The sequence below is a fragment of the Crocodylus siamensis genome, chromosome 4, assembly GCF_052110815.1.
Source record: "Crocodylus siamensis isolate JL-2025a chromosome 4, ASM5211081v1, whole genome shotgun sequence".
Taxonomy (NCBI): Eukaryota; Metazoa; Chordata; order Crocodylia; family Crocodylidae; genus Crocodylus; species Crocodylus siamensis.
In genome coordinates, this window is record NC_143398.1 from 246,025,582 (window position 1) to 246,097,670 (window position 72,089).

At 48.9% G+C, this 72,089-nt stretch overlaps 1 long non-coding RNA gene across 1 annotated transcript; it reads right to left on the reverse strand.

Moving 5' to 3' along the window:
- Positions 1–23,957: 23,957 nt before the first annotated feature.
- On the reverse strand, positions 23,958–31,881 carry LOC149867763 (uncharacterized). Its single transcript, XR_016441662.1, has 3 exons — positions 31,196–31,881; positions 29,762–29,905; positions 23,958–27,727 (listed from the first exon to the last, which is right to left on the reverse strand). It is a non-coding gene; the product is annotated as an uncharacterized LOC149867763 (long non-coding RNA).
- Between the last annotated feature and the right edge of the window lie 40,208 nt (positions 31,882–72,089).

Genomic DNA, 72,089 nt, shown 5'->3' on the forward strand with positions numbered 1-72,089 from the left:
CTTCCCAAAGCTGCTCTGCCTTTGGAGAGCACCGTGCCTGGGTATGCTCTGCACCAGGCAGCGCTTCTGGGAGCTTGGGGTGGAAATCGGGGCTGGGAGATGCACCCCCAAAAATGGCTTCATGCCAGCACCACTTCAGACAGCCCAAGACCTCCACAGGGCTCCAGGCTCTTGCCCCAAGCTTGAGGCACCCTACACAACGCAAGGTCCGTTTGCTGCAAAGCTCCTAGGTCAGGGTTCAGGGAGAGTCTCTGATGACAACTTTTCATGGTGGCTTATGCTGGGATAAGCCTTTCATAAGCCAATTCAACATGCCACTTTGGCCTTTGTCCCCCAACCTAGAAGCAAAGAAACCTAGAAAACAAGGGTGGATGGGACCTCAGGGGGTCACATCTAGTCCAACCCCTGCTCCAAGCAGGACCAGCCCCAAGTACGTCATCCCAGCCAGGGCTTTGTCTACCCAGGTCTTCAAAACCTCCAAGGATGGAGACTGCACCACCGCTCTGGGGAGCCTGTTCCAGTGCTTCACCACCATCCCAGTGAGGAAAGTTTTTCCTAATATCCAACCTCAACTTCCCTTGCTGCAGCCTGAGCCCATTGCTCTTTGTCCTGTCATCTGCCCCCACTGAGAACAGTCCAGCTCCGTCCTCTTTTAGACAGGCATAATGGGAGATTGCATAGTTTTATTCATGTAAGCATCCCAAATCCCTCTGCAGCCTAACCCTAACACTAATGAAGCCCCAGGCCCCTGCTGCAGGAGCTATGCTGTAGATAGGGCGCATTGCCCTTCTCATTTTAGGATCCGTGGCTTTCAGTGTCGAAGCATTCACTGCCTGCCACGGGGGAAGCTGTTTTGTGGTCCAGGTCAGCTGCAGACTGCTACAGCGTGGGCACATCTAGATGAGATGCTAACTGAGCAGGAGCCTAATAACATTAGCGTGCCAGGCAAAACGCGTGCTAATATGCTGCTGCGCGGTAGTATCAGGCACAGTAAGCATCACCAAAAACCCATGTGTGGGCGCTACTGCACAGTAGCATGAGTTACTGCGCATTGATTTAGTACTTGCTTAACCAAGTACTAAACTTAATGCGCAGTAGCAACGGAGCATTAATGAATGTGTAGATGCACCCGTTGTGTCTCACACACTGCGCTCTCCATTGCTGACAAAGATTTCTCACTTCTTTTTTGTCGTTTTCCTTCCTCCGAAATAAAATAACTCTGCAATGAAAACATGAGCTTGTGAGGCAGTGTGTAATGGGTCTGCATGACAATCCTGGTCTGCTTGACATGCATGACAATCTATGTTAGGTATTTGGTGCAATCTGGAGATAGATGCTGTGGCACCGGCAGGAAAATGCTCACGGTGCTCAGGACATATCTGCGTCTGGAGGGGTGGCTGGCTGTGAAAGAAAGGACATTTACTACGATGCTCAAGGGAGGAGATCCTGCTCCACACAATACTCGACCAATGCATCAATTTTGTACCATAACCCAAGCAGATCTTTCGTTCTGAGCTCTCATCCATGCTCCGGCACCGCAAACTCACACGTTGTTCCCACAAAGCCTATGACCACGGCCAAGTTTTTGATTCAGTTAAGCTCACATTGATCAACATCTCCCCAGGCTTGTCAATGGGCTGCGAGCAGGAAATCCACCTGAAAGACTTAATTCTCTGCCATTTCCTCATACCGCTGGTGGAAAGAGCGGGTATAGCCATGTTTCTAACAGCGCTGCACTAACGTAACAGGGAACCTGGGAATATTCAGGAGAGCCCGTCGTGCTCGTCTCTACGTTAACATTCGTCCCCCCTTTCCTTTCCAGCCCTGTGCTGCTGAATCAACCCTCCCACTCTCAAAGTCCTCTCATCTCTAAGGAAACATCAAAGAAACTCAATTCTTTGCCTTTATGGATGAAAACTCCCTGAATAAATGTCAACTTAAGATGTGCAATATTGGGGTAGATCAGTGCTCTGTCATCAAGCCCGGTGTCCTGGCTGTGACAGTAGCAGAAGCGGCTGTTTTAGAGGGTATAATATCTGGAGTGATCTAGCCCCTATTCGTGACCGCCCCTGGCTTCCACCGTTGTTGATTTAGGGACATCAGAGGACACACCTTTGACTGTCCTGTTGAATAGCTATTAATAGATCAATCATGAATTTGGCGAGTCCCTTCTATGCTGCTACCACCTCCTGTGGCAATGAGTTCCACAAGTTAACGATGTTGCCTAAAAAAAAAGGGACTTTCTCTTGTTAGTTTTCAACCTGTTTCTTGCTCATTTCAGTGGGTGCTGCCTCATTCTTGTATTCTGGGCCTTGGTGAATGAATGAATAACAGGCCCAGCCTGCTCTTGATGGGAGCTGCTGGGGCTGGGGTGTGCCGGGGAAGTTGGGTCCATGGGCTGTACACATGTCCCACTTCCTCAAAGGTGGTCAGTGCCATGGTAAAGACAAGCTCTGGGCACATGGAGAACCCCTCTAGCTTCTCCCTTTGTTCAGAGGGGTTGGCATTAATTCACTCTGTGCACACCCTTCATGCTCTCGTAGCCATCAACCAGATCCATCCCCAGCCTTCTTCTTCCCAAACTGGAGGCCCAGCCTTTTAAAGCTTTCTGAGTATAGCAGCTACTCCATACCCCTGGCCACCTTCTCCTGTACCGTTTCTAATCCGACTACACCTTTTTGGGGGGTCAGATCTGCACACAATATCTGAGTCAGACCTCGTTCAGCTGCTGGCAGGGAGGTGCCTTGGCTGCAAGCCATTAAAAAAAAATGGTGAAATGAAAAAACAGAATAATCATGTTTAAAAATGTCTCCCTTGGATGAGAAGCCTGGAGGCGTTTGAAGTCTCCAACCCTGCGAGCGATTTTGACGATGTTAATTTTAGACAAGGACCCAAAGCCGAAACGTTTTCTTCCTAGATCCGAAGTCTCCCGAGGCTCAGGGAGGAAACTCGGAGGCAAAGGGTTTGGTTCCTTTGTTTGCAAATCCCCCCTCGATCATTTCAAAGTAGAAATGGACATTTCGAGGCAGGCGAAAGGGACCAGGTGAAATCCACGGGGAACGAGCGTCTCACATCGGCGGCGGCTGATGGGAACAGCAGCGCCAGGGTTGGGATGGGGACGTTGCTGCCCGCTCTACCAGCCCCAAGAAGCCTGTTCAAAAAGCAGATCAATCACTGAGGGTCACTTGACGTTACAAGCCTGGAAAAAACCCTGTTAGTGATTTTGGATGCTTTTCTCCCTCTGAAATTAAAACCAGCACCTGGAATCCTAGCTTTGAATTTAATTTTTTTTTTTTTTAAATTAAAGCACCCCCTCCTCCCTCCCAACATCACTTTCTAAGGGAAAAAAAAAAATCCCAAAGCAAAAGCAGCTACTGACTTGCACTTGAGGTAAAACTCACTGGCAAGTGCATTGCAAGGTATTTTTGCATTTCATGTGGGGACACAGGGTGTGAGAAACTTTCCCAAAGAATCCGCACCGTAAACCCACAAGCCCAAAGGCTCTGGTAAGGTGCAAGAGGCGCTGGGGTGGGATCGAGTCTGTGCCATGAATGCACTGAGGGGGGGTTTTTTAACCAGTGTCAGGCAGAAGCAGCCGTTTCCCTGCCCATCGCCATGTGAAACTTGGATGCTCGAGTCTCTCTGGGGCTTTTGGATGAGGTGTGCTGCCTTTAAGGATTGTCTGTGCCCTAAGCAGAGTAAAACACCAAAACAGGCTCCCCAGGGAGGTGGTGGATCTCCATCCTCGGAGGTGTTTAAGGCCCAGCTGGACAAAGCCTTGGCTGGGATGATGCAGTTGGGGCTGGTCCTGCTTGGAGCCGGGGGTTGGACTAGATGTGACCTTCTGAGGTCCCTTCCTACCCAAATTGTCTGTGAGTCCTAGCCTGGTGTACATAAAGGAGCTTAAGGGACTTAGATGCTTAGCCTTCCTTGAAATTCATTGGGAGGTAGGTACCTAAGCCCCTTAGGCTAGCTGGAGTGTTCCTGCTAATATTTTAATGCATAGCACGATAGAAAATGAGGGTTGAAGGGAGCTCAGGAGGTCACATCTAGTCCAGCCCCCTACTCCAAGCAGGACCAGCCCCAAGTACAGCATCCCAGCCAGGGCTTTGTCTAGTTGGGTCTTCAACACCTCCAAGGATGGAGACTGCTCCACCCTTCCTTAACGAGATGATGTAAAACTGCTGGCCAGGGCCCAAATGCGATCTTTGATCTCCCACCTGAACCTGTGGAGCTCGAGTTGGTATTTTTCCTCTAGCGTGAGCGTGACCCGGTCTCAGGAGGTGAATGACGTGCAAGGACAGTACCTGCGAGGGTCAGTAGCTGGGTGGCGTGAGATTTGACAAGGCATTTATTGCAGGCTCACACAGCGGGCAAGAGCTGAGCCTAGGCATTAAACCATATTTCTGGAGAACGTGGGTTCTGCTGCCATCTCATAGTGCCTTGGTCTCTGCCTCAGTTTCCCCAACTTTGAGCCGAGGGGGGGAGGGGTCCTGCTTTCTCTGCTGTGTCAGGATGCTGTAACCATCTGCAAAGCATATCAAAGCCTCTAAAAGCCCCTGACGAGAGCCAGAGTATGGGAGTGCAAGTGTCTCATGGACATTGGCTGGGATCTCCATACCCCGTCTTAAAAATAAAGTGCCACCTTATCTGTCCCCACCACCACATCCAGATGTGGGTCATTTCCCTTGGAGGTGCTGCTGTCCCAAAAGAATGGGATCTGGTTTCAACTGTTCAAGCTGTTATTTTATGGATTGGCTTCATTAAAAAAACAAAAAAAAAATGACATTGCTGGCTGCCACCTCTCCCCCCACCCCAATCCACTTGCTTCCTGTTCTCAGCCTCTTGCAAAAAACGTTTGCCTTTTGCGTTGTCCCGTAAACTTCTGGTGACCATGGGAACAGATCCGGCCCCAGCTGGCAGCTCGCGTGGTCTTCTCATTAGCCCTGGCTCCCTGCTCAGCTGGATCTGTTTGTGACAGCCAGGTGAGTTCGCCGTCCAAAGGAGCACATCTGGAAAAGCTCTTTCGTCTTGGAGACAGCCCGTGGCATTGGGCTTTCTGCTTGGCTTCCACTCCACATGCATTTGCTAAATGCCACCCACCCCTCAAATCCACCCTGGGTCTCTGATTGTCCCAGGACATGCAGGCATGCAGCAAAACCAGAGGGAGCTGCTTGTACCGTAGCAAAACGCACGTCGGGATTTTCAGATGACAAAGTATTTGATGGATGCTGAGTCTGCCGCGGACTTGCCATGGACACTGTCAAATCCTGTAAAGTGTCCACACTGATTCCAGCTCAGCGCTGAGCTCGAGCCAACTCTGGATTTGCATTTCTGTGCAAGTGGCATCATGAGGTCCATGTAGTTCACAACCCAGCAAAAGAACGGGGCTTAAAACATCCGAGGTCCTGGTCACGCCAGCCTCAGGCATGCAACATGCTCAGGTTCATTATTGACCTCGCTGTCCGTGCCTTGTGTGGTGTAGTGCACAGTACAGGAGACGCAAGGAGGTCAGGCCTGTTGTGTCCTGTGTTGCTGATGCTTGTCTCTGTGGCTTCTGTTCTGCAAAACCTGCAATGTCTAATTACTCCTGAGGTTCAACAAGGACAAGTGCAAAGTCCTGCACTGAGGAGGAAGCGATCCCCTGCACCGGGGCAGGCTGGGGGGGATGGGCTGGGCAGCCGCTCTGCAGGAAAGGACCTGGGGGGAGGGTGGGGACAGGGGACAAGGAGCTGAACAGGAGCCAGCAGTGTGCCCTTATGCCAAGAAGGCTGGAGCCCCTTGTCCAGCTGTGGGCCCCCACGACAGAAAGGATGTGGACACATTGGAAAGAGTCCAGTGGAGGGCAACAAAAATGGTTGTGGGGCTGGGAGACAGGACTGGTGAGGAGAGGCTGAGGGAAATGGGCTGATTGAGTCTGCAGAAGAGAAGACCGAGGGGGATTGAATAGCAGCCTCCACCTCCCTGCCGGGGGCTGCAAAGAGGACGGAGCTGGGCTGGTTTCAGTGGGGGCAGACGACAGGACAAGGAGCAATGGGCTCAGGTTTTAGCAAGGGAAGTTGAGGTTGGATATTAGGAAAAACCACCTCACCAGAAGGGTGGCAAAGCACTGGAACAGGCTCCCCAGAGAGGTGGTGCAGTCTCCATCCTCGAAGGTGTTTAAGACCCAGGTAGACAAAGCCTTGTCTGGGATGATGTAGTTGGGACTGGTCCTGCTTGGAGCAGGGGGTTGGACTAGATGTGACCTCCTATGGGCCCGTCCAACCCTCATTTTCTCTGATGCTATACTTTCCCATCTGGGAGACCTGCTGCCTCACCTGGAGAGCAAGCCCCCAGATGCTTCCTGGCAGCGGAAAGCCTTGTAAGCAATGGGCAGGGATGGTACCTGCATCCTCCCTTGCTAAAAGCATTTGCATCTTTGGGATCTTGAATGAGGCAGAAGAAGTGGGTCCCAGCACAAGCGAGTGAATATCTTTGAGATTTATCTCAGCCCAGCCCACAACATGTGCCAGTCGTGCTGAGCCTACAGCTGTAGATAGCTAAGAGGGAAAATGATATCAAAGCTATCCATCTGGGAGGTACACATCCCTGGACAGCCACCTGGGAAAGCAGGGTTGCTTTCAAAAGTGGGAGAATCAGATCAGGGACAAAGCAAGAGGATGTGTGAAGAGGTTTCTTTATCAGAGAATAGAGCTGTTGTGGGAATAATAGGCCAGAACAGGAATGATTTGTGCAGAGAAATGTGAGGCTAGTGCAGGTAGGGAGAGGGTGAGCACAGGGACAAGGAACTGAATGCCAAAGGAAAGCATCCGTGCTAATTCAGAAACTCAAGACAGGGTCTAAAACCCATCCCATGGCCTTCCCTCCTCCTGATATCCCTCAAAAAGATGAGCGATCACAGCTACGAGGCCTGTGTGAGTCGGCAGTGATCCAATTTGGCTTTGGATCCGGCCGCTTTGGACGGTGGTGATCCAATCTGGCGCTCCGGACCGGGTTTCCATCTTGATCCGGCCAAAGAGGCTCCAAAGTTTTGGAGCCGCCTTGGGGATCTGGCCAGAGGGTATAATGAGGGAATCAGTGACTTATCTATAACTGTATTGTTTCTTGTCCAATTTGGATGAAACTTGCAGGGAGGGGAGCCTCCGCGGAGAGCATGAAACCTGCCAAGTTTCAAGAAGATCAGTGCAGGGATTTGGGGGGAACTGTACCTGCCATTCCCCCAAAACTCCTGCACCGATCTTCTTGAAACATGGCAGGCTTCATGCTCTTAGCAGAGGCTACCATCCCTGAAAATGTCATCCAAATCAAACAAAAATCAACAAAGTTCTAGATGTTTTATTGTTTCCCCATTATACCCTATGGCCAAACGAGGCAGCGCTGTGACCCGGACGTGCTGCTTCGGACCCCAAAGCGTCTGGAGCTTCTCCGGATCCACAGCCGTGTCCAAAGCCTTGCACAGCCCAAACCCCTAGTACCTACTGGCGATTCACATGTGTTAGACCCGCAAGAAGCTGGAAGAGATTTGGAAACTTCAGCAGCGCAAAAGCACCCAACTCAGCCTTTCTGTACGGATCAAATCTGGACCCAAGTTCACAAAGGGATTAGCTGTCATAGAGGAGGCTCCCATGAATTTCAATAGGAGGTGGATACTTAACTAGCTGTGTGGAGCTGGGCCATGGTTCTTCTGCATCAAAATGAGCCTCTGGGTTGAGCTAAAATCCAGTCGGTTTGCCTCTATAGACAAAGGGCATGTCTACACATGCACTTTAATGTGCATTAGCCTATTTGAATATGCATTAAAGCATTACAGAGAAGTGTGCCTTTGCTAATGCCCATTAAAATAGGCTAATGTGCCTTTTTCTAGTACATCACAATGGAGGTACTAAATTTAATGCGCATTAGCCAAAGTGCATTAATGAACGTGTAGATGCACTACAAAGACCTATAGAGGAATAAGGCTGGGAAGGACTCAGGTGGTCACATCTAGTCCAGCTCCCCCTGCTCAAGGCAAGGTCACCTCTGACTGAACCACCCTATCAAGCATTTGTTCAACCTGCTTTTAAATATTTCCAGACATGGAGATTCCTCATCTTCCCTCCGGAGCCTGTTCTAATGTTTGAACACCTTCATGGTGAGAACATCATTCCTAATCTCCAACCTAAATTTCCCCTGATGCAATTTGAGACCACTGCTCCAAGTCCTGTCCCCTGTGACCAAAGAAATTAGTCTATCTCCATTCTCTTTATAACCACCCTTCAGGTATTTGAAGGCAGTCATCAGTCTCGTCTTTTCCAGACTAAACAGTCCTAATTCTTTCAGCCCTTCCCTGTAAGTCATGTTTCCCAGGACTCTAATAATTTTTGTGGCTCTCCTCTGGACTCTCTCCAACCTGTCCACATCTTTTCTAAAATGAGGGGCCCTAAACTGGAAGCAGGACTCCAGGTGAGACCTCACTAGTGCCAAATAGAGGAAAATCATCACTTCCTTTGATTTGCAAGTGATTTTCCTATTGGCCTCATTTGCAACAAAAGCACACTATTGGCTCTCATTCAGCTGTAACCCCCTCATTGTAGTCTGCAGGCCTGCTGCCGAGCCAATCATGCCCCAGTCTGTATTTGTGCACATGACTGTTCTGTCCCAAGTGCAGGACTTTGCATTTCTCCTTATTGAGTTTCATCATCAATTTGGGACCAATTTCTCCAGGTTTTCAAGATTGTTCTGAATCCTAGCCCTACTCTCCAGAGTGCCTGCAGCTCCACCCAGCTTGGTGTCAACAGCAAATTTGCTAAGTGTGCACTCGGTCCTATCCTCCAGATCATTAATGAATCTTCCAAAACTTTCTTCTACCCCCACCCTATGCAAATATGCAGTAGCAGTTTTGTAAACACGTATAGGGTTCAGCCAGGAGACAAGAACAAAGCGTCACAAAGAGTCTGATTTCACCACACTTTCAAGACTTCTCCTTGGCAAAGCCAATGGGAAGGTCTAACCTGCTTGTGCTCAGTACAGCCAGTCGCAACAGTCATTTTTTGCTGGGAAAAAATGTTTCAGTGAAAGCAATTTCAACCCGAAACATTCCAGGATTTGGTTTTTTCAATGAAAAAGCAGAAAACAAAACATAAACATGTTTACAATTTTTCCCCTGAGAATCAGTTTTGTAGCCTTTCTTTTACTTTTTCATAAAAAAGTGGAAACAAGATTTGAAAAGACTACCTATTCCCCTTGCAAAATTATCACCATTTTTTCCCCAAATAGCATTCCTGCCCACTTCATTCAGTTATTTTTTAAAAATCCTCTCACTTGTGGAGTGGAAGGAGGATGGCATGCTTGGAGGTTGCTTGGAGGTTGCTAGCATTGCACTTAGTGGTCATCACACAAGGAGTCTACAGTAGAGCCAGGGAGCTGGCTCCAGATCTACCATGTCAATACAACAAAACGTAGCTCCGTTTGTGGCAATCAATCTGAAAACTCTAAACATGACTATTGTTAGGAGTTGATCAGAAACATGCTTCCAAACTCAGTCTTTCCAGTGAAACAAAAAAACTAACATTTTGCTGGAGGGATTAAAAAAAGCCCTGTTTTCTTCCCCTTGAAGGAAGACTCTTCATTGTGTTTCAGGGGTTTAAGAATCTCACCCCCGCCCTATCTTTTTCTGGACAGTATATAGGTAAGGTTGGAAAAGCTGATTGGTAAGAAAACCTAAAAATGGCTTAGAATCATAGAAAATGAAGGTTGAAGGGACCTCAGGAAGTCACATCTAGTCCAACCTCCTGCTCAAAGCAGGACCAGCCCCAACTACATCATCCCAGACAAGGCTTTGTTGAGCTGGGTCTTAAACACTTCCAAGGATGGAGACTCCACCACCTCTCTGGGCAACCTGTTCCAGTATTTTACTACCCACCTAGTGAGAAGGTCCCCCCCAATATCTAACCTCACCTTCCCTTGCTGCAACTTTAGCCCATTGCTCCTTGTCCTGTCATCTGCCCCCACCGAGGACAGCCCAGTTTCATCCTCTTTGCAGCCCCCCTGCAGGGAGGTGACGGCTGCTATTCAATCCCCCTTGGTCTTCTCTTCTCTAAACTAGATCAGCCCATTTCCCTCATCCTCCCCTCACCAGTCCTGTCCTCCAGCCCCACAACCATTTTCATTGCCCTTCACTGGACTCTCTCCAATGTGTCCACATCCTTTCTGTAGTGGGGGCCCAAAACTGGAGGAAACTGGCTTGTTTTTTTAAAGATCAGAGCAACCTGTTGCTATTTCTACAATATTTTTTTCCAGGCAAAACTCTAGCAAATTCCGCATGAATTCATGAATGGTTTAGGTTGACTTGAAGAAATATTTTTCAGTAAAAGACTATTTATTTTGAAAAAATGTTCATAATCTTGGAGTAATGGTCAGAGAAAAAATGCAACAGAAGACAGGAAGATGCTCAGACTATTCCCTCAGGTCTTAGAGAAGTCCCTCCAAAGACAGGACTTGATAGTCAGATGCTTGTTTCCACAGATTTTTAAAAAGGCTCCAGTTTCTGTACACTTATGTAAAGACATGTGTTTTCACGGCATGGCACCAGGCCTGGATTGTATTTTTGCTTCTGATTTACTGGGAAAACTTGGCATGGCGACCCACACAGCAAGAGGCAGGCAGATTTAAGACAGATGCACGGGAAATCCTGAGGACGGGAAGGCTTCCAGAGCAGGCTCAGTTGTCTTTCTTACTCACATCATGGAGCTCTGATTCTTGATAGGTCTTCCTAGGTGCTACCGTAATGGACTGATTATTAAAAGCCATGTTTCTCCATGCTCTTGCTTATGTGAAAAACAGCTCAAAACAGGTCATTTGGGTGCTATTGAGCTTTCCCTTTTGACCCTAGAAGGAAAAAATAAAATGTGTGTAGGAGTGGGGAGTCAGGGGCTTTCTGCATACAACCATGCATGTACACAGAGGTGGGTCTGGAGGCTGTGGGAGGGGTACAGTGGTACAATTGCAGTCCCCAGGCTCCACCCAAAATTTGAAACCAACTGTCTGGCAGCGAAAGTGGCATTTCTATTCAGGCAGCAGGGAAGGAATCAATTCATTTCATATCTGACCTCCCAAATTCCTGCTAATCTCTGTTCATTCCATAAGAATTAACAAACCTCTCTCCTTTTTAATGGTCTCGATGTCCCATTCTTCAAACTGTCCTGTGTCCTGCAATTTGCCATCTGTTAGCTGTTTCTGGTAATGTCTCTCTCCTATTTCACAGCCCAACAGACTGTTTTTAGCTCCGCCTAAAAACCTTAACCCAGGTATTATCATATCAACTCAGACATAGAAATGACTGACAGTGAAGAATAGGAGGCATTGAAAAGACACTTAAGAAAGCTCGATTTTGTTTTGGAAATTTGCATAAAAGATGTATTTTTTGCTATAATGACTACAGGACTAATGACACAGTGTTCTTTGACTATTTTTTGTATAGTTTGTGGTGTTTTTGTTTAAACTTTATATATAATCTAGCAAATTAGTGCACATGCCAACAGCTATATTTGTTTTTCTTTTGATCTTCCATTGAATAGTACAGCGCTAGCTCCCAAGCATATTAGTAACGCTTCTAGTTTCTCTTCAGCTGTAGAAGCACATGTTGTGTTATACATGAGGATGTTCTATATGGCCTGAGCCACCCTCTTCAAAGTCTTGGATCTGTGCATACATATACGCGCACACACACAATCATAGAAATTTCAGGTTGAAGGGATGTCAGGAGGTCACATCAAGTCCAACCCCCTGCTCCAAGCAGGACCAGCCCCAACTACATCATCCCAGCCAAGGCTTTGTCTAGCTGGGTCTTCAAAACCTCCAAGGACCTAGGGTTGACCATCCCAACAAGAAGCAAAGGGGGCAAGAGTGCCTGAAATCCCCCCGGCTCACCAAGGGTGTCCACGAATGCCTGATTGCCAAAAAGGTGGCGTATGACCGGTGGAAGGGGGAGTACTATCTCCAAAGAGGAGTGGGACCAGCACTGGGAAATGTGGGGCCCCTGCAAGATCCTCTGGGCAATCTGGTGGTTGCACCAGAGGAGAAAGCAGACCTCTTTAACCAATTCTTCACCTCCTTTTTCTTGTCCAGGGACCAAGACTTCCCTACTATGATGCAAGACAGATTCAAGGGGAATGCCTCCAGACCTCAGGTTGGGGAGCACCGGGTTAGAGAGCTTCTGGAGGGGCTGGACATGTTCAAATCAGAGGGTCCAGATGCATTCCACCCCAGGGTGCGGAGGGATCTAGCAGGGGTTATTGCAGGGCCCTTGGCACAGCTTTACAAGCGCTCGTGGTGCTTGGGCCAGGTGTCAGATGATTGGAAGATAGCCAACATGGTTCCCATCTTCAAAAAAGGGAGGAGGGAGGACCCAGGCAACTATAGGCCCGTCAGTCTTACCTCAATCCTTGGGAAACTCTTTGAGAAGATCCTCAAGGAGCACATCTGTGATGGGCCGGCTTCAGGGATGATGTTCGAGGGCAGCCAGCATGGTTTCATTAGGGGCAGATCATGTCAGACCAACCTGATTGCCTTTTACAATCAGGTCACAAAAGCACTGGATGCAGGTGTCACCATGGACGTAGTCTTCCTGGACTTCAGCAAGGCCTTTGACAGCGTCTCCCACCCCATCCTCATTAAGAAATTGGGCAATTGTAGCATTGATGCCTCCACAGTCAGATGGATTGCACATTGGCTGAAGGGTCGCACTGAGAGGGTGGTGGTGGACGGGTCATATTCGACCCGGGGGGAAGTGGGCAGCGGAGTCCCCCAGGGCTCGGTCCTTGGGCCCGCGCTGTTCAATTTCTTCATCAGTGATTTGGACGACGGGGTGCTAAGCAACCTGCTTAAATTCGCTGATGATACCAAAATTTGGGGTGAGGTGAGCACACTAGTAGGGAGGGAAAGACTGCAGCAAGCCCTGGATAGGTTACAGGGGTCGGCTAACAAAACCAGGATGCGCTTCAACACTGACAAGTGCAGGGTGCTGCACGTGGGCAGTAGGAACCAGCAGCACACTTATAAGATGGGAAACTCCCTTCCTGAGAGCACGAAGGCAGAAAGGGATCTGGGAGTCATTATTGACTCCAAGGTGAACATGGGCCGACAATGCGAGGTCACGGTTGGCAGGACTAACTGGACCTTGTTGTGCATCCACAGGTGCATCTCGAGCAGGTTCAAGGAGGTGATCCTCCCGCTCTATGCAACACTGGTCAGGCCACAGCTGGAGTACTGCGTCCAGCTCTGTGCACCCCATTTCAGGAGGGATGTGGACAACATTGAGAGGGTCCAGAGGAGGCCACCACATGATCCAGGGGACAACAGGGCAGACCCTACAATAAGATACTGCGGGACCTGAACCTGTCCAGCCTTCACAAGAGAAGGCTGAGGGGGGACCTGGTGACTGTCTATAAACTCACTAGGGGGGCCCAGAAGGGTTTGGGAGAGACCTCGTTTCCCCGAGCGCCCCCTGGCATAACAAGAAATAACGGCCACAAGTTGTTGGAGAGGAGGTTTAGATTAGACATCCATAAGAATGACTTCACGGTCAGGGCGGCTAGGGTCTGGAACCAGCTTCCAAGAGAAGTGGTGCTGGCTCCTACCCTGGGGGTCTTTAAGAGGAGGCTGGATGAACACCTTGCTGGGGTTGTTTGAGCCCAGTTTTTCTCCTTCCTGGGCAGGGGGTCAGACCTGAAGATCTACAAGGTCCCTTTCTGACCCAACTTCTATGATTCTATGATTCTATAAAGGAGGGAGACTCCACCACCTCTCTGGGTATCCTGTTCCAGTGCTTTACTATGCTCCTTATGAGAAGGTTTTTCCTAATATCTAACCTCAACTTTGTGAGATGAAGCTGCTGGCAAAGTGTGGATTTATATATATTTGTCTCTATGCACCAAGCCCTGAGCTAAAGAAGTCCCAGTGCAGAGGCTCAATCTGCAATAACTTGCTGTGCAGACTCCTGGTTTAAATTCTAATCGAGTTTCACTGGCAGAAAGGCGTTTTTATAGGAAGCAGAACAACGCACCCACTCAAGTGCAATGCAAAAAGTTTTCTGAATACAACATCCCCTCAAAAGCATGACGGCTGAAGCTTAGCCTCGTCTGTCCTCCATGACAAAAGCAGCCAGTCTTGGAAATGGTACATTGATTATTCCATGACTGGCAAAACCCCAATAGTGTGAATAGCTGGAATGGGGAGGGAAAGGCCTGTGAAGAAACATGAGAAACACAGGAAAGAATGAGAGAAACTGGTGATGTGGGAAAATCTGAGGGTTCAGAGTTTGAGTTCAGTTAGAAGTAATAGGCTGGAGCAGGAAATACGCTGGGAGTCATTTCCAAGACTTAGGTCCAGGATTTTGGTCCAAACTCTAGTAGAAACAGGAGCTCATAACTCCAGTATCCCTCACAGCAAAGATGAGGCAGGACTCTACCCTGGTGAATAGAAAAGAGGATTGGGCTGCATTGGGAGGAGCATTGCCAGCATATCAAGGGCAGTGATCATTCCCCTCTATTCGGCACTGGGGAGGCCACATCTAGAGTCCCATGTCCAGTTTTAGGCCCCCCCACTGCAGAAAGGATGTGGACAAATTAGAGAGTCCAGTGGTGGGAAATGAAAATGGCTGGGGGGCTGGGAGACAGGACATGAAGTTTGGCACAGAAGGTTAGATCCATGACTGCTGTTTGGGCCATGTCTTTGGGGCTAGGAGAAGTTTCCATTATTTAGCTGCTGAGACCCTAGGGACAGTGAGAATTTGAAGATTTCCAAAGGTTGAAATAGAGTAGAGGCTTTGTGTGGACAGCAACAGACATTTTCCACCAGTAAGAACTGGGCTGAGAATTACAAAAATACTTTGCACACAGGCAGGCCAACCAGGGAAATCCCTGGTTATTCTCTTTACCATCACCCCCATGAGCAGCGCTGGGTGAAATTTGCCGAACCTCTTGCATCACCGTTTCTTTGAATATTTTTGCGCTGATTGGTTTTGTGCAACACTGACTTGTTTTCCCTTTTGTTTTGATGAGCAATGGCAGGGGGCGGAGAAGCATTCCTGGGGAAAGTTTCCAATAATGTGAAACACATCGCTTGGCACAAAAATTCACACGTGTGAACTTTTAAGTGGAAACAGGCTCCCCTAGCCACCTAGACAACATGGTGCAGAAGGAAGAGCATCACAATGCCAGAAACAGATTGTCCCGAGTTCTTTTACATGCGCGTTGGCGTGAGAACCAGCCAGTGGCAATCTAGTGCTGCAGCTCTTAAGCTTTTGAGACTCAAGATGCCCTTTGGAAAACACCAGCTCTTTGCTTTCACTTATGTTTTGAATATAGAAAAATAATAGAGCAATCTTCTGTTGCAAGGAACTCAAAAGGCCACGACTGGGTCGAATGGTTTTGATGCTATGGGTTCCTATTGGAAATCTCTGGGTTTCTCATGAGTCACATGGAGGTGTTTCCATACTGGAACCCTTCTGAGCTCCTCACGGCCCTGCTCACCTAAGGGCCTGAGGGCCAGCAGTCCACTCTTCAGGGAATAAACTCTATGGTTAACTAACCCCAGGCCTGTGACTACCTGTGGGGGGACCTGACCACCTACTTCCTGGCCCAGATGATCTCAGCATCCCCTAAGCTCCAGTAAGTTGCCCTGCTGCTTGGACTGGTGGGTGGCTGGCCATGGAGACTCCCATTTTTGGAGGAGGTCCACAATGTCTTGGCCAGCCTTCACAGGCTACTGGACTTACTCTAAGAGGAGGATGAAGTCAACTCTGCTCTGTCTGAGGGCTCCGGCATGGAGTTGCAGCTCTCGGTGCTACAGGATGGGAAACCCAAGCACTTCCTGAGCCTGTACACCCACCTCCCTGGGTTTGTCCACTGCCTCTGCACCCTGCTCAGTGACTGGAGACCCATGCTAGGACCCGTCTATGTGGAGGACATCCTGGAACCAGAGACCTGTGCCCTCTTTATGTCAAGCAAAGACATTGGATGGTGCATTGATGGCCACTGAGAAATGATGCTGCTCCCCTCCAGGTACCTAGAGAGCCTGGATGTGCTGGCCACATTCATCTTGACATGCAGTGTGGTATGGCTGGTGAGGTGGGACAGCGTCCTTGTCTGCCTCTTCCCATGGACCCCTCTTGTCAGTGAGGTCCCCTGGGACTCTGCTGTCCCAGGTGGCAGTGAGCTCTCTTCTAAGACTCTGCCCCCCCCCTCAGCAAGGCCCTGCTGAGGCATTTTCTGGGGCTTATCATGCCTTCTGTAGACAGCATCAAGCTAGCAGAGGGTATAGGAGATAACTGCTGACCTCGTGAAGGAACACCTTGAGAAGCTGGATACCTTCAAGTCAGCCAGCCCTGACAACCTGCGCCCCAGGGTACTCAAGGAGCTGGCGAGCGTTATAGCCCAGTCCCTGGCACGGGTCTTTGAAAACTCCTGGCGCTCTGGTGTAGTGCCCGAAGACTGGAAGAAGGCCAGTGTGGTGCCGATCTTCAAGAAAGGGAGGAGAGTGGATCCGGCTAACTACAGGCCCATTAGCCTGACTTCTATCCTGGGGAAGATCTTAGAAAAGTTTATTAAGGAGGCCATCCTTGAGGGACTGGCCCAGGGTAACACCCTAAGGGACAGCCAGCATGGGTTTGTTGCGGGTAGGTCTTGTTTGACCAATCTCATTTCCTTCTATGACCAGGTGACCTATCACCTGGACAAGGGAGAAGAGATTGATGTCATATATCTTGACTTCAAAAAAGCTTTTGATCTGGTATCCCATGATCACCTCTTGGCCAAACTGCCCAGTTGTGGCCTTGGCTCCACCACGATCCGCTGGCTGGGAAATTGGCTCCGTGGTCAGACCCAGAGGGTTGTGATTGATGGCAGTCACTCATCGTGGTGCCCTGTGACCAGTGGGGCCCCTCAAGGCTCTGTCCTGGGACCCATCCTGTTCAACATCTTCATTAATGATGTGGACATTGGAGTCAGGAGTGGACTGGCCAAGTTCGCCGATGACACCAAACTTTGGGGCAAAGCATCCACGCCAGAAGATAGGCGGGTGATCCAGGCTGACCTGGACAAGCTCAGCAAATGGGCGGACGAGAACCTGATGGTGTTTAACACTGAAAAATGCAAGGTTCTCCACCTTGGGGGGAAAAACCTGCAGCACCCTTATAGGCTCGGCAGTGCTACGTTGGATAGCACTACAGAAGAAAAAGACTTGGGGGTCATCATTGACCACAAGATGAACATGAGCCTGCAATGCGATGCTGCGGCTAGTAAAGCGACCAAAACGCTGGCTTGCATCCATAGATGCTTCTCGAGCAAATCCCGGGACGTCATTCTCCCCTTGTACTCGGCCTTGGTGAGGCCACAGCTGGAGTACTGCGTCCAGTTTTGGGCTCCACAATTCAAAAAGGATGTGGAGAAGCTTGAGAGAGTCCAGAGGAGAGCCACACACATGATCAGAGGTCAGGAAAACAGATCTTACGATGACAGGCTGAGAGCCACGGGACTCTTTAGCCTGGAAAAGCGCAGGCTCAGGGGTGATCTGATGGCCACCTAGAAGTTTATCAGGGGTGACCACCAGGATCTGGGGGAACATCTGTTCACCAGAGCGCCCCAAGGGATGAGGAGGTCGAACGGTCACAAACTCCTGCAAGACCGTTTCAGGCTGGACATAAGGAAGAATTTCTTTCCTGTCCGAGCCCCCAAGGTCTGGAGCAGCCTGCCAGCGGAGGTGGTTCAAGCACCTACATTGAACACCTTCAAGAGTAAATTGGATGCTTATCTTGCTGGGATCCTATGACCCCAGGTGACTTGCTGCCCTTTGGGCAGGGGGCTGGACTCGATGATCTCCCGAGGTCCCTTCCAGCCCTAATGTCTATGAAATCTATGAAATCTATGAAACTTGGCCCATCACCGCAACCTGGACCCCATCATCATCAGTGAAATCCACTGGGCTGCCCCAGACCAGCTTGTTCAGAGGTCCCTCATGATGGACAAATTCAGGCATCTACAATAAGTAATCATACCATCGCTGCTGCAGCATCCACAGGACAGCCCCCCACTTTGGGAGCCCCAACGTTCACCCAAGCTTCTGCCTGGTGCCGCACAACCTCCTCCTGGTGCTGCTGTTGACCCCTGCCCTCTCCAGGGTTCCCCACCCCTTCCCTTATATTGCACCCTCCACAGCTTCAACCAGGGCCAATGTGACCCCAGCCTTGCGTTGTCCTCCCTTTGTAGTGGAGACCTGCCCGTTGACAGGGCCCTAGAGCTGGAGCTGTCCATGGAGCTATAAGAGGAAAGGGCTGCAGGGATCCTGGGAAGGCCAAAAGATAGTGTCCTGTGGAGGAGACCAAAAAAGATATTACCAAAGCAGAAGCACCAACCCAGAGTGGCAGAAAAGTGGGGATGGATGACAAGTTGAGTCCCAAAGCCACAATCCTGATAGGCATGATGTGGTGGAGGCCTAAAGTGGTGGCAAGGGGCAATGCTTGAAGAGGTGATCCCAATGGATGGCCAACAACCAGATCCCCAGACAGAAATCCCAAGGGAAACAACCATCTCCCCTCATCAGACTAGGCAAGTAGCAATCCTGAGGGTGGGGAGTTCTCAGATGATGGCTAAAACCAAGAGACCCAGGGAATTTGGTATATGGGGTGCTGTTTGGTATTGGAAATATTTGATAGCTGGTCTACCTAATAGTTGGGGTTGGAGTTCACTAAGGCTTAGTTATGTTCATTTAATTTAATAATCATTTTTATCCTATTCATTAGCTTGTGGATGGGGATATTGTTCTTCTAGGTCCCCTAATCAGGTGGATTTTCCCAGGTTTCTATGTAGGGGCTTGAGCCAACCCTTCCCACCCCCAAACTTGAGCCAGGCCTTGTACTGCCCCCAGATCCTGGCAGAAGTGCTACAATCCTGAACAGGGCTAATATGGCATGACACCCTTAAAAGGGTCTCACAGTGCCCCCGGGTGCCGTGGTAATCTTGGTGGAGAATCACAGATCTAGAGCATTGCAAACATGGAGGCATTGATTCTGCAAAGAGCTCTATGTATGTATCTTAGCACCAGTCATACAACACTTGCTTGTGATCTAGTTGATTAGAGGCAGGGCATCTTGGACCAAAAGAAATCTTTCGTGGTTCAGTAAGGACAAGTGCAGATGTCTAGAGTTAAAGCCAGCAGATGACTGAATAAGGAGCAATGGTCAAAAAGCTGCAGCAAGGGAAGTTGAGGCTGGATATTAGGAAAAACTTTCTCACGAGGAGGGTGGTGAAGCACTGGAACAGGCTACCCAGAGAAGTGGTGCAGTCTTCATCTTCGGAGGTTTTTAAGACTTGGATGGGCAAAGCCTTGGCTGGGATGAGATAGTTGGGGCTGGTCCTGCTTGGAGAAGGAGCTAGAGTCTATGACCTCCTGAGGTCTCTTCCAGCCCTCATTTTCTATGATTCTATGGCCAGGGATGAGGTTATTTTGACTCTGAGTTATCACATGATCCAGGGGAAGATAATTTCTCCCAACCTCAGTTTCCCAATCAGGAGGAAATGAATAACTACTGCACCCCTTCTCATCCACCTCATGTCTTTCTGGAAATGAAGAGAGCACTTTTCTTTTTCCAAAGACAGTGCCAGCAAAGACACATTCAAGGCAAACCATGGTCAAACAATTCCAGGACTTCCAGGTGCAGAAGTTTTGGGAGCTCAATCCCAGGCAACTTTCACGCACCCTTGCAAACTTGTAAAACATTTCCAGTGAATAATTAACCAGGAACATCTTCATGAGTACTTTCCAAGCCAATTTTACTTGGGAGGGGTGGAAGGGCAAGGGGAGGATTATTTGTCAGAGCAAAAATTTCTAGTGAGCAAAGACTTTGCGTCAGCATGCAAACAAAAGCATCTGTAAAACATAGTCTCAGATTTGGGCTTTGGAGCCCAAGATAATAAGACCACTGACGGACATATTCCAAGAGAGTTTTCCCTATTTATATTAACTTATATTTATTTGTTCAATATGTGAGGATGTGATTCTTTGCGTTAATCACTAACTTGGTAACGTTTTTCCTGCTTTCTTGCCAGCAAAAAAATGAGAAAGCGGGAGATACACACAACAAAAACCAAAGTTTCCATGTCGAAATAACTAGTATGACATACTAATAAGGCCCCCTGTAGACAAGGCAACACGAGTGGTCAGGAATGGAATAGGCCCATAGTCTCATGTTATGTTGGATTTTATTTATATTGTTGTTGCTGGGAGATTTGCGGTAGGCTCAGGGAGGCTTTTGGCATGGACAAGAGCAGACCAAGATAGCCTTTGATTTTCAAGCACGTTTGAGGAAATTTGAGGAGAATATTCATATTGACACCTGATCAGCTTTTGGTGAGAACGTGCTTGTGAATGCATTTTCTCCCTGGGGAGCTGGGCACTTGTGGCTCTCCAAGCAAGTCCTTCTATGCCACCAGTCCCCACAGGACTTTCTGCAGGGTTGGACTAAGATTCAGAGAGACCTACACAAATTGGAGGATTAGATCAAAAGAGATCTCCTGAGGTTTGACAAGGACAAGTGCAAGTCCTGCGCTGAGGAGGGAGCGATCCCCTGCACCGGGGCAGGCTGGGGGTGATGGGGTAGGCAGAAGCTCTGCAGAAAAGGACCTGGGGGGACAGGGGACAAGAAGCTGGACAGGAGCCGGCAGTGTGTCCTTGGTGCCAAGAAGGCGACCGGCATCCCGGGGCTGCACTGGTAGGAGCATTGCCAGCAGATCAAGGGCAGTGATCCTTCCCTCTGTTCAGCACTGGGGAGGCCACATCTGGAGTCCTGTGTCCAGCTGTGGGCCCCCACTACAGAAGGGATGTGGACACATTGGAGAGAGTCCAGTGGAGGGCAATGAAAATGGTCGTGGGGCTGGGGGACAGGACTGGTGAGGAGAGGCTGAGGGAACTGGGCTGACTGAGTCTGCAGAAGAGAAGACCAAGGGGGATTGAATAGCAGCCGTCACCTCCCTGTTGGGGGGCTGCAAAGAGAATGGAGCTGGGCTAGTCTCAGTGGGGCAGACGACAGGACAAGGAGCAATGGGCTCAAGTTGCAGCAAGGGAAGTTGAGGTTGGATATTAGGAAAAACTTCTCACAAGGAGGGTAGTAAAGCACTGGAACAGGTTGCCTAGAGAGGTGGCGGTGTCTCCATCCTTCGAGGTTTTTAGGTCCCAGAACAACAAAGCCTTGGCTGGGATGATGTAGTTGGGGCTGGTCCTGCTTGGAGCAGGGGTTGGACTAGACGTGACCTCCTGAGGTCCCTCCTACCCTCATTGTCTGTGATTCTAAGATAAAGTTCATAATATTTAATCTATTTACATGCAAAACGTTTTGCATCTGTTTGCCCAGTGCCTTGCATTATGAAGCCCTTGTCTGGTTGAAGCCCCTAAATGCCACTGAAATAAGACTAATAAAATGATAGTAGTAAAAGAAACCTTATTTTCCCTGCATCCAGAAAAGATTGGCTCTTGTTTTCCAGTGCCAGGATTCATAATAACCTAAGGTAGGGGATGAAATAAATAGATGTTTCCGGGTAAGAGCTATGATAGTATGGAGCATGCACCCTCAAATTTTTCTTTGGAGGAATTTGTGCTCTTTTTTTCCTCTGCTACTGTTTCCCTTGTCTACTGAAAGGAAATCATATATTTGAGAGATGAAAAGATGAGGCCAAGCCTCTTCCACTTTTTCTGCAAGTTATTCAAAGTGTATGATGAATACTTGTCATCCAGTGAAGTGTTCACTGTTCATCATATTTTAAGGAGAAAAAAACCTCAAAAAATGATTAACACAGAAAACTGGGGTAGGGGGCTGGACTCAGTGATCCTCCTAGGTCCCTTCCAGCCTGAGTGTCTATGAAATCTATGACATCTAAAGAAGTCTGTCCAGAGTAGGGACTACTCAATTGTTTCCATCCGTTTTCAGCATCGGTGGGAGGAAATGAGAAGCTGGAGAGATTCAGTGCAAGATATAGCTGATAATAAGAGAGAAGACAGGGCGAGGTCTTGTACTGGGTCTAGTCTTCAAGCCAAATAAGGGAGAGTGGAGCCATCCAACAAAAAAAAAAGAGGAGGATCTTTTTCTTCCAGTAAAACAAGCTGCATTAGTCTTTGGTGGGATGTTCAAAAACAAGTGAGAACCTTTGGAACTTGACAACATGCACCATTAGGACTGGTCAAGAGTCTCTATGGGTAGTTAATCAGGGATAATTAATTAGAAATAGCTCCACATGCAAACAAGTCCTGAGTTTCATTTACTGTAGAAATTTGGCACTTAAGTGTGTAAGTCCCTTTGGCTTTCATTGGAGCTTAGGCCTCTTCATTAAGTCATATTTTTAAAATAAGGATATGGGGATTTTTGGAAAGATGTTATCTACCATGAGCAATGTGTCCACCTGGACATTTTAATGAATGGAAATAAATTCCCTGTAAATTGTTGCATTTTGTTAGGCTTCGTACAAAATGGCCTTCCTCGTGCTGCAAACTAAAGATGAGCAAAACCCTTCCTAGAAAAATATAGGGCTGGAATGGACTTCAAGAGGTCATCTAGTCCAGCCCCATGGCTCAAGTCTGGATCATCCCCATCCCAGACAAGTGCAATTGGGTCTTGGTACATATTGCACTTTGAACTGGTCAAATGTTGAATGGTGTTAGTGCTAGTTTGAGTTTGGAGCAGTCGCACCTTAGGGCTAAAAACCTTCCCTGGCTGTCCCCCACCTGCACGGCTGGGACTGGCCACTGGCTGGTGACCAGGGCCAGACTAGGAGCCACATCTGTGAGCTGTCACTATAGGGCTGGTGAGCCAGGACAGGCTTCAATCCCATCTCTAGCTAGGGGGATGTTGGAAAGATGGGTTGGAGTGGACAGGAACATAAAGGTGGGATGCAGAGAGTTAACGGGATGGGGGTGGGTAATGAAATGGGAGGTGGGAAGGAAATGGGGTCAGCCAGCCACTGAAGGATAAAATAAAAATAAGTTAAAAAAAAAAGAATTTAACAAGCAATAGAGGAAGTAAATGAATGAAAGTCTCGTGGTTTAATAAATTGGGATTTCAGGCTGTGGTGTAGGGGCTGCAGTGTAGGGGATGTGGGTCATGCTTCTCAGGGTGTCTGGGAGGTAGAAGTGCTGATGGTAGCTGTTTTTGGGGGAGCTACTGTCCCTGGTCTGGGAAGAAAGCTCCAGCTCATGGGGACCTGATCCAACCCCCTGCTTTGTTCCTCCCCGTAGACCCCACTCCTGGACCCACCCGTGCCCTGTGACCTGGCTAGCTGGCATGTGCTCTGCAGGCTGTTGGCACAGGGTTGCACCCCTTGGGGTAGGAAGGTCACACCCCCACGTGTAGGAGGGGGATTTGGCTTGGGGCCAGAACTACCCCCTGGGCAGTAGAGTGCAAAAGATGAAAAGATTTTCCACATAGAACAAGAGGGTAGGAGAGGGGACACTGCATCCTGGGATACTGGAGGACTGCAACTTGGGCTTGTCTGTGGGGAGTGGCCACATATCAATGGAACATGAGCTGGGTAACACAGATCTGGGATAAACCTGGCCTGTAGTGGCATAACTTTAAGCCACCTAAAATGCCCTTACTACTAGTTTTGAATGTTAATGTGTGGACAATCCAGGGGTTAAGAGCCCTAGTTCAAGTGTTATTACCAGTCTCTAACCCAAATCTCCCCTGTTGCAACACAAGTCCAAAGCTTGCCTTTGCTCTGTGTGTCTACAGAGAACAGTTCTTTAGAGCACGCCTTGGAAACCATTAGCAACGTGTCTTTTCTTCCAACCTTTCCTTGCATGTCATGTTGTTTAGGTGGCTAATGAACTGTCTTGCTCTCCTTTGACTTTTCCAATTTATCCACAGCCTTTTTGAGGTGTAGTGGCCAAAAAAGCATGAAAGAACCCAAGTCAGGTTTCATTAACACTGGGTGTGTCTACATGTGCATTTACACAGGCTTTAAATTATTGCGCAGTAGGCGGGAATAGTCTGGTGTCTACACGTGCAAGTATTAAAGTACATTAATGTTATGTGTGTACTGACTTGGGACTAAAGTTAGTCCCCAGTCATCCCACCCACACAGTGTTACTGTGCAGTAAAAGGTCTTCATGCACGTTACTGTGCAGTAAGAGGTCTACATGTGCATTACTGCGCAGTGACTAATTGGGTGTAATTGCATGATGCAGGTATCAAATTTACACCCAAGTCAGCATAAGTCACCATATTTACTGCACAGTATGGGCATGCACGTGTTGACATGCACCTGCACTGTGAAGTAATTTCAGTTACTGCACAGTAAATGCACACTTGTAGACATACCCACTGAGTAGAAGAATAATTTCCCATCACTTAAGAGACAACACTCCTGTTAGTACATGCCAGGCTTTTACTTCTCTCCTTATTGCAGTAATATGGCAGTGCTGACTTAAATTACTTGCCCGATCTCCTGTCACCTCCAGGTCCCGTTTTTACAGCAGCAGTCATTCCCCATGAACAACTAGGAAAGTTTCTGTTTTCTGCCTGCAGTTTTTTTGCTGGTGAAAGGGGCTTGATTGAAGGACTTGGGAACTGAAGTCTTCTGGGCATTTATCGAACAGGTGCAGCAGAACAGATCTGTGATTGCACGAAGCCTGACAAGAGGACGAATGTCACCATACTTGGCTTTGTGGCCTTTGTTGGAAGGAGGTGGGTGTCCTGGCAAAGATCAGACAGGCGGTTATTTTGCTTACTTAATATTCCCCCTATGCTTTCAACTGAACCAGTGACATGAGAGATGGAAAAGACCTATTAGGTCATCGAGGCCCCTTTCCTTGCCAGTGTGAGATTGTTCTTTACGCCGCATTCTTCTTGCTTGGGCCAGTTCAATGACTCAAGTGGTTGGGTTTCCATCACTTCCCTGGGGAGACTTTTCCACTCTTAGGAAAGTTTTCCTCAAGCTAAATTTTCCTTTGCTTCGTTTCATCCTGTTTCTCTTAACTCTGCCCTCCTCCACCCTGGACCTCCCCAAATGACAGATCTGTTCTTCTTGGACACTCTTCAGCTCCATGTGCCTTGTTATCCTACCCCACTGCCAGGTGGTCATTGGGCCAATAGTAATGCATTCCCATTGTAGTGTTTTGGTTCTTGTGTTTATATGGTGTCATTTTCTTTTGGTTTAATAAAACAAAAAATGTCATATGAAAAATGTAAATGGAAAACAAAAACCAAACAAAGGCTCGCTCCTGGGCTGGGATGCCATTTCCCAAGAGCTCTTCCAAATGCTTTTATTTATGGCTGACTTACAAGTCTCTGCAAATGAAGATGCGTAATGGAAATGCTGGCACCACCTTATCTGTTCTGACACAAAATGTGCAAATACACTCATGCGGTAAGGCTTGGAGTGGCGTCTCCACCCACTGGAGCTCCTGTCAGGAATAAGACATTATCCCCCTCTTTCTTTTCTCTCTTTGAGCTGTCTTTGGCTCCTCTGAATCATCTTCGCAATTACCTTACTTATCTTGAGCAATTTTCATCCCACAGGTTTCCAAAGCTCTCTACGAAGCATCCAAGCTAAGAGCGCGCGGTGCCATTGCTGAGCTGATCGAAGAAGTGACGTCAAGCCTGGTCCCAGAAGCAGCTGGTTCAAGAACTCTTTAAAACGAAGGTGCAAATCTTCATAGCCATGTCCACATGAGCGCAGACGTTTGTTTCTCCAGGGCCAAGAAGCACCAGTTGTCCTCGGGGAGCACCCGTGCCACGTGCCTTCTTGTACATGGCAGATTACCCCGGGTGGGGTAGGGGAAGATGGGGACAGCTCTGGCCTTACTTGGGCTCCCTAGGGGCCTCCTGGGGTTGCAACAAGAGTGACCCAGCAGCTTGGAGCCTGGCCGGCAGCTGGAGCGTGGCTCTGGCCTGCCAGGATCCGGTTTTGGGTGGCAGACTCTGACCCCGCATGCGCCACTTCACTTTTTATTTTTATTTTTTTGCATGGGTTTTTTTGACCCTGGGATCAAAACCCACCCCACCTCCCTCCATGATGCTACCTTGCAGCATGGAGATCAGTTGAATGTGCGGTATGTGGTGCCGCAGACGTGTCCGTGGTGCCACATACTGCACGGCTGGGCTCATCTGGGCACGGCCATAATAGGCAATGATGGATTAAGGAGCTATATGGAAAGCTGATTTTAGTCATAGGACTGGAACAGAACTCAAGAGTCATCTTGTTCAGAAGACCTAGAGGAAGAGTGGTTCAGGTGCTCGTACAGTCATAGGCAATGAGGCTGGAAGGGACCTCGGGGGGGTCACAGTCCAACCCCCTGCTCCAAGCAGGACCAGCCCCAACTACATTATCCCAGCCAAGGCTTTGTCGAGCCGGGTCTTTAAAACCTCCAAGGATGGAGATTTGCCACGTCTCTGGGTAACCTGCTCCAGTGCTTCACCACTCTCCTCATGGGAAAGTTTTTCCTAATATCCAACCTCAGCTTCCCTTGCTGCAGCCTGAGCCCATTGCTCCTTGTCCTGTCATCTGTCCCCACTGAGACCAGCCCGGCTCCATCCTCTTTGCAGCGAAGGTGAAGGCTGCTATTCAATCCCCCTCGGTCTTCTCTTCTGTAGGCTAAATCAGCCCATTTTCCTCCGCCTCTCCTCACCAGTCCTGTCGCCCAACCCCCCAAACCGTTTCCATTGCCCTCCACCGGACTCTTTCCACTTCACCTACGTCTTTTCTGTAGTGGTGGATAGGGCACAAACCTATGTCTCAGAAGAGCAGCCTTGTAACCCTGGACAAGCCCCGTCACTCCTCCGTGCCTTCATCTTCTGGAAGCTGGGGACATAGTGGTAACTCCTACCTCATGATAATAAATGTATTAAAAAAAGAGCCTGCCAGAATCAAAGGCAACCCCATATGCACCCGAGACAGGTCAGTAGATAAACTAGTGTAATGCAATGTCTTTCTACCATGGAGTTGCTAATGCAACATTCAGCTTAGTATCCTCAGAACTGCACAGGTGTAGGTGGTGCTCGATTTTCCTCAGTGCCAAAATGCACTTTTCTCCGCAGGTGCGCATTAAACAGCGCACAGCAACACAACACGCCGGGCCCCAAAGGAGGAGGGTGAATCCCAGTGTGGGCAAGCGCATCATCTGCCGGTGCCTTTTTTTGGCGGCACGTCACATTCTTTTTAAACATCTGCTTGCACGGACAGACGTGTTGAAAAGGCCGCGGCTCTTCATTTGCTCCTGTCTTGACAAGGGCCTGGCTGAGTGACTGTATTAGCAATGCTGACAACGTCTTTGTGCGCGGCGCAAAGGGAAAGAGGTGTCGTTTCAGCTTTGACTGAGAAAAGAAAAAACAGGTATAGCTGCATGCCTGAGAGGGTGGGGCTAGCGTGTGGGAGGCGGGGCCTCTCCCGGGAATCACTGACAAGTCAGTTGTCGGTGGGAAGAAAACATCTGTTTCCTCTCAAGTGATGCTCATAATAGAGGCGGCTGGGACTTTTTCAATGCAGTGTGCTCTTTCGCGGAAAAAAAAAAGTTTGCGGTGGATTATTATTATAATTTTTTTTACTTACGATTTAAGAAAAATAAAGTTTTCAAGTTGTCCAAAAAATTTTCATTTGGACTTTTTCTAGACCAAAAAAAAAAATCTGTTTCTCAGTTTGACAATTATCTGTAAAATATGGCATGGACTTGCAAAAGACCTCAGAGGTCACCCCAGATGCAGGATTTTCTATAAAAAAAAAAGAGAAAAAGATATTCAGAGAGCTAAAAGTAACAGAGGTGTTTTCAATAGTTTTGAAATGTATCAAAACCATTTTATTTATTTTCAGTTTGTGAAAATTTTGCATTTTTGAAGGGGGGGGGGATGCTTTGTCCCAATATTAGCTCAGGAAAATGTTTCCTTACTTGAACAAGCTCTGAGGAACAGGGGAACCCATTTTCCTCCCAGCTCTGGTTTCCTGAAATTTGTTTTTTCCAGATATTTATATAGCTGTTCAATACTGCACATGCATTACAAAGAGGCTCTGGCCTCCAAGGACGATGGCGACGACCTGTCACTATTTCCTTGAGGTGTTACAGGAAACCTGCTTCTGTCTAAAGAGCCCAGGACCTTAGTCTTGTGCCTTTGGCTGTGTCCAGAGGGTGGCATTTATGGCACACGGAGGAGACGGGCGCGTGTTCTGGCATGGCACTGCTGCAATGTGTCACTAGACCTGCTGCTCACCTGAGTCTTAAGAAAACAGGAGCGTGACTCAGGAAGCAGTGGGGATCTCCTCTGGGATGAAAAGCAGATGGGGGAGTAGGTAAAGTCTATTGTGTCTCTCAAGACACCAGGGCCTGCAAAAAGTCATTAGCAAGAGCTGGAGCTATGCGTATGCTGTAATTTGCATTATCTTATTTTAATGCACGTTAAAATGTCACTAAAAAGTGCTTTTTAGTTAATGAGCATTAAAATAGGCTCACGTGCATTAAGGGTCACTTAAAAACCATGCTTTTTAGTTAATGCACATTAAGACAAGACCAATGCACATTTTCCTAGTATCTCACAGCGGATGGTATTCTTACATGTGCTGGGTGCTTTTAATTAGTGAGCCACACTAATTAAATGCACCTGCTTGTCACATAAATCAGTGTTGCCATATGTCCCTGCAATGAAAAAATGGCAGTGGAGTGCTTTGAACTGATCCTCGAATGTGTTTTATTTTAAAGTGCGCTGCCACCGTTTTTTCAGCATGGCGACGCGCAGCGACACCGATACACGTGACACGGATGGCTGCCGGAGCGCGTCGACTTTCATGCCCTAGCAGATGAGTCTGCTCCGACACGCTGGATTTCCACCGTGTCGGCGCAGGCTCTGTGTACGTGCATAAGAGCCTGGAGGTACTAGATTTAATGTGCATTGACTAAGGCACATTAATGCACGTGTAGACACACCCCTGAAGCCCTGGGTTCTGCTCCTAGTTCTGCAGCTGACATGTTATGTGACCACACACCTTTCACAGCTCCGCTCTGGGCCTCAGTTTCCTTGTCTATAAAATGGGGATAATGAAGCTCACTTTCTCCATAAAGCGCTTCGAGATCCACAAGCACTGATTACAGACTGGAGCTTATTATAGGTTTCCAAACCATCCTCAGGCCTATTGCTACCAGACACTGCCCGGTGCTAAGGACTGGGATTACGAGGTGTCACATGCGGTTCTTTTTCACCTGGGAAGAATTGCGCATGGAGAGAGAATGAGAAGCAACGGTCTCAAGTTGAAGCAAGGGAAGTCGAGGTAAAATTAAGAAGTATTTTCTCACTAGGAGGGTGGTGAAGCCCTGGAGCAGGTGACCCAGAGAGGTGGCGGCATCTCCACCCTTGGAGGCTTTGAAGACCCGGGTAGACAAAGCCCTGGCTGGGATGATGTAGTTGGGGCTGGCCCTGCTTGCAGCAGGGGGGTAGACTAGATGTGACCCCCTGAGGTCCCTTCCAGCCTCACTTCCTATGCTTTTCTCTGAGACAGCTGGGTTGCTACAATGCCTTGGAGCCATGATGATGTGGCCCTAGTGAGGTGCCTTTGGGTGGGAGGGGTCTTTTGTCAGCAGCTCGGAGATGCCGGGGGCAGACTGCTCTAACCCAAATGCACTACAGAAAGCAACGGAGGAGCTGGGGTTTTGTTTTGATCTTTCCTGTGAATTTATCACGCGCAAGGAGGTGCTGGATGGGCACGCTGGGGCCTTCAGTTGACGGGGAGATGAATTGTTGGCAGATGGAGCCAATTACCGTGCTGCTTGGAAGCCACGGAAATAGCATGAAGGAGCCTCCACTTCTAAAGGACCTGATGAAGCCCTAGCTCAGGGTCAGCACCGAGGAGGTAGCGTTGCTATCCCAAGGCTGGCGACGGGACAGCTGGTGGCTTGCAGTCTGCTGTTGGAGGGAGATGAAAGCAAAGCCAGGTGTTGGGAGAGGCTAAATTCAAGTCCCTGCTCTGACACAGGCCTCCTGTATGCCCTTGGGCAGCTCTCTTCACCTTTCCCTGTCTGCTCCCTGGGGATACAACTCCCCTGCGCTGCCTCATGGGGCAAGGTAAATGCATCCAAGATGGCAAGGTGCTTCGACTCTGGAGACAGGAGCTCCTCCAAGCTACCACGACCCAGGACACTGGGCTGGTGCACTTTAATTTGCAAGTGACTCGCTTGGTCTGTTGCCTTGGGCAAATGTACCATCCCCCTTGACGCCAAGTTCGAGGCCTGCTAGTTTCCAGAGGGCAGGTGGCCATAGCATGCGCACACACAAAAAGGGTCCTTGCCTGCCGCAGGGCATCTCTTTCGAGGAGATGTGCTAGCATTTGACTCTGGGTGCCTGACCTAAGCTATGCATGGTCCCGTAGGAGAGAGGAATTGTGCCCTTTGCCACCTTGGGGTGACCTCCTGGGGCTTGCATCTCTGCGATGAACCTGGGGTCCTTCCTAGACCTTCCAGTCTAGGTTGGCATCGTCATGAAGGCAGAATAGCCTCTTGTGCCTAAACAGAGCCACGGCCTAGACCTGGGAGGACGCGGCAGGGAGAAGCCCACCTTGCAGCTACCTCCCCTTGCTTTTGTTCTCGTCGCCCCAAGAAAGCGGCATTTCCCGGTCCCATAAACCCAGCACCTTCCATCAGGGCTCCCGCTTCCCCATTCGCAGAGCCGAATGCATTTACCAAAGCCTTCCTTGGTTTTTCTGTATTTTATTTTCTCTGGGTGTTTGAAGAACCACTTATAACCAGGGGCAGGGGAGGCTGTGGCCTTGTGGCATGCTATCCTTATCTATCCCCTTTACAGGAGAGACTCTGAAAAGAAAGGGTGCAGCAATTCACACGTGCAGCTCTCCGTCCACACATGTTCATTTAGGTGGAAACAGCCGGGTTGCCTGTCTGTCTGCTGCAGGCTCGGGGGTAACTGGGAAGATAAGATACCCCCCAGATGGACACGAGAGCATGGCTTTGCAAGCGCGCTCCTGCTCTTCGGAGCTGCCGCAGAGCTTGCAGCAGCTTTGCTTGCTGGGCTAAAGTTTCCAGGCGCTCTCCCAGGGAATTCATTAGTGCCGATAAGATCTCTTGCCATTCTTTTTTTCTCTTGACCTGGCACCAGTACGGACTTTACATTTTAATTTTGCAAAGCAACCCCCACCAGGGACTGCAGGAATAAGAAAGAAGTAAACCACACTTTTCTGCTCACCTCACTTTCCTATGAGGCTGCCAATCACTCTTCCTTCCCCTGTGTCCAGGCCCCGGTTGTTGCAGGGTTTTCTTTTTTTTTCTTTTTAATTAAATCTGGATTCACTGGCTTAACAGCAGCAATAAAGGAACAATTAGGGCTGGAGGGAGGGGGGAGGCACTCTCATTTGAGCCATGCAAGGGGTAGAGGACTCCCAGCTCAGAAAGGGCGCCGGATTTGCAAAGGGGAAGATCAGCAGAGAAGAGAGGGAGAGAAAGGAGGAGAAAGAGAGCAGGGAAGGAAGGAGGGAAATGTGGAGAAAGAGCCAGAGGGAAGGGAGAGGCAGAGGAAAGTGGACGCTCTCTCTCCCCGCTGTGCTTACAGTCGGATTCCTGCTCCCTGTGCTCCGCTCTCAGCAAAGTTGATTTAACTCCATGCGTGTTTCTCCACAGCTGCGGGGATCTCGCTGCGGGGCGCTGCAGCAAGAGCGCAGGCGTGTGTGGAGAGTCACTCCTCGCCCGGCTTCCTGCAGGTGCCTCGAGGCATCTGGATGAGCAAACAGGTGTGCAAGAGCCCCGGGAGGAGAGGGCCGGGGTGGTACCCCACAGCCACCTGATATTGTGACGCTCGCTCAGCTCCGTGCATAGCACAAGGGTAGCGTATCCGACTCCAGACCAGAAGGTTTCAGGCGTAAACCTTGAGGCCCCTTCTAACCCTCGGTATTGAGTTACGTACTGAAACAACCCAACTGCTGCTATTCTACATTTATATTCAAACCAGCGCCTATTGGCTACCACTATGGCTAGGTACAGACACGCAAGCAAATCGATATAAGTCGCGCTGTTTTCTGTAAGCAGCACAGTTTGGACCGGTAGAGAACAGAACGAACGTTCACCCTTTGGTGGCAAATCTAAGACCAGATTTGGCCATTTTAAAACCAGTCTATTGTGCCAAATTCATGTTTTGTTATGAGTACAGACCAGTTTCCAATCACTTATACTGGTAAAAGTGTCAAGTCTATACCTGGCTTATGGGGCTGTGTCGTGCTAGGTTGGTGGAAGGGGAAGACGAGGGCGGAGGAAGCCCTGGACTGCCAAACCAAGCAACACCCACAAGTACGGCCCAGCCTAGACCGACAAGTAGAACAAATACCCAGGTAACCAACAAGGGCCAGGGCAATGCTGAGAGTAGGGGGCCAGTGCACACATCCACAGGAGGCCTCAAATGCCCCTGCACAAACCCTCGTAGTATGGGAAACAAGCAGGAGGAACTCGCCCTCCTGCTAGCTGACACCAGCCCGGACACAGTGGGGATCACTGACACGTGGTGGGACCCAACGCATTTCTGGGCAGTGAATATCAAGGGCTATAGGCTGTACAGGAGGGACAGGACAGGGAGAAAAGGCAGGGGGACGGTGCTCTACATTAAGGAGGAATACACATCCTCACCAGGTAGCACAGGGTCAGAGGAGGGGCACACGGAAGTGCTCTGGGTCTGAATACAAGGCAGTTGAGGGGAAAGAGACTTAACGGTGGGGTCTACTACAGACCCCCCAACCACGGGGAAGAGCTCGACCAGGAATTCAGTCCTCGGGCCCGCACTGTTCAACATCTTCATCAGTGACTTGGACGAGGGGGTAAAAAGCACCTGCTCAAATTTGCTGATGACACTAAGATGTGGGGGGATGTGGGCACACTAGATGGGAGGAACAGGCTGCAATCGAACCTAGACAGGTTACAGGGGTGGGCGGACAAGAACAGGATGGGATTCAACACCAACAAGTGCAAGGTGCTGCACCTGGGGAGGAAGAGCCAGCACCATACCTACAGGCTGGGGAACTCCCCTCTTGTCAGCACGGAGGTGGAAAGGGATCTGGGGGGTCATCACTGATGCCAAGATGAACATGGGCCGGCAGTGTGGGGACGCGGTCAGGACGGCCAACCGCACCTTGTCGTGCATCCACAGATGCATCTCGAGCAGGTCCAGGGAGGTGATCCTCCCCCTCTACGCGGCACTGGTCAGGCCGCAGCTGGAGCACTGCGTCCAGTTCTGGGCGCCGCACTTCAGGAGGGACGTGGACAGCATGGAGAGGGTCCAGAGGAGGCCACTCACATGGTCAGGGGCAGCAGGGCAGGCCCTACGAGGAGAGGCGACGGGACCTGAACCTGTTCAGCCTCCACAAGAGAGGGCTGAGGGGGGATGAAGTGGCCTGTTACAAACTAGTCGGGGGGGACCAGCAGGCACTGGGGGAGTCCCTGTTCCCCCGAGCACCGCCAGGAGTGACCAGGAATAATGGTCACAAGCTGGCAGAGGGCAGGTTTAGGCTAGACATCACAAGGCGCGACTTCACGGTCAGGGCAGTTAGGGTCTGGGACCAACTTTCAAGAGAAGTGGTGCTGGCTCCTACCCTGGGGGGCTTTAAGACAAGGCAAGACAATCACCTTGCTGGGGTCATTTGACCCCCATACTCTTTCCTGCCATGGCAGGGGTCGGACTTGATCTGCTCAGGTCCCTTCCGACCCTAGAAACTATGAAACTAGATGCTGTACGAAGGAAATGGAAATGGCAATCCCTGATTCAGAGAGAAAAGGGGACTAGAGTGCCCTGAAATCAAGCAGTGTGTCAGTGGCTAGGTCACAAAAAGAGCCTAGGTCACTTAGGCCAGAGCTGTAGTGACTAGGCAGCGGTGTTTCATCTCTACATATGAGCCTTGCCACATACCTAGGGTGCTAAATTTCCATGTAGATGCTTTCAGGCCAGCATGCATGTAGGCAGACACCCCAAAGTGGAGGTACCCACACAGTTTTGCTTGCAATGAATCATTGCACTTGCTTGCTAGTATCTCAGTGCCAGTGTCTGGACCCGTCTGTGACCCTTGCGGGGGGGTGGGGGGGCAACAGCTTTGCTTGGGCCAGGGACAAGCTGCACGCGCTGATTGTCCCCCAGCTTTGTCTGTGCTGTGTGGTGGGGCACGCATGGACATGTGTGCACATGTGTGTACTCACTTGATACCATCTGTGCTGAGCTCATCGGAGCTCGGAGACCTGCGCTTTCCCTGGAAGCTGTGTACTCAGGTGCTGCTCCTCTGAGGTCATGGCTCACCCCCAGCCAAGTCCCTATCTGGAGGGAACGACTCTTCCATCCTATAACACCTTGGCGTGACTCTGCTGTCATGAGTCAAAGCAACAAGCGAGTCAAAAGTGCACAAACGTGGAATGAATTATCTTTATAGATCAGCCGTTCAATACTCGCCTCTTCCCCGACTCCGTTCCTTGAGGGACGTTTCTTTTTCAAAGCAAATCAGGGTTATTATACCTGTGGGCAAGCCACAGTGGGCCTCTTCGGAGAGGCTTGCAAGTGATGGATGGCTTTTCTATTGCTTCCAAAAAAATCTATCATTTCTATTCCCCCAGATCCTTATTCCAGAAGTTGCTTGATTTCTCAGAAATAACTTTGGGGGGGTGAGGGGGGGTGCTTTAGGAGCAGGCATCTAAAAAATAAAAATAAAAACCCTCCAGTGCCACCGGCCAGACCGTTACATTGCCATAAGGGGCCTTGATTAGGGGACTGGTAGGAAAGTGTTAATTAGCACAGCACCTTGAGCTCAGGCAGAAAATGACAAGTCATGCAGCCGGAGAATTCGGAGAGCGAGGGGTGGGAGTTACAGCACATGGCTCGCATAACGTTGAGATTGTGTCACTCTTTCCATTATAAATCTCGAGCCCGTTTGGACTCCAAGCCATCAGCCTGGGGATGAGCAATATTTATTTTCAAATATTGTGTGAAATGCTTGCAGGGCTTTTGGAGTCCCAGGGTGGGGGGAGGGATGCTTTTTTCTTCCTCTCCCTTTTTTGCACGGGATCCAAAACATTTAAGCTTCAAGTTCAAGACCAAAATGGGCTTAATTTTAAGCAAAATATTTATTCTGTTGCAGGCAGGAGGGCTGAAAATAAAGCATCGGCTTTTGACCTCTGGCAGCTGAGTTTGAGCCTTGCAGAAAATATATTTGATGGATCGACCAGAGTCCAGAGGGAGAAAGAGAGAGGTACTTTATAGTGACTGAGAACCAAGTACCCCTATTATTATTCATCAAGAGTAATAAATATTTATATCAGGATAGCACTGAATGGCCATGCTGGAGCCCCGTTGTGTTAGGAGCTGTACAAAAATAGAATAAGGACAGATCCTGCTCTGAAGTCATGCGGTCTCATCCAGGCATTGCTTCCACCTCTCCGTGCCTTCATTTTTCCAGCTGTAAGGCAGAGGGGACACAATTCACTCTGGACAAAGGGATTTTGCATAGCTCAAGGAAGAGAAAAAGTAGAAATCTCTGCTTTCATTTCATTCCGGCCTCGCTATCACCAGGAACTGGCACTGGAAAGCAGATTCCCTGTTTGATCAGATGGGAGAAGAGCAGTGTTTAAAAAGAATAACTAACACGGTCTGCATTGAAACTAATATATCTCTCTCTTTATTTCACCAGTGTGAATGTCCAGCCAGTATCAGAGCTGAGTGGACTGACGTGATGTGAAACAATATTGAGTTTCATATTGTTCTCCTGTTGCAACCCTACCTCTCACAAAACCCACTACATTGCTGCCTTACTCCAGTTTCACACCAGTACATCCCCATAAATTTCACTGCCAATAGCATAAAAGTGCTGTCACATGATGGCGAATTGGGTCTTTTTCTACAGAACGGCTGCAAGGTTTCTCTTAAAACCATTGTGCTTTTATCAGGTCATTTTATAATCGCCAGTAGGGAACCGGCTGGTCCCAAACCTATTGAAGTCAAGATGTTTCCCCAGATACTCCAGCCAAGCCTAGACGGCAGCATTGAAGAACCTAGAAAAAGTTTCTAGAGGCATTTGTCAGCTGTGTTTGGGGGAAAGACATGTGCGTGGACCAACAGAAAATATTGGCACTTTCTATGCATTCAGAAATCAGGCAGCTCTTATAATCCTCTCTACCTACAATGACCAGAGAATCATTCCTACAAGATCCGGTTCCATGAAACTGTCCCCTCAGGGGAATCCTTTTCTGGTGTAGGGTGAAAAGGATCCAGCATACCAGTTTGTCAGCACCCTCTTATACGTGCCTAAGCAAGGCAAGCTGTCCAGCTGGCTAATCCTGGGCGCGTCTACAGGTTCATTAATGCACTTTTGCTAATGCACATTAAATTTAGGACTTCAACTGTGAAGTACTAGAAAAAAATGCATTTGCCTATTTTAATGTGCATTAGAGAAAGTGCATTAATGAATGTGTAGATCTGCCCAGGGTTTTTGTGATGCTTTAATGTGCATTAAAATAGGCTAATTAAAGCATATTAATGAACATGTAGACACCCCCCCCCGATAACGAACCGAACACAAACATTTTTGAGGACCTTAGGCTCAAACTAAAGTCCATTGAGATCCTTCTTTATTAATGACAAGAGGCTGAGGTTGAGGCTGTTTGAGGGGAGAGGAGCTGAGTGCCACTGGATGGCCCTGGGTACGCTGGGGTTGGTCATGGGGGCTGGAAAGTTTTAGTGTCCCAGGGTTTGTTACAAAGCTTCTGCTGCATCCAGCAATGATAGGGTTCAAGCCCTAAAAGCCTACCCTCACTCCCACTTGAAAACAGCCTTGTCCTTAAGAGGCATAATTCAAGTAAAACTGAAACTCTCAGGTGAGTACTCTACTCCCTGCATTTCCCATCTGCTCCTGGATTGCTCAGGTCACAACACAGTTATGAAGAAAGTGAATATATTGCATGATACTGATTTTTGCCACAATACCTCATGGCATCCACTGCTAATCCTACAAAGTTAGAACTGTTGGGCAGAAAAGTAAATTAACATGCACAGAGAGACAGACACATAAGCACAACATTGGGTATAACTGGACATGTCTACACATTCAATTAATGTGCTTTAGGTAATGTGCACTAAATCTAGTACCTCCATATTTGACTCCTACACAAGTGCGTGGAGCCTGCTCCAATGCACTGGAAATCCATTGTGTTGATTAAAGTACCCCACCACCATTTTTTCAGTGCAGGGATGCACAGCAACGCTGATATATGTGATGCATGGGCACTTTTAATTAACGTGGCTTGCTAATTAAAGCGCCTGGTGCCATGTCCCACGGTACATGTAAAAAGGCCCTGTGAGATACTAGAAAAATGTGCATTAGCTAAAGAGCCTGGCTTTTGTGACACTTGAATGTGCATTACAATAGGATAATGCACATTAAAGCACACATGTACACGTGCCCACCATACAGTTTAGATAAGGTAGGACTACGATTATATTCAACGTATAAAAAACCTCCCCATGCTCTCTCTCTCAATTTTTTCTTTTGGAAAAATTAGATCATCCAGAACAAAAGAATGAACTAAATTTCACTTAGAACCAAGATAGCCTGCTGATATCTACCTGCACTTTCACCTGTGCAGATTTTTCTTCATCTCTTCTTATACAACTTGTGTGTGGTGCTAGTGACATGACACATGGGTGGTGCATTTCACTTGTGTTCTGCTGGGCTGCTTGAATAGCTATTATTCATGAATTAGTACTACACTAGCATTTATGAGTACAGTGAAAGAGATGGTGAGCTCTTGGGTGCTGAGAGCCCAGGGGTCCAGGGATTGGAGATGCCCACACCTGTCCTGCAGGCGCCCACCTTAAGGCCCTGGAGGTGCAGGTGAGGGAGCTCCAGGAGGAGGTTAGCAGGCTGAGGGGAATCAGGGAGGCAGAGGAAGAAATTGGTGGCTATTTCCTTTCCCTGGAGGGCCACACACCCAAGGAAGAAGCACCCTGGCAGGTCATTTCCTAGGCTGTAGGTGTGCTGGACATTTTTCCTCCCTAGATGCAGCACTTTGCATTTCTCCTTGTTGAACTGCATTCTGTTGTTTTCTGCCCACTTGTCTAACCTGTCCAGGTCTGCTTGCAGCTGCTCCCTGCCCTCCGGCGTGTCCACTTCGCCCCATAGCTTAGTGTCATCTGCAAACTTGGACAGAGTACATTACACCCCCTCGTCCAAGTCGCTGATGAAGACATTAAAGAGTATCGGTCCAAGCACCGAGCCCTGCGGGACCCCACTGCCCACACTCTTCCAGGTCGAAACCGACCCATCCACCACAACTCTCTGGGTGCGACCCTCCAGCCAATTCTCCACCCACCGGACTGTGCAGTCATCCAAGTCACAGCCCCTTAACTTGTTCACCAGTATGGGGTGGGATACCGTGTCAAAGGCCTTCCTGAAGTCCAAGTATACAACATCCACCCCTCCTCCTGCGTCGAGGCATTTTGTGACCTGGTCATAAAAAGAGACTAGATTGGTCAGGCACGATCTACCTGCCACGAACCCGTGCTGGTTTCCCCTCAGCATAATTTGTCCTGCCGGGCTCTCACAAATGTGAGCCTTGATGATTTTCTCAAAGATTTTGCCAAGGATGGAGGTGAGACTGACTGGCCTATAGTTACCCGGGTCCTCCTTCCTCCCCTTCTTGAAAATGCCCACACCTGTCCTGCAGGCGCCCACCTTAAGGCCCTGGAGGTGCAGGTGAGGGAGCTCCAGGAGGAGGTTAGCAGGCTGAGGGGAATCAGGGAGGCAGAGGAAGAAATTGGTGGCTATTTCCTTTCCCTGGAGGGCCACACACCCAAGGAAGAAGCACCCTGGGAGGTGCCCTCCACTGCAGAGTGGCAGACGGTCACCTCCAGAACCAGGACTGCTCCTAACACAGCAGTACCAGCTCCTCCAGTCCAGCTGGAGAACAGGTACAAGGCCCTGGCAACACTGGAGGAGAAGGAGGGTGAGGAGGCAACCGGAGAGGAGGCAACTCCACGCTCTCCACACTCCGAGCAGGCCAAAGGAGCTAAGCAGTCCTGGAGGAGAAGCATCGAGTGATCATCATAGGTGACTCCATCCTGAGAGGTACAGAGGGCCCCATCTGTCACCAGGACCCCTTGACATGCGAGGTCTACTGCCTGCCTGAAGCAAAGATTCAGGACATGAAGGGGATGATCCAGGCCGTGATCCAGCCCACCGATTACTACCCCATCGTCCTAATCCATGTGGGTACTAATGATGTGGCCAGGAGATGCCCTGGTCACTTGATGGCAGACTACCACACTTTGTGGGGCGTGCTGAAGGAGATGGGTTTTCTATTCTGTCCTACCAGTGAGCGGATGTGGAAGACGGCATGAGATGTGCATCGCAAAGACCAACTAGCAGCTTCAGGAACAGTGTCTCGAGGCAGGCTTTGGCTTCCTCAACAACAACCTGCACATCACTACGAGAGACGTGCTCGGGTGGGATGGGCTCCACCTTTCCCCTAAAGGTAAGCATGTGTTTTCTACTAGGTTGGTGGATCTCTTCCAGTGGGCTTTAAACTAGGCTCATCAGGGGAAGGGGAAGAGAAGGGAAGAGGAAACATTGGACCACTAAACCAAGCAGCACCCACAAGTACAGCCCAGCCTAGACCGACAAGTAGAACAAATACCCAGGTAACCAACAAGGGCCGGGGCAATGCTGAGATTAGGGGGCCAGTGCACACATCCACAGGAGGCCTCAAATGCCTCTACACAAACACTCGTATTATGGGAAACAAGCAGGAGGAACTCACCCTCCTGCTAGCTGACACAAACCCAGACATAATGGGGATCACTGAAACATGGTGGGATCCAACGCATGACTGGGCAGTGAATATTGAGGGCTATGGGCTGTACAGGAGGGACAGGACAGGGAGGAAAGATGGGGGGGTGGCGCTCCACATTAAGGAGGAATATACATCCTCACCAGGTAGCACAGGGTCAGAGGAGGGGCACACAGAAATGCTCTGGGTTAGGATACAAGGCAGTCAAGGGGAAAGAGACTTAACAGTGGGGTCTACAACATACCTCCCAACCAAGGGGAAGAGCTAGACCAGGAATTCTCACGTCAGCTCACGGAGGTCGTTAGGTCCAAGGACATGGTCATCATGGAGGACCTGAACTCTCCAGACATCTGCTGGGAAGAGCAGTCAGCTCACGTAGGTCCCTAGCCCAAATGCAGGACCTCCATCTACCCCAGGAGGTGCACAGCCCCACCAGGGGAGACGCCTTATTGGACCTGGTGCTGGCCACGGGTGATGACCTGGTGCGGGGGCTGCAGGTGCTCGACCACCTGGGCGACAGCGATCGTCGCCTGCTGGGATTCACCATCCGGTGCAAGGTGGCAAAGGCCAGCAGCAAGGCAACAGCCCTAGATGTCAGGAGGGCGGACTTCAACGAGCTAAGGAGAATAGCTGGGGAGGCACTGAGGTCCCGGAGGGGAGGGGAGCCAGGTGTCCAAGGAGAGTGGTGGCTCCTTAAGGAGATGATCCTCCAAGCCCAAAGGGAGGAAATCCCAACATGGATAAAAGGAAGGAGGAGGGCACAAAAGTCCCCACGGCTCACCAAAAGCATCTGGGAATGTCTCCTGGTTAAAAGTAAAAGGGAGGCGCACACCCGATGGCAGGGAGGGGCGATCCCCAGGGAGGACTACACTGTGGTTGCTCGGGGATGCAGGGGGGGGTCAGGAAGGCCAAGGCGGAGATGGGACTGGGACCAGCGACACGGATCAAAGACAACAAGGAGTCCTTTTTTAAATACACAGGGGGCCAAAAGAAGGTACCGGGTAACATGGGGCCCCTGCAAGACATGCTGGGAAATTTGGTCGACATACCAGACAACAAAGCTAACTTATTTAATGACTTCTTTGCCTCCATTTTCCTGAGCAGGAACCAGATCAGCCCCCCCACTGGCCCCAGGGGAGGCGCACCCAGGCCCAGGGTCAGGGAGGATCTAGTCAGGGAGTGTCTGGAGGGACTGGATGTGTTAAAATCAGCTGGTCCGGATGATTTCCACCCCCAAGTGCTGAGGGAATTGGCGGCGGTCATTGCAGGACCCCTGGCACGGCTGTACGAGCACTTGTGGTGCCCTGGTGAGGTGCCAGAGGACTGGACGAGGCCAACGTGGTTCCCGTCTTCAAAAAGGGGAGGAAGGAGGACTGGGGGAACTATAGGCCAGTTAGTTTCACCCCAATCCTGGGCAAGCTTTTTTGAGAGAGTTATCCTGGCACATGTCCACGAGGGACCGGGGGGGAGATCATGCTCAGGGGCAACCAACACGGGTTCATTAGAGGCAGGTCCTGTCAGAACAACCTGGCGGCCTCCTACAACCAGGTCACCAAATCCTTAGCTGCAGGGGGAGCAGTGGACATCGTCTTCCTGGACTTTCGGGAGGCCTTCGACACTGTCTCTCACCCCGTTCTCATCAAGAAACTGGGGGCTGCGGTGTCGACACCCGCACAGTCAGATGTGTCGCCCACTGGCTGGAGGGAACACCCAGAGGGTGGTAGTGGATGGGTCCTTCTCAACCTGGAAGGACGTGGGCAGTGGGGTCCCGCAGGGCTCGGTCCTCGGGCCCGAACTGTTCAACATCTTCATTAGTGACTTGGAAGAGGGGGTAAAAAGCACCTGTTCAAATTTGCTGATGACACTCAGATGTGGGGGGATGTGGGCAGGCTAGAAGGGAGGAATAGGCTACAATCAGACCTAGACAGGTCACAGGGGTGGGCAGATGAGAACAGGATGGGATTCAACACCAATGAGTGCAAGGTGCTGCACCTGGGGAGGAACAACCGGCACCATACCTACAGGTTGGGGAACTCCCTTCTCGTCAGGGCAGAGGCGGAAAAGGATCTGGGGGTCATCATTGACTCCAGGATGAACATGGGCCGGCAGTGTGGGGACGCGGTCAGGAAGGCCGACCGCACCTTGTCGTGCATCCACAGATGCATCTTGAGCAGGTCCAGGGAGGTGATCCTCCCCCTCTGTGCGGCACTGGTCAGGCCGCAGCTGGAGCCCTGCGTCCAGCTCTGGGTGCCGCACTTCAGGAGGGATGTGGGCAGCATGGAGAGGGTCCAGAGGAAGCCACTCGCATGGTCGGGGACAGCAGGGCAGGCCCTATGAGGAGAGGTGACGGGACCTGAACCTGTTCGGCCTCCACAAGAGAAGGCTGAGGGGGATCTAGTGGCCTGTTACAGACTAGTCAGGGGGGACCAGCAGGCACTGGGGGAGTCCCTGTTCCCCCGAGCACTGCCAGGAGTGACCAGGAATAGCGGTCACAAGCTGGCAGAGGGGAGATCCAGACTAGACATCAGGAGGCACCACTTCACGGTCAGGGCGGCTAGGGTCTGGGACCGACTTCCAAGAGAAGTGGTGCAGGCTCCTACCCTGGGGGGCTTTAAGACAAGGCTTGAAAATCATCTTGCTGGGGTCATTTGACCCCAGCGCTCTTTCCTGCCATGGCAGGGGGTTGGATTTGATGATCTGTTCAGGTACCTTCCAACTCTAGAAACTATGAAATTATGAAACTATGAGCTTGCTAACATAGGTTAAAAGAGCAGTCAAAATACTTGGGTTTTTTCTTGTGATCGCAGCTTGAGTGAAAGGCAATGGGAAAGTCATGGGTTGAATTGAACCTGTTAATCTGAAAGAAGACGTTTCCTTGCTTTCACTGCTGTTTAAAACCAAATTAGTTTACTTGGGTTAGACAAAGCAGGTCAAGAACACGTGTTCTCACTCCACCGAGTACACTTCCCTCGCCATTGCGGTGTATGGACGAAGAGTATGAAACAGCAGCTGCCTCAGAGACTTTACAATCCAAGTCCAACAAACTGTGGGACCGAGAAGGAATACATTTTTCTATGTTACAGAAAGCAAATAGAGGCATGGTAAGATTAATTACCCATCCAAGAAGAGCCAGAGACTATTTGGCAGAGCTGGGATTAGAACTCAGGTCTCATGAGACAACTCACGTAAGTGCCTTTTCCACAAGACCCTGCTCTCTGGAAATGTGGTTGGTGGGCTTTTTTTTTTTTTTCCAAGCAAAAGCATCTTAAAGTGATAGAGATAAATGAAAAGGATCCTTAGCCACTGGAAGGGTCAATATTCAAGAATTTGAAGATCCATCCTGTAACTCATTGCCTAAATCTGTTCTTCTTGCAGATTTATGGACATACAAGTCTACGGTTTTAAAACCAGTTGGTTTGATCAGCAGCTGGGAGAAATGGCTCCAGCTTCCACCGTCTGAAAAATATGGAAATGGGGTAAATCACCAACACAATATGTATTCCACACACTATTAGACGACTTAAGGATTTGCAAATATTTGTGCAGCCAGTCTCCACCATACTGGGCCTCTGTCTCCATACTGTTTCTTGCCTCTATTAGATTTTTTTGGATAAGCCAGTGATACTTTATGATTAAGTCAAAGCACTTGAGTGACCTGGAAAGCATCTGGCTCAAGGTCTTCAAATCTGCCCAAACCACCTTTCACTCTGCCCTTCTCGGTGCTGCCTTTTTCAAGAGCAATTAAACTAAGAAGCTGTCTCCCTTTCCCTTTTTTGCATCAGTGAGTGGTCACAGAGTTTGAGGCTAGCAGCTGCAGAGAGGAAGCACTGGCAGACCTCAAGTGTAGTGTGAGCAGGGAAATGTCAGGATTAGTTAGCTGAAAATGAATAGCCAGGGTCCAGCCCAGAGTTTCTCCTGCCAAATTTTCCAGGGCTGGTTGGATAATCCAATACAGCACTGCCAAGACACTCCATTAAAGGCTTCTTGTGCCTCCTGTACACCTGATTTCCAGCCTAAACTTGCTGATTCTTCAATGGGAAGCCGTCGTTAGGTATTTGGGTCTCACCAGAATCAACACAATGGAAGGAGAGCAATCCAGACCCATAACAAGCGGCGGGAGGAAATCACATGCAGCTTGATTCCCCTGACTTTTCTTCTCTGGTTATATGTGGATGTGCCACGTAGGGCAGCCAGTGAGGGGGTAAGTGCTGGCTCCTAAGTGCCCAGCAATGGGCATTTGGGATATCAGCTTTCCTTGTCCAGCTGGGCCAATACAACTCATTCATGGCTTCGCTTAATTATTCTCTCTGCCTGTCCTTCACTTCCACCTAGTTCTGCTGTCACAGCCACACTCTGATCTCCTCAACCCAGTTTTGGAAAACCATACAAATGCATCAGCTCAACTCAGTCCTCACCCACACCTCTTTCAAATGTCAGACTTGCACTTCCACGACGCAAAACCCGTCATGGAGTTGGTAACCCCCTTCCCTATCTGAATCCAACCAGGGACCATCCTCGTCCTATCCTTTGGGTCGCTTGGCCCTGCACCCCTTCCTTCTACTGAATATTTTTCCAAGCCTAGTGATTTCTGGAGGAGAGCAGAAATACCTGCCAAGACTGAGATGTTTGTTACAACTGAAGCCACTAGTGGCTCATGGCTGGTTTGGAAAATGTTTTTCCAAAATGAAACCAGTTGCTTTGAGAATATTTCTTGTAGCAGTTTCTTCCTCTCCCATTGAGTTGCCTTATGCCACATGCCTCTGTCCAGGATGCTTGCTGCGGCCTATCGAAAAGGTTGCATTCAACGAAGGCCAAGGGGAGTTGGGCTGTTGATGTTTAGTTGAACGGAGTCAAAAGCAGCCCAGCCAATACTTGAAACAAGGTGCTCCCATGCTCAAAGGTGCCCTGACTTGGCCAGTGATAAACCAGGTGGCCCAGAGGCCATGTGTGACTTCACAGGGGTGGGATGAGCAGCTGGGGAAGAAAATAATTTTTTTGTTTTAGCAACCATTGAGGCAGGAGGCAGCAGGACCTGGCAAGTGAATGCCTGTGAAGCATGCTGGCTTGAAAAAAAGGGCTCTTTTTCCTCCCCAGGGTATTGACAGTGAGACTAGATGCACCTGAAACAGGAATCATGTTCTTCCCTCAGCTGGTGGAAGCTATCCAAAGCACTGAGGGATGTGCACCTTGTGTGGGGTGGAGGGGAGGAAGTGGGGATGGCATTGTCATGAAGGCATTTAAAGGAGATTTGGGTTCTGGTCAGGGAGAGGGTCCACCCATTACCTTGGGCAAGGCACTCGAAATGACTCCCTATACATACAGTAGGATTGAGGATTCTTCCTCTGCTTGTTGAGGTTGGGACATCTGTGGGGCACAGATCACATCTCTGTGTTCAATGAGATAAGCCTAACCCAATGGTGCCCAAGGTTTGTTGCTATCAGCATCCTGCTATCAGCCTCCCGTGTTAAAAGAAAGGCAGATGCTTTCCAAAGCCACCCCCTCTCCACATCTCTCTAAGCGAGCAAGCAGGGAATAACTCACACAGGTTTTCCACTGCTGGTCTCATTTCTGGCTCTAAAAATGAGTGTTCTGGTGTATGGGCATGGAGCAAACATGACTTCTTAAAACATAGGCTGAGCTTTCCAGATGGGTCTAGTGGTTTTGGGGCACTTGACTCATGACACCTGAAAGGGGCTGAATTTCTGGAGGCATTGGTCCCCCTCACCCCTTCCCACATAGGGAAAGAGGCTTGAATGTTAAACTCCACCCCATTTCTGTCTATAGAAAGGAGACCATTACAAGTCCACAATACTTTCCCAAGGGTAAGTTAATGACATGCTTAATTTGTTTGAAAACCTAGTGCGTGCAAACACTGATGTAATGCTCCAAAATAAACAGGTTTAAATTTTATAAACCCATTTAATTTAATGAGGATTAAACCCCGTGGTGTGAACAGGTGCCTATGCACAATAAACATGAAAGTTACTTGTTCAGCATTGGAGACGCCAATGCCATCACAGTTTGCGAGCCACAGGAAAGCCAAGAAATGAGTCTGCCTCATCTAAACCGCTGCTGGTGCTGAAAACCCATTATCCATGAGGGTCAATGAGCAACTGCCCTTGTGAAATTCCTTCAGTGCCAGGCTACTTGGAAAGCTTAGTAACACAACTGAGAATTCATGCTCTTTTCTTATGCTTTTTCTCCCCACAGTCCCGACAACGTGCCCTAGACCTGCACACTCACATCATTCAAATCCTTCCACGAGACCCATTCTGGCTGCGATGCCGCCATGTAATGACTGGGTAGGAGGGCAGCTGGGGATAGCTATCACATACAGAAATGAGGGCCAACAGTTTGTATATCAGCCGTTACCCTGGTCATAATCTACCCATTGTGTTAGCATCTGAGTGCTTCACAATGTCTTCATACTCACAGCACCCCTTGGGAGGAATAGCAGTGCCCTTCTCTCCAATGAAGGGGTAGGTAGCTAAGGAACAGAGAGGGCATGTGACTTGAGCAAGGTCACACAGGGCAGTCTGTGGCAGAGAACTGGACCCAAACCACATCACTGTATGCCTTCCCTTCCCCCTGCCTGTTTTTTCAGGTCTTCCATACTGCAAACTCCTTATACCAGAGATTGTGTCTTCTTCCGTAGACTGTCTTCTCTCCTTCAGTGTACTTGCCTTCCCCCATCTCTCATCTCCTGGCCCGGCAGCACGTTCTCCCAAGAAAAGCAATCACCCACTCCCTGCAATAGCTCCGCTCCCTGTGAAAACCTTCCTTGTTTAATCTCGTGTCCCAGTGACACAGATGCACCACAGAGGGCTTTTGAAGAGCGGAAATTAAATAATCGTTTTGGTCTCTTTGGCGCGCGGAGCATGTACCTCTCTCTGTCCCTCAGGACTCATACTTACTAAAGCTCCACTTGATATATGGCTCGCCGGGCCTCAGGGTTTCCAGCAAAACCTCATTCTGGAGACATCAGACATACGAAGCATGCAGCCGTTCCAGCTCCCGCTCAGCTGCTCTTGCCAATGCTCTTTCTGTGCGTGGGGATTTACATGAGATCTTCCAGGACCTGCAGCCGGTCGGAGGGCCTGAGAATTGCACATCATCCGGCCGGCATTTAACAGATAGATCCCCACTATATAACCCCTTCCAACTTCCCGTATATAATTGTTATCTTCAGTATCTGCCTCCACAACAGCCTGGCTTCCTGCTCAATCATTCTGGGTCTCTGTTGGGTTGTTGGTTGTAGCCGTGTTGGTCTAAGGACATAGGCAGACAAGAGTCTTTGGATAGATGTGGTATCTTTTATTAGACGAACTAAATAGTTGGAAAAATTGTTCTTTGCAAGCTTTCAGGGGATAGATGTGATGTCTCTTATTAGACCAACTAAATAGTTGAAAAAATTGTTCTTTGCAAGCTTTTGGGGTGTTTGTGCCTGAAAGCTTGCAAAAATTTTTTTTCCAACTATTTAGTTGGTTTAATAAAAGAGATCATATCTATCTAAAGAGCCTTGTGTGGGTCTCTGTAGCTTTCCTAGAAGGCTATGAGTTATGTCACCCGTTTCAGGTGCAGTGAAAAACCCCAAATCTCCTCCCAATCCTTCCACCCTTGTTTGCTCTGCTCCTGGGGTCCACCCTGGGTTTTAAAGATGTGTCTTCTCTGGGCTGTCAATTCTCTCGTCGTAGCCAGGGCTGATTTTGTAACACTGCGAACAACAGATCATAATTCAAAGGAAGCAGTGGCAAAGTCTAAGCACAGCTGTGCAGCGCCTACATCTCAGCCTCTGAGTATAACGACGGTGTCTATAAGGAGACCCAGGCCGCGTCTACATGAGACGCTGACCGTGCAGCTGTTACTGTGCAGTTATTTAGTACTTGCGTGCCCAAGTACTAAATAATGGCTTCGTGGTTATGCGTACTGTGCAGTAGCTCATTACTACTGTGCAGTAGTGTTGCATGATAGTTCATGCCCTGCGACCTGCTGCGCAGTACCATCGCATCCTGGTTTGTGCCCTGCAACGCTACCGCGCAGTAGGAACAAGCTACTGTGCAGCACACGACTTGTGTAGACACAGCCTGACCGCTAGCCTCCAAGCCGGCAATTCCCTTGCTTAGTTCAAAGTGGATTCAAGGATAAAGGTGACTGTGAGGCTTTATCTCCAAGCAGATCAGACCAGACTAACTCTCAATAGCCCAGGGGAAGGGGAGAGACGAATGCTAGGAACCAAGCCAGTCACGTAATTAGCTCGGAAAGCAAAGTGTGTGTCTGACATCCCTGCTAGTTCAGCGACAAGTGCAAGCAACTTTCCCAGCCAAACCACAGTGATTAGGATGAGTCTCCAAAAAAGAGAGAAAAAGGAGCCGGGGCAGCGTTCAGAGAAAAATGAACTGCTTGAAGGGGAGCTGGGGTGGACGCTAATGAAAGGATGCTGTCAGCACCGACCGGGGGGGGGAGATGAACCCTCGCCCCTTCCAAAACGAAGGAACAACCGGAGAAGACCAAGATACATGACGTCAACCAAGGGCTTCACTGAGCCAAAAGGCTTAGGTCCTTCCTTTGTCTTCCCACACCTAAAAAAGATGCTTCATTTATGCCATCAGCAGTGAAGGATATATGGTTTTCCTCACTGCTCATTCTTGCGAGCTTTATCATCATGACAGCCTTATGAGATAAAGAGCTGTTATTCCTGTTTTTATAGGAGAACGGGGGGAGAGGGTAGGTGAAAATGCTTGCCAGTGGTTACGCTGGAGGTTGTCTGTGTTTAAAGTGGACTCGAACTCAGGTCTTGAGTCCCGTTTTATTGGTCTAGCTACAAGGCCATTTTTCCTGAATAGCATACCTTTGAAAGGCAGATTCAGATTGAGATATATCCCCACTCCTATGGAGGATAAAAACCTGGTGCAAGAATTGGGCGCATGTGGTGGACGTGGTGAATTTTAAATAAACTGGGGAAGACTCCAACAGCTGAAAAAAAGGGGGCAAATTCATAAGAGAAATTAATACTTGAGACTTAACTCACTCGCTTTCCAGTATTTTTGTCTTTCATTTTCCAGTCACATGGACAGGGGAGGAAACTGTGCAGCTGGGGAAAAATACCAGGAAAAAAAAAGATTTGGTTAAGCTTCCATAACACAGACAGATTAAAAGCCTTTTGCTTTCTTACCAGGTTTTTATTCATGTGAATCTAGCAACAGTAATAATACTGGGAGCGTATTTACATTCCCCATGCCAGTGGGCCTCTGGGTAACTTAATAAAATGCAGCTCAGAGCATGCAGGATCATTGGTAGGGCTACACACTGAATTAAAATGGAAAGCCGGGGTAAAATGAAATCTGATGCTCCCTGTTAAATGAATACAGCCTTGTGATAATCACAGAATCACAGACAAGGAGGGTTGGAAGGGACCTCGGCCTCAGGAGGTCACAACCTGACCAACCCCCGCTCCGAGCAGGACCAGCCCCAACTCCATCATCCCAGCCAAGGCTTGGTCTACTCGGGTCTTCAAAACCTCCACAGATGGAGACCGCAGCACCGCTCTGGGGAACCTGCTCCAGTGCTTCACCACCCTCCTCGTGAGAAAAGTTTTTCCTAATATCCAGCCTCACCTTCCCTTGCTGCAGCTTGAGCCCATTGCTCCTTGTCCTGTCGTCTGCCCCCACTGACTACAGTCCAACCCCATCCTCTGTGCAGCCCCCCGGCAGGGAGGTGACGGCTGCTATTCAATCCCCCTCGGTCTTCCCTTTTGCAGACTTACTCAGCCCAATTCCCTCAGCCTCTCCTCATAATTTATGTCCCCCAGCCCCGCAACCATTTTCATTGCCCTCCGCTGGACTCTCTCCAACGTGTCCACATGCTTTCTGTCGTGTGGGGCCACTGCTGGACACCGGACTCCAGATGTGGCCTCCCCGGTGCAGAATAGAGGGGAAGAATCGCTGCCCTCGACCTGCGGGCACCGCTCCTGCCGATGCAGCCCAGGACTTACAGGATCAAAATAAATTCTAGTCTACTGGACGGGATGTGAAGTTACCCATAAAATCATAAATGCAAACTTTGCGTTACGGGTGGTATTGGTCACCTTAGCACATACATGCACACATGCACTCACTCTTTCAAACCCAGGTAGTATAGTGTGTGGTGATTGTGAGCGCTGGTATATCTACTGGTATATACTGGGATATCAGTATTTCTACCCATCCGGGGCACTGGAGTCTGCTGTGATGGTCAGCTTCCTCCAAGGGGATGTCCTCTCCTGCTTGTCCTTCTCTCTCCTTAGGTTGGGTGCCGGATGAGAGGGCACCCTGTGGGTCACGCTTCACTGCCTTTTATCCCTTTCTGGCAGACTTGTGTGATCCCCCAGCATCATCTTGACTCCCCAACCCGGAGGTGGCTGTCCCACGTGGATCTTGAGTAGTCCCTGACAGCTGTTAATCACAGGGGTCTCTGCCTGCTGGTACCTGAAGTTTGGGAGTCCACCCTTGACTTATTGCTTTAATGGCTGTATTATCATGGGTTACAGGAATAGTCGATGGGGTGAGTGCTCAGTTCCAGGAATCAGTTCATTAGTTTGATGAGCTTAAAATGGAGTCCCTTTGGCTAGGCTCTTGCGTAGGGATGATCATCATTCACTCGCATTTGCTCAACAGATTTTATCGCTTTACAATTACAATTTCAATGCAGTTTTAACAATGGTGCAGGGTGCAAGATCATTTTGCAGGGAGGACATTCCTTAAGAGTTTAAAACTATAAAATATAAAATACAAAATAAAGATGGGACAGATGAACTATAAAAATGCACTGTGAGAAATATATAAAAATGCACTGTGAGGTAGTGAGGATCAAAGGCTACTGGGGACAGTAAGTGAGTTAGGTTAGCACAGGATACATCTACAGATTTTGCAGTGGGCATTTGAGTTCTTTTGCTTCCTTTAGTGACACTGAGCTTAATGGATATGTAGATGCAGTTTCTAGGCTTCTCCTGCAGAAAGCCGCTTCAGCTTTCTGGCTTGCTCTGAGCCTTGCCACACCCATGCAATGAGTGTGCTAGGTCTCTGCCAATACTTAGAAGGAAAATAAATGCACAAAATGGGGGAAAGGGGTGGTGCAGGCAAGAAAGGTCCTCTGTTATATCCATGTCCAGAAGGGAATTGCACAAAGGGGGCTTTCTGCTACAAGCTTTCTTGGCCCCAAGGACACACTGCCGGCTCCTGTCCAGCTTCTTGTCCCCTGTCCCCCCAGGTCCTTTTCTGCAGAGCTGCTGCTTACCCAGTTGGTCCCCAGCCTGCACTGGTGCATGGGATTGTTCTGGATCCTTGTTGAACCTCATGAGGTTTCTTTTGGCCGACCCTCGAATGTGTTTAGGTCACTCTGAATCCTAGCCCTACCCTCTATTGTATCTTCAACATCCTCCAACCTGGTGTCATCTGCAAACTTGCTGAGGGTGCACTGCATCCCATTTTCCAGATCGTTGATGAAGACATTGAACAAAACCGGGCACTTGATACCACCTGCCAACTAGATATTGGGCCATTGAGCACTACCCATTAAGCCCGATGACCCAGCCAGCTTTCTATCCACCCTGCAGTCCATTCGTACAACCCATGCGTCCTCAGCTTGCTTGCAAGAATCATCCTAAGCCATCTAGGCTGTACATCACCTTTACTCAGGCTTAGAGAAAAGTGTACGTTGAATGCAACGGAGGCGTTAGTCTTTGGTATCTGCACAAGGAAAAGAGCCATACGCTCCAGCCGGCGGCTTCTGATCGGTCTCTTCTCATCGCCTTCTATCGCTGGGATTTATCGTGAGCCCAAAACAACCTAAGAGCTGGATCCAAGAGCATGAAAATCACTACAAAGCCTCCCACAGGATTCAAAGGGAGTTAAATCAAGCCAAGATTAAGCCTGTGTGTTCATCTATAAACCCAGCTGTGGTCTCCGGCTTCCACTTCCTGCTCCCACCCCATCAGCTGGGCCACTGGGACTGCGAACCAAGGGTCCCCCGTGTAGCCTGTGCTGATGAGGGGACCATGACTTATGGCCCCTGGTGGCTTAGCAGCTGGACAGGCCTACTATAAAAGTTGAGTGTGGCTCTACTCCTTAATAAATTCAGCTGCAGGTACCCAAATGGTGCATGCAATAGCACAACAAGGTTTTCTTGACAGTTGCTTATTGTCACTCCCCCTTTCCCTATTTGCTCATCTCTCCTTACACTGCAAGATGCTGGAAGCAGAGGGAGCTCTTCTTGAATGGCTGGAAAAAGCACCTCACTTGTCTGTATGCCCAAATGTAAGAATAGTCTCACCGTGCTGCCCCGGGGACCTGACTGGCTCAGTGGCCAGAGATGGGACAAGTCTCATACCTAGATGTCAAAGGTGTTGATATTATCTATCCCATTCCTATACCCTGCAGTGCAAAAGGTGCCCTGAGCTAAGGCTGGTGGAGTTGGGAACAGGAAACAACTGTGGTGCTCTGCTCCCAGATTAACAAACCCTCGTTGCCCCGAGGTGGCAAGCCCTTCGGGGCAGGAGTTGTCAGGTGAAGCCTGCAGATGTCACCAGGACTGAAACAGCAACAGCTGGATGGAGGTTACACCGACACTTCATTTCAGTCTCTCGCATCAGTTGGCCAACGCGTTTTTGGAGCTCAGCTCAACTGGTGGTTTCCAAGACCGAAGAAACCAAAAAAAGGATTGTTGCAGATTCCACCAGCCGCATCAAGCACAAATGCTGGAAGAAACTTAGAGCCAGTGCCCACCTCCCTGGGTCGGAAAAAAGGCCTGGCCAGTTACTGAGCTCACCACTGATAGGCAACTGAATGATCTCTTGAGCCTTGCTTGGGCAGCGAGCGGGAGTATGGATACTACTGTTTAACACCAGCTCCACATTGACCCTGTGTTTGTTTTCTGTGGCCTTTTTCACAGTGTGCTGAAAAAAGGGGGAGGAAACTCTCCCTAAAAATATATATATTCTCACTTTCCAGCCAGCTATTAGGAGCAATTAATAACTGCTGATGAAGTACGCAGCTGTTCTCCTTTGGGCAACAAGGTCGTAGCTCCAGGTGGCCCCGACGTGCAGAGGAAATCCACTGTCAGTTTCCAAGGCTGATGGGAGAGGGATTAGGGGTTTTTTTTAATTCATTTCAATTCCTAATTAAACAGGTGAAATTAGGGAAGATGATGGTTACAATATGTCCCGTGAAATTTCTGTTCTGATACTCTCTTTGGCTGCCTTTGACTACGCTGCTGTTAGCTAGAGCATGCCTGCGACCTGTAATGACTTCTGCCATGCTTGACAGGGGGGAAAAAGGTCATCCAAATCAAACCTCATCCATTTGATTTGTGACATCAAACATGTCAAATTTTGAAAAAGAAAAACACCCAGAAGCTTGCTGTGGGAGAATGACAACCATTCAAATATAGAAAATCTGCAAACGCATTGTAGAAAGCTGCTGTAGAGGCACCGCTCATCAGACATTTGGAAAAGATCTGTTAAATCATGGAACAAACAGCATGCAGAGGGAATGTATTTAAAGCACAGGGGTATATCCAGTGGGGCAGAGTTAAGGGTGAACTTTATCTCTGCATTTCTTCATCAGCTTCTCAGCCTTTGTGTCACGTTGGCAAGAACTTTTGGCACGGCGCATTTTATTTTGGCTTTGCTCATCCCCTCAGGGATTTCTCTGGGAAGGCAAGTGGTTCTCACAGGAGTGTTTCCTGTGACCCAATTGTCTAAACAAACAGAGAAGTATAGGAGGGCCTCCACCTCTGTTCGGTCGTGTTATCAAATATCTTCCCTTCTCTTCCACGGAGAGAAGCTAAAAATAAAACAGAACTTGTTCGCAGCCAGTGATAAATGGATGGACGATCACCAGCTGGTTTCCAGGTCCCCGTCACAAGAAGACACGAGGCAGCCCTCGTTGTTCCTCTTAGGAGAGAGGTGAAAGATTGCCGAGACAGAGGAATCCAAATTAACTTCGTTCCTCCTTCCGCTTGAGGTAGCCCATCAGGAACGGGCATTTGGGCGGCTTCCAGGCCACCTCTGCCCTGTGTCTGGCATTCATAACGTGTCTCAAAAATGCGTGCAATGTTTTCCCTTTTGGGGAAACTAACCTCAGGTCTGGGCCTTTGGCTTCCCGCATGTCTAGGGAGCTCCACGCCTTCTGCTGGCTCTGTACAAATCACGACTCTTGACAGATCGCTCCTGAGAACCTGAATGCTTGACTTGGTTTGGGGAGCTGATTGCCCACGGTGATTTCCAGCCACATTTGAGATTCATAGATTTATAGATGCTAGGGGCTAGAAGGGACCTCTCAAGATCATCAGGTTCAGCCCCCCGTGCTTGGGCAGGAATGACCTTCCTTATTATTCAATGAGGATGACAAGGAGCACGAGGTGCTTGGGGATCGGCTCATTAACACCTCCCTGCAAATAACTTTTCAACTGGAAGGTGCATGATTTACCAGTCATCACTCCTGGGGCATGTCTACATGAGACACTTACTGCACAGTAGCCTTATAACACTGCACAATAGTGTGCTGGGCAAAACACATGCTAATACATTATTGCGTGGTATTATTAGGCTACTGCACAATTAGTATCTGAAAAAACCTGCGCATTGACACTACTGTGCACTACTGTGCAGTAGCACAAGTTACTGCCCATTCAATTAGTATTTGCTTATATAAGTACTAAACTTAATGCGCAGTAACTATGAACATGTAAACACCCCACCGCTGTGAGTTATTTCAGTACATCGGCAAATCCAATCACAATACAATGATACTAATGAGTGAAAGGCCAATCATACCCTCTGAACACCCCGGGAGACAATTCAGAGCTGGAACACTGCATGAAAAATGTCTAGAATAGGAGAAAACCATCTATTCCCCTCCACTGACCTGATTAAAAGTGGGTGGCTGGAGATTTTGCCACCGATTCTGAGCAGGGGTTTAAGATTCCCCTAGACTTATATCATTACATTTCTTTGTTCCTTATGTAATTCCTTTCCTGAATTGTTTTATGCTGCTGCCTTTCAGGTCATGCCATGGCTTGTATGAAAGCAGAGAAATCTCAAGCCAAATGCTGAGTGTCTCGAATCCTAGGGCTGTGGGGCTGGAAGGGACCTCCAGAGATCACGTCTAGTCCAACCCCTTGCCTAAGGCAGGATCAGCCCTGTCCCGAGCATCCCATACCAATCCATAATCTAAAGTCTTCGTACAAGTACCATCAACCCTGACACCGTCAACCAGACATCACAGTCAACCCTGCCGCAGGTGAAGCCAGGGGACCGCGGCAGCCAGAGCCCTGTTTTTGTAAACACTTATTAATATGTGCTCAAGGCATCCCAGGTAAAGAGTCACACCACCCACTGCAGAGGAAGGCAGATACCCCCACAGTCCAGACAAATCTGCTCAGGGGGTAAAATGCCTTCTTGACCTGATTGATTGAACCCTGAGCGGAAGGGCAAGACCCTCGAGCTAGGAATCAACAGTTTGTGTCCCAGCGGGAGCATGGGCACAGCCCAGTCCCTGTCCCCAGCCTGGGCTGCAGCAGCACCCAGCGCCTCCGAGGAAGACTTAGAAACCCCCCGACACATGTAGCAGAACGAGCGGATGGAAGGGAAAGCAGGATGTGTAGCTGAGATCCATCCTGTAACCCATCTGCCTTCCCATCCCACCTGCCTTTTTCGTCTTCCCTCCGGGAAGGCTTTCCCATTAGCGGAAAGGAAGCTTTTTTTTCCCTCCCATTTCTTTTCGGATGTCAGCGTAAGGAACCGAGGACCGCAGGGAGACTCTACCGTGTTAAAGGGCAGTTGCATAAGTTCTCTTAAATGGCAATTAAACGATTGGATGACAAAACAGGATGCACTTCTAGTGCAGACATCAGCTCTGACCTCGGGACCTGGGAGAGTCTGGGAAAGAAAAAAAAAAGAAGGAAAAAAGCTTTGGGAAAATAAACATAACACCCAAAACTGTAAAAGCAGATGAATCAGCAGAGAAACCAGCATTTTCCCCATGCCCCTGGGGAATAGCAAATGGAGTAACGCTTTAATTTCTTGACAAGCACAAAGAAACAGGCTGTCTGAAGACCAGCTGATTCTCCTTGTGCTGTTTAAAAATATATATATTGCAACCTGTTAAGTAATTCAGCCAAAGCCGTCAAAGCCATCAGACCTCTTTTTCAGCATTTTGGGGACTAGAAAGGGCTTTCTTATTTAAGGAAGAATCCGGCATGAAATGCAATGACTCTTTGGGAGGAGTCCTGTCCTGCTTCGTTATGGACTAATAAAGGTGCAAGAATAAATGTGAAGCAGGCTGGGGGAAAAACGGGATCTTGCATTAATGGCCTAGCAGCAGAGCAAAGCCTAGGAGAAGGACAGTTAGCTAAGTGCCTGGCCTGCCCGGTGAGGATCTAGCTTGAGCCCTTGTCTCTTGGGACGTGGTCATTGCCCACCCACACCGGGACCCTTCTCAAACCCCTAAAGTTGCAAGCCCTCAGCATTCCCGACAGACCCCAATGGAGAAGAAGTGGGGGTAGGTATCCAAGGAGTAAAGGCTCACGCCTTTCTTCCACTCAGGTCTTCCACATAGAGCACGAAGCCTCTCGGCTCCCTGCTGAGCACTGAACAGAGACTTCGAAAACCAAGGCCTTTAAAGTGGGGGGGGGGAAGAAAAGCCTGCAGCATATAGTATGAGAGAGACCACATGAGAAGCAGATGCACCAGATGATTCCTATTTACTGCCTGGGTAAAAGTAATAAATAAATGCACACGGCTTGGAGGGCGCAGAAGAAAAGAGCAGGCCAAATTCAGAGCAGGTGTGATGAGATGAACATTTCCCTCCCACTCCCTCCCCAATTCCAGGCATTTCTGTATAGCGACAAGTGCGTGCCAGCTGCTTTACCGACAGATAAGACAGCCCCGTCCTTGTCCTGAAGGACAAGAAGCATCGAGCCACGCAGTATAGGAGGAGGAGGTGGAAAGGAAGCAATAAAAGTCATTGTGTGCGCGTGGGGAAGGAAAAGGCCTTGCCCTCCGGTCCACTCCAGGGCACGTAGGGGACTGATTTCATTGAAGAGGAAGGTGAGTCAGAGAGATTTTCCTCCAGAGCAACGAGCAGCATTTCACTCAGGGAAGGGAGTGGGGTGTGTGCACACGTCCTGGAAGAAGCAAAGTCTTGAAGAGGGAGATGGTAGCAGTCATCAGCTCCCTGCGGCGGGGTTCGAAAGATGATGGAGCTGGGCTGGTCTCAGTGGGGCAGATGACAGGAGAAGGAGCAATGGGCTCAGGCTGCAGCAAGGGAAGTTGAGGTTGGATATTAAGAAAAACTCTCTCACGAGGAGGGTGGTGAAACACTGGAACAAGTTACCTAGAGAGGGGTGGTGCAATCTCCATCCTTGGGGGTGTTTTAAGACCCAGGTAGACAAAGCCTTGGCTGGGAGGATATAGCTGGGTCTGGTCCTGCTTTGAGCAGAGGGTTGAACTAGATGCGACCTCCTGAACTCCCTTCCAGCCCTCACTTTCTATGATTCATGGCTCTATGATCCTGTGCTGGAGGGATGGTGGGGCCTGCTTTGGGTGCAACTTCAGGCCCCAAGAGGACTTGGAAGGAGGCACAACGGGGCATGAAGGAGGGGACGAGACAAGCAATTTGGGTTATTGGAAATGGCAAGGTGGGAGGAAATGAAAGAAAGAGGGGAGATGTCTGGGCTTCATCAGAACCAAGACAAATAATGTCATGAATCTGCCGGTACCTGGATCTTCATCGCTATCTCCGCATTGCACATGGTGGCCAACTGGACCATCCAATAAAACTCCATTGAAAACCTTGAGCTCGTGCACAACCACCGTCAGCCGCCCCGAGTTTGTGGTGCAGAATTCAGATTCAGTCTGGAGCGCAACACAGCCCTGGCCGTGTCGCTGCACCCACAACGGTTTGCCCTCAGCGTCCTAGATGGAAGTGATGCACCCCAATAATTGCATCCTCCCCTCAGCTGCTCATGCCACGGTCCTTCGGACAGCAAGGACATTTTTTCCCTGAGGTTTGGCTTTGCTGGTCTCTGCGGGAGGGCGCACAATCAGTTCTCTCCTTCATCAAAGCCTTTCAAGTATTTGAAAACTACTATGATATCCCCCTCTTCATCTCTTTTTCTACAAGCTAATGCACCCCCCCATTGTCTCAGGCTTCCCAGCACGGCTCCGTTCTTCATCACCCACATCTGGATTCTCTTTCAAGTTCCTCTACATCTGTCTTAAAATGCGGAGCCCAGAATGGGTCACAATAGCCCAGCAGAGGCCTAACGAGCCCTGAGCAGAGTGGAGCTATCAGGTCCTTTGTCTGCATAGTGCTCACCTATTAACGCAGCCCAAAACAGCATTGGTATCACCTGGCTGACTCACGTTGAGTCCGGGCCCCATAAAAACCCTAGACCCCCCTCAGCAGTGCTACTACCTAGCCAATTATCTGCCATTTGGTATTTATGCTTTTTCTTCCCTAAGAACATCTTCCATTTGTCTTTGCTGAATTTCATTATGTTGCCTAATGCCTAATACCCTTGAACATGGTAGACCACAGAAGTAGGCGTTAGACAAGACAATGAATTTCAGCAAAGACAAATGGGAGATGAGATGTTCCTCTTGACCTCTGCTCCTGTCCCCCACAGAGTTTGCAGCGGTGACAGACTGTGGGTTTACTGTTGCATTTCTGGTTTAAAGGTGTTCATGGTATAAAGCTGCAAGCCTCAGTTCCCCAAGCTAGCTTGTACTCGGGGGGGAAAAAAGAGGTTAATTGTGGCTGGATCCAGAGCTGTGGAGATCTGCGTTAAGTTCTCTATTACAAGCGGTCCTCAGACTTACAACACAATCGGTTCCCGAAAACTGCGTCTTAAGTCAAAACGTCGTAACTCGAAACCGATTTTCCCCTAAGAACAACATTATAAATGGGGGATTGGTTCCTGAACCAAGGCCCCATACCCTATTTTCACCAGAAATAAACCATAATTTTGTAGTCAATTAGAGGTGAGTAATATAGCTACATTAATGCATTTATATTGTAAATAGTAATCATAGTGATTTGGAAGGACTTCTTGGAGGTGACTTTGCTGGACCTTTTGAAGGGTTCTTGGCTGGAGTCTTCTCAGGAGTCCTGGCTGCAGAGGGTAGCTCACTGAAGGATGGCCACAGATAACCACCAGCCTCTCCCTGTTGCATGGCATCTGAAGACCTAATCAGGAAGCTAACTCGGCTTCGAAGCTATTCAGCAAAGTGTTAAACAACCTCAGGGCCAGGATACATCCCCTCCCAAAAACCTCCTGCCATTCTGGCATTGAACCACAGCTGTGGTAAGGAGCAGCCCCCAGTTTACTGAAGGGAAACTGAGGCACAGGGCAAATTACACCTGTAGGCAACTCAGTGGGCACGTCTACATGTTTTGGCTTTACTGCACAGTAAACTTACTACTTGCGTATGTCTTCACATCACTGTCTACACATTCAGGCTTTTACTGCACAGTAAATTAGTCTACAGTGCAGTAAATTTACTACCTGTGTATGCCTTCACGTCACTGTCTACACATGCAGGCACTTACTTCACAATAAATTAGTCTACTGCAGAGGCAATCAGGACTCATAGTAGAGATTATATCTGTTATTAAACCAACAAGTTTTTGGCAAAAAAAAATTCTTTACACCCTCCCTTTTCAAGTAATAAATTTACTGTGCAGTAGACTAACTTACTGCTCAGTAAGTGCCTGCACATGTAGACAGTGACACTTTACTGCACAGTTGATTAGTCTACTGTGCAGTAAAGTGTCTTGTGTAGACACAGCCACTGAGTTTGTAATAGAGATGAACTTCGAGCCCCGCAATGTCTTCACTTGCTGGGGGAAAGCAGCTGTGCTGGCTCTCTGCAGCATCTGCTGAGCTCTTCAAATGACCATACCCTCCTGACTCACAGAATGAGGATTTCCCTCTAACGGTGCAGCCAGGGGTGCACTTGTACTCAATAGACATCAAGGATAGAGAAGCAAGAGCTGGGGAGAGACAGAGAAGCCGCTTTGTTTGACAGAAGCTTGTTCAACAAAGCCTGCGCTGTTCCAGCTATGGTGGATGCGGCATTTTTATTCCTAAAAATTAATGGTTTAATTAATTCAGGGGGGTGAGATAGCGAACATGCAACAGCACCAGCTCAGGTGAAATACGATCCCAATACGTCAAGAATTCGTGGAGCAGAGAGGGCGATCTGAACGGCTCTTGAAATCCAATAAAAGCCAGGGCAAGAGGAAGCTCCAGGTCTGAAGGGGGGTGTTGTGAGAGAGGAGGGGGTCTTTGAAGATTTGAACTATTTTGAGGTTGGAGGGGAAGAGAGGAAAGAAGGCAAATACAGCCTATAGGTCAGACAGCTACATGGAGCCTGATTATAAGGGAGTGCTTGCTTCAACCTGGGATGTGCTATAGAAAATCTTTGCAGTATTACCAAACCTCACGTGCTCAAAAATCAGGAGTCAAGCCCTGAAAATTCATGAAATTAGAAAGAAAAAAAAGAAAAAGGGAAATATTTTGGGGATTTTCTTTTTCCTAATCTCTAGAATATCGCATACGATTATTCCTGACAAGTTGTCTCTTAAACCACAGTAACACACATGCAAGCTGTGTGCGTGTCTACGTGTGTACATGTATGTGTACTGATGTGTGTGTGTGTGTGTATGTGCGTGTAGGTATGTATATGTGAATGTGCGTAGGTATTCATATGTGCGTGCATGTAGGTATGTATGTGTGTGTGCATGTGTGTGAAGGTACGTATATGTGTATGCATGTGTAGTATGTGTTTGTGTGCAAGTATGCACATGTGTATGTATGTGTGTAGGTGTGTATGGGTGTGTATATGTGTATATGCATGCATATGTGTGCATGCACATAGGTGTGTGCATATGTGTGTGCATATAGGTATGTGTGTGTGCGCATGTGTTTAAATAAAAGTCAAGATCATCAGGCAATCACAGGGTTCCAGATTTTCCTTTAATTCTTTTCTCTGTCCCCGACGCAAATGCAGACGAGCTTCTGCAACATGAACAGCGTTGCTGTCAGGGAAGTCCTTTATCATCACAGCCTGATTTTCTGCTACTTCACTCTCCAGACGATCCTTTTTTTTTTCTTCAAAGTTGAAAATAGTTCACGGCATAGCGAGCGTAGTCCACTGCACCTTTATCTCCCTAAGGCCCTGCGACGGGTGTTGGGATTCAGTCCATTCAGTCGCACACCGTGGTCCCTCCTTCCCTCCCCGCGGGCTGGATCTGTCCTGGATTTCAGGGGAGCTGTGCTACCAGCTTACACCAGCTGAAGACGAGACTCAGAGACCTGACTCTTCTCATTTTGCTGTTTTAGTCCTCTAGAGAAGAAGCTCTTCTGATTCAAAAGTAGTCATAATAGTCCAATAAGCAGAAATAAGTAGAAATAGCTTCTCCCCAAATGCCCTCCTTCTGCAACCTGGGCCCCTGGCTCCTGTCTGATGGGCAGGGATCCTGGTTTTCTCTGATTTAAAAAAAATCCCCAACTTTCAGTTAAAAAAAGTAACCCCAAATCCACATTTTCCCATGATTTAAATGAAATACCATTAATAGATAGATAGATAGATAGTACTGTTTCATTTTAATCACAGAAGAATGTTATTACTGTTTTTAAACTGAAAATTGGGGATTTTTAAATATCAGACTTGCTGATGGGTGTAACAATTCAGGTCCCAGGCATACGCTCTCCCCCTTGCTGGCTGCACTGCACGTACGTAAGAACTGGGTTTTCTGCTGTTACACACCGGGCTCAGCCCAGCTGGTGACCCGCAGGATTTGGTGAAGAAAGAATGGATTTCCTTTCCCATTTCCTTACAGGTTTTCCCAGCAGTCGGGCAGGCGATCGTCACACATGTACCTCTCTCATTTCAGCGGCTGGGCCTGACCTCTGCTAATGGCACCCGCCGTCTCCCATGCCCGCCCTGCTTATAATTTATAGTACACATTGTACACCCACTTCCTCCTGCGCGGCTCTCCTGCGTGTGTTCTTGTTATCTCAGCTGCCTGACAGCCTTGCTGCATCTCTGCTACCCTCCGACCCTGCTCTCATAACAGCCGCTCGCCCTGATGACATTCCCGCTCTCATCAGCAGTTCGGCCTAATCTCAGGATTTTGCACGTTGAGAAAAAAAAACATGGGGAGGTAGGTCATCTGCCTTGCTTTTCTGGATGGCGATGATCTTTAATCGTTCTCCACTGGATTCTGATAGCGATCCAAACTTCTTCCAAAGGCTGTTGCAAAGAAGCAGAGTCCAGAGGAGGTTTGGCTTTCCCTGGTTATTGCCTGCCTTAGGACTGCAACCTTGGATGGAAATTCCTCCAAGCATTTTCTCATTTGGCTTTGGTCAACTGGGAATCTTGAGATGCAGCTGCTTTATAATGCACATTGCTAGCACAAAGAATGGGACCTTGCTCCTGACTGGGGAAGGGAATGGGGGGGGAAAAACTGAGCTAACCATCTTAAAAACCCTCTCCACATTTGTTTTAAGTCTGGCTTCCTCGTTTCCCTATGTGATTACTGTACAGTTCGGTTCCAGTATTTCTCCCATTGTTCATGTGGAAAGCTGCTTGTGTTTCATTATTTAATATTCCCAGAGTGCTGGATTAGGCACATAAGAAAGGACTTAGAAAGACAAGGTTATGCCTGGAGGAGCTTACAACCTACATCCTTGGGGTCCTCTGACTTCAATGGTGCGGATCTGGACGGTAACTCAAACAAGCCATGGGATGACAGATCCAAAGCATAAAAAGGGGCACAGATGTAGCTCAGCTCAAGACTTGCAGGGCTGGCAGGGATCCCAAGGGTCATCAAGGTCAACCCCCTGGATGACTGCAGCGTGGCCTACTCCAGAGGTGTCAAGCATACGGTCTACCAGCAGGATCCAGCCCATGGAGCCCTATGATCCAGCCTATGCGTCTCACAATGACCCCAGGAGCCACACGCAATGGGTAGAGCCTGTCTAGCACATAGGCTGGACCCAGCACTGCAGGTGGCACCGGGGGTTGGCCCAGGGCACAGGCTTTGTGCAGCACCCGTGCTGGACTGACCTTGCATGCTGGCTCTGGCATGGACAATTTGTCCCCCAGACCTGCCCAGTGACCTTCATCTGACTTGTGAGGCTGAATGAGTTTGATACCCCTGTGCTACTCATAAAGCCACCCCGGAGAAACGTGCATTCGGCATCTTGGAGCTCTCCCACAAAGGAGGCACCTTCATAAAAAAGGGTTTTAAGGGCACCCGAGGGGCACTACAAAAGGAGGAAGAAAGGGCGATTCAGAAAGGAAACATGGGATGCATTGGGCGTGAGCCTGGAAATGTTTTTTAAAAAAAGTCAGCGCCTTGGAGGGGAAGGCAGGAAACTCCACCGCGCTGCAAAGGAGAGTGTGGGTGCCGGTGGGGGGAACCCGGGACCCACTTGCCCAGAGCCTGGCCTCGAGATTTGCATCCGCCCCCCCCCCCCCCCACGTGCCCACGTAACCGACCCCAGCGAAACAGCCGCCCCCCTCTTCGAGGGGGTGGGGAACGACAAGAGACTGCACACCGGCCCTGTAAAGCTGCCCGTGTTTATTCAGATGGCCGTTCCCCAGCAGACATGATTAGGATGATGGATGCATTTCCTCTCAGGACAGCATCCGCTTCCTGGGATGTACCACCTGGCTCTCAGGCCATTTCTCCAGCTGACTCCATTTTGGCGTCCTTCGGTATCGCGCCAAGATCAAGTGCAGGGCTTCTGGGAAAGAAAAGCGGAGTGGGGAACACCCAGGGAGTGATGAGACGGAGACACCCCGGCCAGGGAGAAGAGATAAAAATCTATATATTTTCTTCTCCATGATGCTGCACATGGTGTGTTGCCCCTGGGACACGTTATATGGACTGGAAATGTATTCTCCTCCCACACAGTCCTCCTCCGGGACTGATTTTATCGGAGGTCGTAACTCACTCCAGCCTCAGGAAGGAGCTGTCCTTGGCCTTGGGTTACAACTGCTCTCAGAGGTAGCAAAATTTATAGCTGCCAACCAGCTACCCCTTCAGGCCTCCCCTTCCCTGCAACCAAAAAATAATAGCTTCTGCACCATCTCATCCGACCTGCTCATGGATGGAACAAATTAAGACCCCGGCATTTTGGATGCATCCGACATCGACACGGCGCTCGTCAAACATCACTTAGCGACCCCTTTCAAACAGATGATAAGTTATGAACCTGGAGAGAGAGATAAGGGGATCCGGGGGCCAGATGACTGCAATAAGCCACTGTAACAACTTCAGGAAGACGTTTTCCTGGCTTCCTAAAAGCATCGGAAAGGTCGCAACACATTAGAGTATGAGGGCTGAATGAATCAAACTGACAGGCACTTGTTTGGGGTCGTTTCCTGGAGGCCTTCGATTGTCATGGTTTCATTCCCACCTCTGATAGCAGCAGATGGGACGTCCCCCTGCTTTCCCCACCTCCCAGGAGAAGGCTTATTGACTCAGATGTCAGATGATGAGCACCAAGGGTCTGCTCTGTAACCCAAAGGGGTCAAATCCAAGCATTTCCGCTGACTTGAGCAGCCTTTGCGCTAGGTCCAAAGTGAGAACGACGACATTGCACTTGTCATCTCTACAGGCCTGTGACAGAGAAGACAGGTAATTCATAAGCAGCAATATGTGAAGGGTTATGTTACATATCCCTGCCTATAGTTTCATAGTTTCTAGGGTCAGAAGGGACCTGAGCAGATCATCGAGTCTGACCCCCCGCGATGGCAGGAAAGAGTACCAGGGTCAAACGACCCCAGCAAGGTGTACATCCAGCCTGTCAGATGGGAGACTGTCAGGTGTGCATATAAAAGAATGGCAGGTTTTAAATCCTGGTGGTGTTCAATGGATTTATCCATGATCTGCAGACTGGCATAGAAAGCTCCTTGAGCAAATCTGCAGATAAGACGAAACTGGGAAGGACTGTGAACATGCTGGAGTATAGGAGTGTAATTCAGAAGGATCCTGGCAGATTGGAAGATTGGACTGGAGCTAACACAGGATGGTGTCCATTATGGATAAATACAAGGTGCTACACCTCGTGAATAATAATCACAAATACAATACTAAATGGGTGATATCTGGGTGGATGGCAGCATGAAGGAGAAGGATCAGGGACCTGTGCTAGATCACACACTCAATAAGAGGCTGCCTCTAAATACCCTTTTCTAGCCATCAGTGTGATGCTTGCAGAAAAGACACTTAAGAGGGGGCACAACAGCCATCTTCCAATACTTGAAGGGCTGCCATATAGAAGAAGGAAAACTCCTTTTCTCTCCTGCTGGCTTGAAGCTGCAGTAACATAGGCTTTTAGATATCAGGAAAAGCTTCTTCACTGCTAGTACACTGGGACTAGACACTGGGGGCATCTACACATGCACTTTTACTGCTCAGTAACCAAAATTACTGCACAGTATGGGCGCACAACTACACATGCACATTTACTGCCCAGTAAATATGGCAACTTATGCCAACTGTAGTGTAAACTTGGATACCTACATCATGAAGGTACCCAATTTACACCTGATTAGTTACTGTACAGTAATGCATGTATAGATGCCTTACTGCACAGTAACACCATGTGTGTGAACTGACTTGGGACTAGCTGTAGTCCCAAGTCAGTTGACACACAATGTTAACGCGCTTTAATGCCTGCTCATGTAGATGCTGGCCCATTCCTGCTTACTGCGCAGTAAACTACTGGGCAGTAAATTTAAGCTAGAGTAAATGCACGTGTAGATATGTCCACTGCTGTACAGTGGAATAGACTGTCTAGGGAAGCTGTAGACTTCCCATCATTGGAGGTGTTAAAAAAGAGGCTGGACAGGCATTAGTGAAGGGTGATCTAGGTATATCTATGACTGTGCTCTACTATGGGTATTTTCCAAGCTTCTGGGCTGGGAGGGAATTTTTTGTGCTGCTACATGTGCCAAGGGGATTTTTAAGCCTTCCTCAGAAGTGTTAGGCATTCACTGCAGCCAAGTCTGGGGGCTTTGACTGGGCTGTGCCAAAGCTCCTGGGGGGACTTTAACTCCCTGCAGGGGGGCTGCAAAGAGGATGGAGCTGAACTGTTCTCAGTAGGGGCAGATGACAGGACAAGGAGCAATGGGCTCCAGCTGCAGCAAGGGAAGCTGAGATTGGATACTAGGAAAAGCTCTCTCTCAAGAAGGGCAGTAAAATATGAAACAAGTTATCCAGAGAGGTGATGGACTCTCCATCCATGGAGGTTTTAAGACCCAGGTAGACAAAGCCTTGGATGGTATGATGTAGTTGGGGCTACTTGGAGCAAGGTTGGACTAGATGTGACCTCCTGAGGTTCCTCCCAACCTGAATTTTCCCTGATTCTAGGACTTAAAGCTGCGGGTTCCTGGCTAGAGGCTCTTGCCCCTCCACTCAGGGTCAGACTGATCACCACATTTGGGGTCAGGAAGGATATTTGGCCCATTTTTGTCTTCCCATGTAGTGGAAGGCATGACCCTTTTCCTTGGATTCCCTGAACATATTTTAACAACCTTTGCAGCAGCAGGACTTTGGCCATCATGGCCCCCCAGCTTTACGTGGGGCACCTTAGGGTGTTAGGTCTCATGGTTGTGTCAGGGTTGACTTTGTAGTTTTGCTAATAGGTTAGACATTGGATTTGTATAGGATAGTTTGGAGAGAGATGATCCATACAGGGAGCTGGACTAGATCACCCCTGGAGGTCCCATCCAGCCCTACTTCTTCATAGAGTCATAGGGTTATGGGGCAGCTACAATGCATCGACATATTCTTTCCCCATCTCAGCTGATAAGTTCTAAAGCTATTGGGATCCATGCTGCTGAGTAACTCTTAAACAATAGACCTCATTTCTTATCCAGTTTACTCCAGCTGTGGTTTTCCTCCATCATGGTAGACTGCCCTCTACTCACATGCTAAGAAAACCACAAGTATAATAGAGGGATCTGAGCAGATCATCTAGCCTGACCCCGTCACAGGCAGGAATGAATGCTGGGATCATCCAACCTCCTCTTGAATTTGCCCAAGGTAGGGGTTCCAGGGAAGTTGGTTCCAGGTTTTGGCCACCCTAACTGTAAAAAATTGCCTTCTGATCTAATACTATAATGGTGCTATGAAACATAGTATTATCTAAGAATCCTTACCCTTTCTACCCTCAGGGTCAGGGAAAATTTAAGGGGATGAATCTGACAGAGATGTAGATGCGAGATATTAAGGTGGGGAAAGGGAAGACCCCAATTCAAACAGAAGAGCATTGACCAATTTGGTCCTCTCCCAGTTCTGCAGCTAGGCCAGTCTCCTACAATGAAGCAGTTGAGACATCGCTGACTCAAAACCAGAACATCTCTTACCAAGGAGAGAAAGGCATGTCTACACGTGCGCATTTACTGCGCAGTAAGTGAAAATATTATGCGGTATGGACACATATCTACACATGCACACCCATACTGTGCAGTAAATACGGTGACTTGTGCACACTTGAGCGTAAATTTGATCAAATTTATACCCGATTAGTTACACATGTGTAGATGCCTTACTGTGTAGTAACAGTTTGTGTGTACAGACTTGGGGCTATCTTTATACCCACATCAGTCCACACACAGTGTTAATGTGCTTTAACCCCTGGAAGTGTAGACGCCGGCCTAGTCCCACTTACTGAGCAGTAAATTTAAGCCAACATAAATGCACATGTAGACACACTCACAATCTAGCGTTCTCCCCTCATTCCTCTGTCGCCAGCCCACGCAGTAGCAGCCAGCCCAGGGTGCCTGATAGTTTCAAAGATCATCGTGCACTATGCTCTAATTCTGCAGCAAAACGAGGCATTTCTGGAATGACCCAGAACTAATACAGGCTCCGGTGAAAGACTAGGAGCATGCCAGCGAGGGAGAGCACAAGAAGTCTGCCACCCAATGTGGATTAAACTGGCTTGGAAAGCTTCATAAGAGAAAAGGTTTCTGGGAGCCAAGCTGAGCAGCTGGCTGGTAACTCAGCCAGGAGGGGAACTGGCCTGTACTCACACCTGCAAACTCTGCAGGAGAGGAGGAGATCTCAGGGCATGAATAAAAGGTGTTTCCAGGGAGGCCAGGTTGGCAGTGCTATAGCCTGCCTGAATTCAGCAGTTTTTAATACCATCAACGCCCTTTACAAGGACAGGGAGGGGTAAAAGAAAAAACAAAGCTTGCAGAGCTCCCTCAGGGCAGTGTTGGCAGAAAATTCACCCCCGTGCCTCTAAGACAAGCCTAATAGAGTCCAGGATTATCCTAGTACCTGGTCCCTTGCTGTCTTTGAATGCTTCCTCCCTACCAGCCTTGGATATTGGTGGAGGAGATGGATGGAAACGCAGCAGTGAAGTGTGAAATGCCGGTGCCATGATCCACCTACCCTTGAAGAAGGAGGCCTCCGCAAAGAGAAGTGTGGCACAGTGGGGTTTCTAACCCCGGCAACTGAAGCACAAGAGGCAGTTGTCCATGCATTACAGGGACAGCTTCAAAATCAACCTCGCAATGGTCCTTGTGTATGAGCTTGTAATTTAACTAGCAAAGCAAAAAGTACCTCATGATGCTCAGGCCCCTGCTCTGACCACTGGACATTACTATCCCTCCCATAGTATCCTAACTTACCTTTCTTTTTTCTTGGCAGATATAACCACAAGTGTTTTTGCTGTTCCTTGAACCAGTTGTGCCCTTCACAAACACACCAAACTCACCCAGCAGCATCTTGGGACCGGGAGTTTCACGGGCCAGTTTGTAGAAGAGCCCTTATTTCCATGTGAGGGGCTGATGGTGGATTTAAAAGAGGAGCAGTAAAAACACTGAGTATCCTGTCTTTATACTATTATTTTTTTTAGGTTTTATACACTTCTCCCTGTCTCCTGTAACTCAGTGGTTCAGATCTTTGTAGCCTCCCCACAGATGGAAACCTTTGACGGTCTCATGATTTTTGTAGCTTTTTCTGGGTTTTAGTGGGGTGCAGAGAAGAACAAATCAGCATGTTATTCAAAGTGGAAACAGACCCTCAGCTCCCTGCACATAATCCATATAGCCTCTGCTCCTCTCTTGCTGCGGTCTAGCATCGGATTGGTTTACAATGAGCAGATGAGAGACCCCCGCCAGTGCTCGACTGGCATGTTAAAGTGCATGATAGATCTTCCCTGTTCAAACATTGTCCTGATAAGGGCTAAAGAAACACCCAAGGATGGATAAAATTGGAGAACAAGGCTGCTCCTGAAAGAATCACAGCTGCTGCATGTAGGCAGCTGGGCTCATTTAGGAAGGGAAGTTTAGTAAACCCCTCCTGTCATAGAAAATGAGGGTTGGAAGGGACTGTAGGAGTCCAATCCCCTACTCCAAGCAGGACCAAAACGAAAAACAAAAAAAAAAACCCAAACAAAAAAAAGAGCAAGTTTCTAATTTGCTTGACTGGGGATAATTTGCATGCATGAGGTCAGCTGGACCCCATGCGAAGCGTTACCTGCCCCGCCAGCTAATACATGCAGCTTCACACCCCGCCGCAGAGCATCTCCTCTCATCCTCTCCCCAGAACCAACACATTCCCAACCTGAAAAGACAGGGGCTGGGGGAAACTCCACCCTTTTTATAGCAAATGACCCCATGACCCTTTTATAAGAAATGACCCCATGACCCTGCCCCACCCAAGTTACTTTCCCTTTCTTTCTTATTAACCAGCTCCCCATGTACCATGCATGTTCTGCAGATTAGCCAGGAATGTCACCCCAAAACATTTATTGAAAACACAAACTAGGTAGGTCTATTTTGCTCTGTATTTGCCCAACTGCAGCCCCAAGCCTCCAGCCAAAATGGCCTCCCTGCTGCAAAACTACCCAAACCAAATAGCTTTGTGTCCTAGTCTTAACCGGGCAGCCTACAAGAACTAAGATCCCACCTCTGTATTTTGATCTAGTTGGCATCTGATGCACTTGTTCCCTGGTAATTATCTCTTTTAACACAGAATTACCCTTAAAGGTACAGGCCTTTTAAACATGCTTTTAAATGTGGCTTTGGGCTTTTCTATCCCTGCGTTGCTCTCAGAAGCTGAGGCCTGCAGAGATGCTCAAGCTACATTGCCCCTCTCTATATAAAAGAGTGACGGAGACAGGATTTCCTATGATTTCTCTTCTTCTCCAGCGCAAAACCGCATGCTGCAAGGTGTCTCTTCTGCAGGGGGGCTCTAGTAGCAAGGGTTTCGCTTAGAAGATGCTCAGGGAACTGGGGCCTGATGCACTAGGGGAGAGCATGGGGCTCATTTGTAGCATGGCTGCCAAAACCGTTGACCCCCCACTGCTTTCAAAGATGGGGAAACTGAGGCAAAGCAACTTGCCCACAATCAATGGCTGAGTCAGGAACCTAGCAGTCCAGTACCCTAACCATGGGACAACATTGCCTCTAACTTTTCAGGGGAAAATGGAAAAGGCAAAAAATGGCTTGCTATTCATTTTTACTCTTACCCCAATGTGCTCTCTCTCCAGTGCGGTCCATACTGCACACACCAGGGTATGCAACAGAGCTGAGGATGCAGTTGGTCCTCGGTGCTTTCAGTCTATTTAACAGGCTGCACTGGGTGAGTTTGTTGGTCTCCCTCTGCCTGAAGAAGGGTGTGTGAACCCGAAAGCTTGCAAAGAACAATTGCCCCAACTATTGAGTTGGTCTAATAAAAGATATCGCATCTCCCCAGTGAACCTAGTCTGCCTATAATCTTAGACCAGCACGGCTACAACCAACAACCCCAATACAACCATGGGGGCAGCGACGATGATCTGGGGTGCGGAGCAGGGTCCTCACAGCAAGAGGCTGCAAAGGCCAGCACTCTTCAGCTTGGAGAGGAGGCGCCTGAGGAGGGATGCAATAGAGGTCTTCAGCATCCTGCATGATGTGAAAAAATGAACAGGGGGCTGGACTCTGAATCCAAGAACGAGACGTCACCTCAGGATCAGGCAGCGGGTTAGAAATAAAATAAAGCTCTATTTTTTGCACAATGCAAAATTTACCCATGGGACTCACTGCTGCAGGATGTTGTGGAAGCCAATGGCACAACCAGGTTGAAAAAAAGGATTAGATAAATGCAGGCGCATCGGGAGCTATCACACCCTGCAGTCAGGGGTGTCACCTGCTGTTGCTGACTGAGAGGGTAGGATGGGCGATGGATCACTCTACACATGCCCATTTCTGATACCCTTCTTCTTCAGCATCCCGTGCTTGGCTACATGGGCCTTGGATCCTACAAGGGCTACATGGGCCTTTGGTCTGAATCAATATAGCAGCTCTTATCATCTTGTGTGACTGTCACAGCTTTCCTAGTGTGTAGGTTCCTCACCGTGACAATACAACCATGAGCTGGAAAGGCATGCAGGGCAAGAAAATTATTTTTTTAATAACAAAGTGCTCCCAGCTGAGGCCAAGCAAAAAGGCTGAGTATTTCCCTAGGAAAAGTGTTTTTGCCCCAGCTCTGTGGGAGGACCTGGATGAAAGTATAACAGAGCTTGGAATAAGATCAAAGCAATGCACCAGCTCCTACAGACTGACCCTAGTCTCCTCTAGTCTCTCCCCGGCCTTTTCTTTTTCAGCTCTCTCTTGCAGAAGTATTGCCGGCACATCTCCTCTGTGCTGAGGCTCAGACAACACAGGGTTAGTGGAAGGATAGGGTTTTCTTTCTTTCTTTTTTTTTTTTTCAGTCTTTATTTCCTGTCTCTTGTGGGTTGAAGTCACACCCTCATGCTACTTCACCGCGGTTCATTTTTCTTGTGGTCTCGTTAAACCCGGCTCCAGACTGAGCGGCGTATCACTAACAAAAAAGAGAAAGAGGCCAGACCCTGCAGAGGGAGGGATGGTGAGGAAATGTGAAATCAGAGAATTACAGCCATAGAAACGTCGGGCTGGAAGGGACCTCCGGAGGTCACATCTAATCCAACCGCCTGCTCAAGGCAGGACCAGCCCTGTCCAAACCATCCCACCCAAGTGATGGTCCAACCTGTTTCCTCCACTGCACAAACAACCCCGTTGTACGACAACAAGGAGCATTGCTCCAAAACACCGAGATCACCTTAACCTGCCACAAGTAAAGCGGAGGGATGAGGGCGCTGCCGATACCCTGTTGTCACATGCATCATTAACATGCACTCAAGAGATCCAGGGAAGAGGCCCGCGTCCCCTGCTACTGCGGAAGGAGATCTCCCGACAGGTCACATTG